The 71,651-nt window shown below is 33.8% G+C and overlaps 7 protein-coding genes across 15 annotated transcripts; 2 read left to right on the top strand and 5 right to left on the bottom strand.

Moving 5' to 3' along the window:
• Positions 1-8,537: 8,537 nt before the first annotated feature.
• On the bottom strand, positions 8,538-16,770 carry LOC134269734 (uncharacterized). Its single transcript, XM_062751938.1, has 7 exons — positions 16,292-16,770; positions 15,484-15,613; positions 14,008-14,280; positions 12,741-12,799; positions 12,589-12,652; positions 12,401-12,465; positions 8,538-9,453 (listed from the first exon to the last, which is right to left on the bottom strand). Exons 1-7 carry the CDS (start codon positions 16,739-16,741, stop codon positions 9,325-9,327), a joined length of 1,170 nt encoding a protein of 389 aa, XP_062607922.1. The 5' UTR covers positions 16,742-16,770; the 3' UTR covers positions 8,538-9,324.
• Positions 16,771-25,410: 8,640 nt separating this feature from the next.
• LOC134269733 (uncharacterized) lies at positions 25,411-27,411 on the top strand. Its single transcript, XM_062751937.1, has 4 exons — positions 25,411-25,528; positions 25,653-25,711; positions 25,821-25,946; positions 26,104-27,411. The coding sequence occupies exons 1-4, from the start codon at positions 25,456-25,458 to the stop codon at positions 27,181-27,183; spliced, it is 1,338 nt and encodes a 445-aa protein (XP_062607921.1). The 5' UTR covers positions 25,411-25,455; the 3' UTR covers positions 27,184-27,411.
• Positions 27,412-27,757: 346 nt separating this feature from the next.
• Positions 27,758-29,050, bottom strand: LOC134269748 (QRFP-like peptide receptor). The gene has a single exon (XM_062751951.1). It carries the CDS (start codon positions 29,048-29,050, stop codon positions 27,758-27,760), a length of 1,293 nt encoding a protein of 430 aa, XP_062607935.1.
• A 1,168-nt stretch (positions 29,051-30,218) lies between these two features.
• LOC134269732 (complement C1q-like protein 4) lies at positions 30,219-31,298 on the top strand. The gene is made up of 2 exons (XM_062751936.1): positions 30,219-30,355; positions 30,851-31,298. The coding sequence occupies exons 1-2, from the start codon at positions 30,223-30,225 to the stop codon at positions 31,282-31,284; spliced, it is 567 nt and encodes a 188-aa protein (XP_062607920.1). The 5' UTR covers positions 30,219-30,222; the 3' UTR covers positions 31,285-31,298.
• A 951-nt stretch (positions 31,299-32,249) lies between these two features.
• LOC134269769 (dynein axonemal assembly factor 5-like) lies at positions 32,250-36,888 on the bottom strand. Its single transcript, XM_062751980.1, has 10 exons — positions 36,216-36,888; positions 35,841-36,083; positions 35,602-35,688; positions 35,247-35,479; positions 34,880-35,089; positions 34,592-34,729; positions 34,155-34,323; positions 33,391-33,689; positions 32,674-33,022; positions 32,250-32,431 (listed from the first exon to the last, which is right to left on the bottom strand). Exons 1-10 carry the CDS (start codon positions 36,844-36,846, stop codon positions 32,304-32,306), a joined length of 2,487 nt encoding a protein of 828 aa, XP_062607964.1. The 5' UTR covers positions 36,847-36,888; the 3' UTR covers positions 32,250-32,303.
• Positions 36,889-41,224: 4,336 nt separating this feature from the next.
• Positions 41,225-51,832, bottom strand: LOC134269746 (von Willebrand factor A domain-containing protein 3A-like). The gene is made up of 30 exons (XM_062751950.1): positions 51,371-51,832; positions 50,438-50,569; positions 50,136-50,238; positions 49,909-50,036; positions 49,684-49,773; positions 48,271-48,325; positions 48,056-48,157; positions 47,816-47,922; positions 47,532-47,657; positions 47,322-47,430; positions 46,887-47,084; positions 46,599-46,737; positions 46,402-46,505; positions 46,087-46,262; positions 45,849-45,968; positions 45,686-45,760; positions 45,506-45,600; positions 44,949-45,194; positions 44,690-44,808; positions 44,481-44,588; positions 44,280-44,373; positions 43,916-44,127; positions 43,673-43,791; positions 43,430-43,572; positions 42,987-43,131; positions 42,669-42,813; positions 42,289-42,440; positions 41,931-42,155; positions 41,602-41,660; positions 41,225-41,274 (listed from the first exon to the last, which is right to left on the bottom strand). Exons 1-30 carry the CDS (start codon positions 51,430-51,432, stop codon positions 41,225-41,227), a joined length of 3,738 nt encoding a protein of 1,245 aa, XP_062607934.1. The 5' UTR covers positions 51,433-51,832.
• A 4,250-nt stretch (positions 51,833-56,082) lies between these two features.
• Positions 56,083-70,371, bottom strand: LOC134269768 (uncharacterized). 9 transcript variants are annotated; one of them, XR_009992636.1, is made up of 8 exons: positions 70,189-70,348; positions 64,760-64,833; positions 63,612-63,762; positions 62,358-62,778; positions 62,116-62,202; positions 58,705-58,772; positions 57,003-57,156; positions 56,095-56,845 (listed from the first exon to the last, which is right to left on the bottom strand). XR_009992636.1 is itself a non-coding variant. In XM_062751976.1 (6 exons), exons 1-5 carry the CDS (start codon positions 70,277-70,279, stop codon positions 62,199-62,201), a joined length of 741 nt encoding a protein of 246 aa, XP_062607960.1. In that variant the 5' UTR covers positions 70,280-70,348; the 3' UTR covers positions 58,756-58,774; positions 62,158-62,198. The 9 variants fall into 9 exon arrangements, 5 of the variants coding, with proteins under 5 accessions (XP_062607959.1, XP_062607962.1, XP_062607963.1 ...); XR_009992635.1 differs by having other exon boundaries at positions 62,116-62,778; XR_009992634.1 differs by lacking the exon at positions 62,116-62,202 and having other exon boundaries at positions 58,687-58,772.
• Positions 70,372-71,651: the final 1,280 nt, after the last annotated feature.

Genomic DNA, 71,651 nt, shown 5'->3' with positions numbered 1-71,651 from the left:
AAACATCGCAAGGGGTTTGTATTCAACTGTGGGTTCCCCTTAAATGATGACAAAACGGTTTATCCCACTCACTGTCTTGTAGGTTTAGAAAATGAAACAATGCAGATGCTGATCAGAATACCTCTTGAAAAATGTATCATACTGTAGGAACATTAATTAATAGTTCTACGGCAGTTATAGTCATTGTTGCGGAAGCTCAATTTCTCTTACAAGTTTGTGAGGAGATTGTACGATTCAACCCGGGGGTATCTAAGCCTCACCATCATACTATGTTAAACAATGAAATGAAGCAAGATATATGCCCAGAACAATTCAATGGTCAAGATTATTTCCAAGAAAGTGATTGGTCGTCAAATTAAATTTTAGATCTGTATACAGATAGTGCCGTTTCTGCACATCTGGGTTGTGGAGCATACTTTCAGGGCAATGGTGCTATTTCCCTTAGCCACGTGAATGGGTGACTACAGTTCTTCAGATATATTGCATGACATGACAACACTAAATCTTATCCTAGTAGTTTTGGATGTCAGTTTATGTGGTAGTCAACTTGCAAATAGGAGAATACGGTTTTATATTGATAATGAGGCATTGGTTACGGTTTTGAACATACAGTCCTCAAAATACGGTTTTATATTGATAATGAGGCATTGGTTACGGTTTTGAACATACAGTCCTCAAATCCAGTAGAGTGATGAGATTAATTCGATCATTTGTGTTAGACTGCTTTTAAACAATATAATTTTTCGTGCTGTTCACTTCCGTACTAATTATAACAGTAGTGCTGATTCCATTTCTCGTTAGCAGTGGCACCGTTTCTTGCAAACTGCACCACATACATCACCACAACCTGTACCAATCGAATTCCAGAACCTCATATCTAGCATAAATTAAACAAGTTGTTAGGGGCAGCATTTTCTAAAAACACTAGCAAGGCTTATTAATTAGGCGTAAGAGCATACTTCAGCTGCTGCTTGCAACAAGGATTAAATACTATTTGACTCCCCCTTGTTATTTGATTGTTAGATTTGTTGCACACTGGTCAATTAAAGGCCTTGTGTTTTCGACATTTCGTCCTAACTTAGCTTCCGTTTTTTATAATTGCAAACTTCAAGGTCACATCATCGTCTCAAGCCACGGTCCGGAGTCCACATATAGAGCTCTCTCCTACCCGTGGCTGCTTGATCACAAAAAGTGTCGTAATCTTGAATATTTACGCCTCTCTATTGTGACGTCATATTCAGTCAGTGAAAAGTTTTGTTTCCATCGCAATCGAAATCAACAACTGACGTCAACAGTATACAAGGAAAACTTTCCAAACTGCGATTGGATATTGAAAGGTCGCGATAAAGTTCATCATCCGACTATGCTTTACTCGCATTGGTCAATATTTTAATGAGCTACGAAGAATTCTCTCCTCGTTCAACCACGGCCAGATGGGAGAGGAGCGTACATTTTGGCCGTGGTTTGCGACGATGAGGTCACATAGACCTAACAGAAGAGTTCATACTTAAAAGTTGTTACAGGCGTTAAAAAAGCACAGCTCACAGCATTGACAGTAGGTTGCCCTTGAAAAGGTCCATATTAAAGCAGATTCTTAAAATTTTACCCTGCGTATGTACAAATTCATATGAGGTATCATTAATTGTTTTCAGCTGCATTTTCTACTGTATACTAAAACTTTCTTTAAAAAAAAAAATTATGCAGTCTCCGACGAATCCTCAGATGGAGTTGTTGCCAATACAGAAACTCAATTTGACGACACATCATTAATTAATTATGGAAGGGTAACAACTTTGCAGATACATGACACAGAGGATTTAACTTGCCCCTGCACTAATCTTCAAAGGTTTTTAGAAATTAGACCTACCCAAGGGGTCAATTATTTTGTCAATTTTTCCGGATCTCCTTTCACTAAGTACCATTTTACTTTGAATTTAGCCAAACCTTAAGTCTTAAACCTCGAGTCTTGGGACTACAAATCCCACTTCTTTCGTACTGGGGCAAGTACGGAATTGGGGATTTCATCTCAAATTATCCATAGAGGGAAAACAACAGTGACAAAATTAAAGAATGTCAGGTTTAAATACTTGAAATTTATTAAGGAGCTTCAATTTCCTCTTGTGCACTTAATATGGTCTCATATTCTGCTCGTATTAATTGGCATTGTTCTTTATATAATGTGGCCATGGAGAATACTAGTAAGGGGTTTAATGCATTTTTCTTTAGCAAAGTTTGTGAAGTTGGGGATTCTGTAATCCACTATCCTGACATTAAAAAACCATGCCAATAATTTATTTGAAAGGGATGGGGACCTTTATCCAAGTTAAGGAAAAAAAAAAAAAAAAAAAAAAATTCAGGGGATATAAAGCCAATTATTAGGCGTGGATGTAAGTTTTATCCATCACAATAATGACTGATATCTGGAGAGGAAGGGTCACGGCTGTTTCAGGCCGCTCAGGACCCCCACTAGTAAAGTGGCGGCGCCCCCATTCGTATATGCTTTGTTCAAGAATATACGACTGGGGTCTTGTGGCGAACTGAGCGGCATACATCACTTGAACTATGATGTAATATGGGTTCATTATTGGACCGCTGCACCACACAGGGTCAAAGTTGAATACCATGTAAATTTTGTGACAGTGTAAACAAAACTATTTTATTTTCTTCCTGGACTTCTGCACCTCCCAGAGTCATGGATGTGTGAATATTATTCTTGCATTGCAAGTTTTTATTATTTGACCTTGACCTCTGCATCTCCAGGGGTCAAGGTCACCTGATATGTTGATGTACTGAAATGTTTGTTGACCTTGGCCTCTGCATCTCCCAGGGTCAAGGTCACCAGATATGTTGATGTTACTGAAATGTTGTTGTTGAGCTGAAATGTTGTTGTTGAACTGAAATGTTGTTGTTGCTGGGCCTACCCGTTGCTTTGGAGGCCCAAAATAATATGTTGTTATTTTATTCAGCCGTGCACAAAAGCGCCAAATAAATAAAAAACACATAAATAAAAGTTGTCTTTGTTTTATTGCGTCTGTCCAAGATAATACAGCATCTATCTCGCCCATATGCGAATAAGATGCTTTTATCTTGGCAGCGCAATATTTTTTGGCGCAGTTATCTCTCCTTGTTTCAGCACGAGTTATCTAACTTTCAATTATATAAAGAAAGGTGCTCATGCTGCAAACTCTCTCTTTGCCGGTTACACGCTAGTTGCAAGGTTGGTGTTAATCAAATTTGAGAAAACAATGGCTAAGCGTAGATTTAAGAAATCCCTCCCTACCCTAATCCAACAATTGTACATTGTTGAATAGATACTGCTGGTTTCTGTTTTTTTTTCTTTTCAGTGAAAAATTTTACAAAGCAAATGGTCATTTGTACGTACATATTCGGCATGGCTGATACTCCTGAAGATGGACTGCGAACTGAGTTTTTTTTTACAAAGCAAGTGGCCATTTATACCTACGTATTCAGCGTGGCTGTTACTCCTGAAGATGGACTGCGAACTGAGTTTTACAAAGCAAGTGGTCATATGTACCTACATTCATATGTACGTACATATTTGGCATGGCTGTCACTTCTGAAGATGGAATGCGAACTGACATTTCTGAGTGTTACACAGTGAGTGGCCATTTATACCTACGTATTCGGCATGGCTGTTAGTCCTGAAGATGGACTGCGAACTGAGTTTTACATAGCAACTGGTCATATGTACAGTGTACCTACATATTCGGCACGGCTGTCATCTCTGAAGATGGACTGCGAACTGAGCGGCATACATCACTTGAACTATGATGTAATATGGGTTCATTATTGGACCGCTGCACCACACAGGGTCAAAGTTGAATACCATGTAAATTTTGTGACAGTGTAAACAAAACTATTTTATTTTCTTCCTGGACTTCTGCACCTCCCAGAGTCATGGATGTGTGAATATTATTCTTGCATTGCAAGTTTTTATCATTTGACCTTGGCCTCTGCATCTCCAGGGGTCAAGGTCACCTGATATGTTGATGTACTGAAATGTTTGTTGACCCTGGCCTCTGCATCTCCCAGGGTCAAGGTCACCAGATATGTTGATGTTACTGAAATGTTGTTGTTGAACTGAAATGTTGTTGTTGAACTGAAATGTTGTTGTTGAACTGAAATGTTGTTGTTGCTGGGCCTACCCGTTGCTTTGGAGGCCCAAAATAATATGTTGTTATTTTATTCAGCCGTGCCCAAAAGCGCCAAATAAATAAAAAACACATAAATAAAAGTTGTCTTTGTTTTATTGCGTCTGTCCAAGATAATAAGATACTTGTTTGGAATTGCAACGTTCAAATATTTGGTTGATAAATCACGTGGGTCTACATGTTCTATAGAACTAGTCTCGTTAACAAAGCTAAGTAAAGGACAAATAGTGTTTAAATGCCAATTTAGGACAACACGTTGAAAATAAAGTTTTTAATTTCATCGATATTTTTCTTCAATCAAACATTACGATATACAAGTACATATATATAATCATGAATTTTCATAAATGTACATTGTACAATAAAGCTGCTACGTGTAATTGCTATGTCCAAATACTGTATTGTTGTTAGTTGTATTTTAAAAGTAATGAATAGATTTACTGTACAGGTAGAACAATTCGTATAATTATCAAATTAGAAACGTCGCTGCTTTGTCATTAAAAAAAAACTTCATTGACAGGTCTTAGTACACGAAAAAGAGAAACACATTACAACCTTCATTGGCTAACATAGAATTCTGATAGATAATTCTAATAGATAACTAGTGCTAATTGTAACGGGGACCGTTACAGATGTTCCCCAAACGCTCCCCAAATCCCTTTTTGTGCTTAATTCCTGTAAGACATTTTTTAAAAATATCAGTATCAAAGGATTTCATCAAAGAATTATAAAAGCTACAATGATATCAAATATATGTAATTTAACGCACTATATATACGTGCACGCACGTGCATGTACATGCAAGATGATCCCGGCATGTTGTCTAAACAATTAATGTATATATCGTTAGAATAGATAAACAAAAAAAATTTAAACAATATACATTTTAATGTTTTTTTTTAAATATTGGCCATTATGCGTATTTCGCGCGCGCACGTGCATGAAAGCATGTTCGTGCATTAAATTTTTATAGTACCACTATGTAGGAATCCATTACACCTATTCATATTTTAAATTTTATCCAGTTTCGTTGAAAACTCAGAAAGTTATAGACATTTAAATTTTCAGCCAATCAGATTACAGCACAAGTGCATGCGCATGCTTTTCATAATAATTCTTATATACCATACTGTAGATCTTTATAATGTATACCCATGTTCAAAATTTCAAAGAATTTTGTCGAAAAACAAGAAAGATATTGAGACTTTAGTTTCAGCCAATCAGAGCAAAGCGCACGTGCATGTGCGTGAGATCTTGCTATCTTGACCATGTCCTCTAGTCTCTGCGTCATATATGTCCTTATATTAAAAGTTTCAAAACAGTTCATCAAAAATTTAAATAGTTACGTCTATATCAATTATATTGGACATTTTTGGTGTTTTACGTGCGCGCTCTTGCAAGCACACGTGCATGCACATGCTTTCATGACAATTCTTTTATATCAGGCTGTAGATCTTCCTAATGTATGACTATATTCAAAATTTCAAAGGATTTTATCAAAAAACAAGAAAGATATTGAGACTTTAGTTTCAGCCAATCAGAGCAATGCGCACGTGCATGCGCGTGAGATCTTGCTATTTTGACCATATCATCTTGTCTATGGTACTAATATATCCTTATCTTATGATTTTTAAAAAAAATCATCAAAAATTTAAAAAGGTACGGCTATATTCATTATATTGGTCATTTCACGTGTTGCACGTGCACGCTCTTACAAGCACGTGCGCGCAAAATGACCTTCGTTCCGCAAATCTACATTACATGCCTAGTGACCCTAAAAAGGTTTCACCTTAATCAAATGTGTAGTTTACAAGATCACTCGCGGAAAAGATTTTCCCAGGAAGAAGAAAAATAATAATAATAATAATAATAATAATAATAATAAGAAACAGAGTAAAAACAATATGTTCCCCAACTTCGTTTGGGGAACATAATTATTTCAGGTAAATCCTCCATGAGAAGTTATTCTGTCATATTTTATAATAACCTGTGACAAGTTCCTGGTTAATGATATTTTCCATACCTTAACGAAGGCCAACAATAAAAAATACAACGAAGGCCAACAATAACAAGAATAGATATGGGTTACCCCATATCCAAAGATATTCGACTTTTAGATTTAATATGTTTAACAGTGTTTATAATGACGTTGATAAAAAAAACTGCACTGTCTAATTATGGAACTGTAGTAAATTTCGTGAGTCCATAGCATTACGGTCACCAAGTCTCCTAACAAACAGTACACATACATGTAGGCCTACACGTACCCGTGTCCGCAAGACCAACATTAGCCTTGGTCTACACACGTGCGATGGAGCTGTCAAACGCATCCAGCGAGCTCGGAGAAACACGTTTTGGTTTGCCGAGAAGTTACGATGGCAGACAAAACTTTTCTTTTCTTAATTAGATCATATGAATACGAATTCTGATTAATAAAAATTATACAATCCCTGTTGAACTATATATAGTTTGTTCTAACATTTGCATCTGCAACAACTTGTGTTTAAAATGGCCGGGTTAGGAAAATCAGGACCGGGTCGGAAAATTCTAAACTGAAAACCTTTTTTGTTTTGAAAATTACTGAAATATACTAATGTATTCGTCACAGAAATTACTTACATTATTCAAGTTCTATATAAAATGGTATGCTGAACTTCAACACGAACCCGAATCTCCAACCCAGTTCTCGTTTTGCCACACATACCCTACAGTTTACAAAGTGTACACACGAGCAGAATCCGGCCAGGGATCGAAAATTCCGTCATTTAATAATACACATACACAGAATGATTAATTTTTTCTTTAAGAAGAAATTGTATGATAATTAATGGACTATAAACATGTACTTAATACAATTGTTGATATAGTGTTATCAATTCATCGGTGAAAAGATATGAATCGAAGAATGACCTAAATATTCTTTGTTATCAAACATGTTAAAAAAAAAAAGGCTGAGGAGGGAGCGAGCGCAGGAATATTGATATTTTTCATTTGCATTTCGGGGGGAAAGTGACTTTCTAATAATATTTTGACGTTATTTTTGATTTCTTTAACGTATGACAAACACAACTTTACTCTTATCATGAACAATAATGTTGTATCTACTTATCATGATGGAATTATTTTGGTCGGACCAATTTGTGTGAGCCGCCGCTGAATACAGTAATATATCTTGCATAAATAGTATGCACTGTGGCAACGCACTTTGAAAAAATTACGCACTTTGAAATAATATTTCAAAGTGCGTTAAAAATGGGACAAAATCAACGCACTTTGAAAAAAATTTTCAAAGTGCGTTAAATTTGGGACCAACTCAACGCACTTTGAAAAAATTTTTCAAAGTGCGTTAAGAGTCTACATCAATATATTTTACCATGGAGACACTTAACGCACTTTGAAAAAAAATCATATTTTAGTCATGGAAAGATTTTATTTCTTATTTATCTTTCAAAAAACTAAGCCTAACCCTAGCCTCAAAAATGAATTGATTTTACTCCCGTCGAAAAGAGGAGAAGACGGGTATTAGATCCCTAAGTCCACATCTTTATCTTTCCAATACATAGGTGTCGGTAACAAACGGGGGAGGGGAGCAATAAACCTCAAAAGGGTACGCTGCATTTTCAATGCTTATACGATGTATATATCTTTCCAAAATAAGTTGGGGGCTAAGCTCCCCATCCCCTCCCCTGGCCCTTCGCCCAGTCTCGATGTCTATGCTATACTCAAAGCATTCATATAATAATGTATTTACCTAACTGGTATGACGTTGAAAACTTTCAATAATAAATGAGTTAATGAAAACAGATGAAAACTAGAAATTTTTAAGTACAGTAACACGTATGAGAGAGAAAGAATTTTCATAGTTTTGAACAATCAAATTGGCCCCTTTTTATTATGATAAATGCTAAGTTGCTTGAAGCCGTCCTCTGTCAGTGCCCCCTATACACCTTTACATCTACTTATCAAAGACTAGAATTAAAAAAAAAAGAAGAAACGAATTAATGAACTTAAACAATCGTCACTCTTTTTTTCAAGACCCTTTAATTTTCCCTTTTATTTTATCAAAACCTTAAATATTTAAAACGTCAATATCTCAGGTCCTACAATGACTTTATCATAAAAAAGTTATCAAACCAGGATCTGTTATTTATCATACCGATTATTTGAAGAAATATTGATCAATCTTTACATTTTTTTTTTCAAAGTGCGTTAATATGGTCGATATTAACGCACTTTGAAAAAAAATATTTTTTTCAAAGTGCGTTAGCTTGGTCCCAAATTTTAACGCACTTTGAAAATTTGTTTCAAAGTGCGTAATTTTTCAAAGTGCGTTGTAACAATGCACTGATCGAATATATTAAAAAGAGTTGGTTGATGTACTCCGACTGAACCATCAAAGAGGTGTCTACTCAATATTTGTTGATGACTTAAATTTGATTTTTTTTTCAAGAAAATTGAGATCGATTCATTCTGTTTGGGTTTACATTTTTTTTTGTATTTTATTTCTCTGCAACACTCTTTTTTTCATTTGAAAGTTTTATAGCAATAAATATCAAACATGACCAGTTACCCAGTGTATAATGAATACGTACATCCATAAATTTCCGAGTCTGTCATTTTTATGACATTTATCAGTTTGTAATAAACTTAAAAAAACTACCAACCTACCTACCAAGATTTTAAAATACCAGTCGGAGTACATCATACAAAATATTGATTATTATACTCTAACCTACTGTAGGATCAACAGAGGGTAAAATTCCTGATTCGTTTTTATAAACAATATAGAGACAATTTTCTGCTGTTTATGATATTAATAATTATGAAAAAACTGCAAAACTCAGACCCACAAGTTATGTTTTGTTTCTCTTTCACCTTTGGTTGTGTCTTCATGATAGGAAGAAAAAAACGAACTGCAGACTTGTTACAGTATTGCAGGAACGTAAATCACGCAAACATCAATCCATGGGTTATCATTGATCTCAAAATCTCGTCCTGAGTTAAGCTTTCTTTTCCCAAGCAGTTTTATCTATTGCGATGAAATTCTTGTATACCTTGAAGATCAACCAAGCAGTAGTACAATGAAACAAGGGACATTGGTATTTTGCTGCAACATAAACAGTGAAGAATGTTTGTACTATTGTATTTCACTTCACAAAGTCAAGTTTTTAAAAAAGTCTGAAGGCAGGGATTTCAACAAGTCTCTGTTTAAATCGATGGAAGGAAAGTCCTCTTTCGAGCATACGTGTTGTAGTGTACGAGATATTCGTTGACTTCTGCGCTGAAATGGTTAAAAAAATTCACAATGACCAGGACTCAAACAAGAAAACTAAAAACTTTTAAGAACTTTATGCTTAAAAAAAAAATAAATACAATAATTATGAGACGTAGGAAATGAAATGTGAAGACTACAAACAATAATCATGCTTAAAATTAAACATCACAAACAAAGAGAGTGAATTATCTTAAAAATAGAATATTATTTGGGACACATAAGCACCAAATGCAGATGTTACGTGTATGGCATTAGATATTCATTTGTGTATTGTTGTGTAACTTTTCCAGCTGTATGAAACATTATCAAATACCGCTATAAGTCTTCAAAGTGAGGGTTTTTGTCTTGGCATCGCCTACCGTGACATAGATCCTAAGTTTTTTAAATTTTTTTTTTATAATGTAACTATTATATGGTCTTATTTTTCAGTTTCTTTATAGAAAATTACGAAAGCCGGATAGGCTCATTTCTGAAAAGATAAAAAAATATTTAACTCGTTATAACGAGTTAATTATCTCGTTATAACGAGTTAATATCTCGTTATAACGAGTTAGTTATCTCGTTATAACGAGTTAGTTATCTCGTTATAACGAGTTAGTTATCTCGTTATAACGACTTAGTTATCTCGTTATAACGAGTTAGTTATCTCGTTATAACAAGTTAGTTATCTCGTTATAACGAGTTAGTTATCTCGTTATAACGAGTTAATTATCTCGTTATAACGAGTTAGTTATCTCGTTATAACGACTTAATTATCTCGTTATAACGACTTAATTATCTCGTTATAACGACTTAGTTATCTCGTTATAACGAGTTAGTTGTCTCGTTATAACGAGTTAGTTATCTCGTTATAACGAGAAAATTAACTCGTTATAACGAGAAAATTTTCTGGTTATAACGAGTTAATTTTCTCGTTATAACGAGTTAAAAACTCTAAAGTTGATATATGTAAGTAATAGGAAGTATTGCATATAAAATTCAATATTTCTTTGAAAAACAGCAAACTAGTTTTGTCTTGTTTTTTTTTTCGAGGGGTTGTGTCTGTGATTGTAGTTCGTTTAATTATAAACGATGCAGTTGATTTGTATTGTTTTACTCAAAAAAAAACCAAAGACAAATACGTGTACATGTATACGGAACCTTATGCCTGCCTCGTGATGTTGTGTTATGAGTGGACAGTAGCCCCCGAATTTTACGCGGGCCCAAGACTTAATTGCTGATGTCTCCATACCCCCTTCTTCAAAACATTTCTGACTCTAAAGATAATATATATCACACTGTAAGTGTATATAAGATATGTTGCGTAACTAACGCCAGCCTTATCTTGCCATTATAATGCATTAATTAAGAAATTAGACATTGATTATGGAAGCTATAAGGTCATCCAAAAGTTAAACATATATATAAAAAACTAGAGGTACTGTGAGCAATGAGCTCACTAAATGATACCCCCCGCCTCCCATATGATTATAATGGCAAAGTCCATGTTTTGCGGTGGCCAGGAAACCCAAAATATTTGTCGGATCAAAACATAAAATAGGAGGTGCACAATGGCAATATGTATTAAAGATTCTGTGAAAGTTTCATTAAATTTCACTCAGTTGTTTAAGAGGAGTTGAGGATAAGAGAAGGGTACCCCAAAGCGTAACAGACGGACGGACGGACGGACGGAATTAACGATTACTATATACCCTCCCGCTTTTCAAGCGGGGGGTATAAATAGTGTGTTTTATCGGAGAAAGTTGTTATACTTAAATTGCAAAAGTTTGAAGCAAGTACATTTGGCCATATATTTTTAATAGTGTGTACTTAGAGACGTTCACGTATAAATGTGTAAATGTCTTCGATTAAAAGATTGCTATTTTTATCAAATTGTGATTACTGACGGCAAGATATTTGTAGTTCGAACAGGATTAATATTATTAAAACCATATTGCAAATTATATTGGCATCTCTTTATCAATTTTAAAGTTAAGTACGACTGATGATTATCAACTAAACTTCAATGGCATTAAAACTACAGCCATTTTTAATTCCTATATTGCTATTAATTTGGAAATAAAAGGGCAACTTATTACTTCGTTATAACGAGATAATTGACTCGTTATAACGAGAAAACTAATTCGTTATAACGAGATAACTAACTCGTTATAACGAGATTACTAAGTCGTTATAACGAGATAATTAATTCGTTATAACGAGATAATTAACTCGTTATAACGAGATAACTAACTTGTTATAACGAGATAACTAACTCGTTATAACGAGATAATTAACTCGTTATAACGAGATAACTAAGTCGTTATAACGAGATAACTAAGTCGTTATAACGAGATAACTAAGTCGTTATAACGAGATCATTAATTCGTTATAACGAGATCATTAATTCGTTATAACGAGATAACTAACTCGTTATAACGAGATCATTAACTCGTTATAACGAGATAATTAATTCGTTATAATGAACAATAACTCGTTATAACGAGATAATTAATTCGTTATAACGAGATACTAAGTCGTTATAACGAGATAAGTAATTCGTAATAACGAGATAAAACGAAGTCGTTATATAACGACATAATTAACTCGTTATAACGAGATAATTAACTCGTTATAACGAGATACCATAGTCGTTATTACGAGATACTAAGTCGTTATATTGAGATAACTAAGTCGTTATAACGAGATAATTAACTCCTTATAACGAGTTAAATATTTTTTTATCTTTTCAGAAATAAGCCTATCCGGCTTTCGTAGAAAATAATTTATTAATAATGCTGACATTATTTTGCTGATATTTCAAAAGTCTGTGTGTCCCTTCTCTGCTCCCTATTTGTTTCAATAGAGCTTGGTCACCGTTTGTTAATTTCTACATTTGAATAGATTAATAATAATAATAATGCACATGTTTGCACATTAAGTTATGACATAAGTATAAGTTCCTTATAACCACCCGATGCCTTTCCATCCGAACTCGCTGTTCCTCCTCGCTGATGTCACGATCTAAGTCTGATTTATCTAAATAAAAAAAGATTTTATTATTTATGATCGTATCTACTTCATTTGCTTACCGACATATCAAACAGTTCTTATACTACTGTACATGATTTACATAAGTTATATTGTTATATAGAACGTTACTTGATAGACTCCTTTTTTTAAATGCCTGTCTAGTTGGTCGACGACGGAAGATAACCCCCCCTTCCTACAAAAGAAAACACATAAAGCTGACAATTCTGAAATACCCAATGCAATTTTACAACCATACATCAGTAAACGTTTTAAATATTGACCTCTCTCGACGTGTTGTCCACTTCTATAGAATCTTGTTCACCTTTGCTGTGATGAGTTTCTGAAATGAAACATATGGAGATAACAAACAGTATTCAGGATAAAAATCCATAAAAAATACAAATAGGATCAGAGCAAACAAAGACATCCAAAACAGTGAGATCGGGTGTCACGGAGGAGTGAGCATCGCCTGCCGACCGGTCACACCCGCCGTGTGCTCTTTGTCATGATCGGGAAGTAACGGAAATATCCGTCGTCAATTCAGTGTAGAAATAATCAAATAACAATTAGTATGAAAAAAGTCAGTCAACATTTGACTCAAGGATAAAATGTATTTGCTGACAAAGTCATTGTATAGACCCTAGAACTTACAAAAAGATGACTTTATACGAGACAGTTGATATTCTTCTTTCATCAACTTGTTTGTCAATAATTTACACCGTTTTAGAACTTGTTTATACGTAGGGCATGCTCTTGCATTTCGAATCAATTAAGTTAAATAAACTCTGTATGTAGGTGATGAAGGTATATTGCTGCATAAGTAAGGGAAGTTGACGATAGAAAAGTTAAAGTCATCACGTTTATCATAGAGCTTGGTTCTTAGATTATCATTAACGTCTTTTTCAAATAATTTATCCTAATATAAGAGAGATGTGTCAGACTCTGTAGTAAATTTCATCTCAAGCTCAACGGGATATTTTGTATCGACATAAGAATAGAAATCACCATTGTTAATTGACAATACGTCGTCGATATATCTAAATGTTGAGTTGAAGGTTACGGTAAGTGTTTTCTTCTTTTCACGTACAAGATTTTTTACAAATTCTGCTTCATATGAATACAAAAATTAGTGCTAGTAACGGGGCGCAGTTGGTGCCAATGGGAATTCCAATAGATTGTTGGAAGACCTGGTCTCCAAAAACAACATAGATATTGTCAATCAGAAACTCAAGCATCTTTTTGATGTCAACTTCAGAGTAAGAAACGCCCTATTCTATTTATACCCCAGAGAGACTTTAACATATCGGTTTATCTCTCTGCTGAATAATCTAAAACTGAGGCATATATTACCAGTAGATATGTTGGTGTTACAGGGATTTCAATAATCTCATTTAACAGCAGCATTTAATTACTTCTAGGTTGTTATTATGACATTGTTAAAATATAAAATTTATCTTTGGGTCGTTTTTTGACTGCAAAACATTTGAGAAAAGGGTTCATGCTCTCAGCAGTAGTAAAATATAACAGTACTGATAATGTTGATATTACCTAAATTGTTAGATAAAATCCATTTTTCTTGCAATGTTTTTAGTAACTTTTTTGTTGCTTTAAGTATCAGAGACTCTGACATTTCGGAATGAAGTTTCTCCTCCCTGCCCTGTGCCATATCTAAGATCTCCTTCAGGTAATGCAGAGGTGACCTCACGTCACTGATTTCATCTAGAATACACTGTGTTCTGTCTTTGATGAACACATGAGATGAACCCAAGCTCTCTTCATTCACATAAACCGTCACCGTTCGCTTACCAAATTCACAAAAGTCTGAAGAGAGAGAAAAAAAAATTAATGTTAATTTTAAAACATCAATATGCCCGAAAAACTTAAAGTGATATCAAGTTTACAAATTGAAAATGTCACAGTTACGGTAAGATATACTAGTATTTCAATACTGCTTTATTCTCACATCTCTTAAATAAAGTAGTCGGTCTTTTTAGGGTGAATATTAAACTGTCCATTGCATTAACCATTCTCTCTCATTGCTTAAAGATTAAAGAGAATTTTATTTAAGTCCAATTAAAAATAAGGTAATAGATCAATATAACACATATTGTACAATTCAGACATACCAACAAGCATTATTATGACTGGATAAAGATCTGACCATCCTACGTATTTTTATAAGTCACAAAAGGATAACATGCCCTTCATGACAAACTTGTATACATGTTACGCTAGTGTGTAGGTAGCTGCAGATCTGTAGCGTTATGGTTTTACAAATTTGTCTTTGACCATAACGCTACAGATCCCGTAATGCAAAAAGGTGCAATTAACGGCGCAATATTTTTGTGCACTTTTGGGGAGAATTTCTCCACTTTCCAGCATCGGTCAATTAACTTCCTTTCAACTCCCTAATTCTAAGCACATTATTTATTAATCTGTATATTTTATCCACCTCCCAACCCTTTATAGTCGTCTCTAGAAGTGATAAACTCGTTTGATTAAATTATTTGTTAGATTGCTGAAAATTCACTTCAAGCGAGTTTATTACCTGTAGAGACAACTTTAAATGGTTGGGAGGTGGATAAAATATACATATTGGCTACAGAATGTGCCTAGAATTAGGGAGTGAAAGGTAGTTGATCTATGCAAGAAAGTGGAGAAATTCTGCCCAAGAGTGGGCAAAAAATATTGCGCCTTAAATTGCACCTTTACGGGATCTGTAGCGTTATGGTCAAAGACAATTTATTACCGTAAATCTGGAAATTTTTACGTCGATTTTATTTTGCGAATCTGGGTCAAAATGCTGTTGATTAAGTTTTACGTTTCAAAATTTTGCGAATGACCACTACTTTGCTTACATTTTCTTACTGTTGAATTTTTTTTAACAAAAATATTTTTGCGAATGCAATGAACTCGCAAATTTGCTAAAAATTTATCTACAGCAAAAATTTCCAGATTTACGGGTATAAAACCATTACGCTACAGATCTGCAGCTAGTGTGTAGTATGTCCGAGATACGCTTACCAGCTAATCTGCATTTATAAGTATGTGGATTAATCCACGTGGCTTTGAATAACCGATCCTCCGATTCCACCATTACTTTTTCCTCGATCGATCTCTCGCAATCGAATGAAATGACTACATCTTGCTCGTGCTAAAATTTAAATATAGCTCTATATACTTATTACTCAGTATAACTTAGCTTCTAAAGTTCAATTCATTTTTGCTTCATAATATTTAGCAATTTTTAAAAAAGTAAATTATGAAATGCAATTTTTCTGTGTGCAAGAATTTTTATTGTCTTATAAATAAGTGGGTTTATACAAAACCAGTTATTATTTCAATATTGGTAATAATTTTGTTACATTTAAGAAAACACTGTCTAGTTTGTTGGGTATGTCAGGGCATGGAAGATAGTTGGAAACGTTGGATAATTTGCATAAAATGATAAAATGCAAAAATTCATCCCACGTTTTCAACTTTCTTTGATGTCCCTGGCATACAGTGTTTCCATTTCATTGTGAAATAAAATTATAGATTTAGATTTTTAAAAAAGGACTAATAGATTTAAATTGCACAAGGCCTCCCAAGTCAATTTCGATAGTTCCCGTTTACTGACGTCAAACACAAATACAGCTGCACGAGACTGAAATGCATACTAAGCATTACCTACTATACCTAGCTCCTGGCCTTTAGTTTGGCAAAATTTATATTCCGGTTGAATTATCAAGATATCAACTTTCAAAGATTTATCATAGAAAAAACAAAAAGAAATGGAAATATTGACAAAAAATGCCTGTTTAATCTTTGTTAGCATTTTCATCAACACTACCTTCCAAGGTGTTTCTGGGTAAAGCGTAAATTCGGGTAAAAGACAGAACTCGGAATCAATCTCCTCATTTTCTGCATCTATGAGTTCCAAAATTTTACCGGTAAGTGTTCGAACTTTTTTTCCAAGAGGAAGAACATTGCAGTTTGAAAATGAAGGTAATGTTTTGTTTAGAATTTCTTGAACGGATACCCCGAAGATATTGACAGTGTCATGATAAAATAGTGCGCACTCTTTGCTTAGAAAATTAAGTTCCCGTGAAGACGATGACTTTAAAACAGATAACATTCCCGGAGTTAAAAACAGTACACTGGCGGAGTGGCGAGGAGGATCTACAGCATGTGATATTTTTGTCGTATGTACTATGACGTCACATTGTTCTAAGCTTTTCCTGACTGTGTTCACAATTTTTGATCCGTCGTTTTCGTAAACAAGTAAAACCGAAGAATCCATATTGAATGTAGTATGCCAAATAAGTAATTTTGCCTGAAAAGTGAAAAGTCAATTTTTTAATGAAAAATAAAGCAAACTTCCAACAAACTTTATTGTTACCTTCTCACTCGATGTATCATTTAAATGTAAGAAGTAGGAGATAACATATGATATAAATCAAAACAGTCGCTGGAGTATTGGAAATAAAAAAATGAAGTTCATTAATTCATTACTCATTTTATTTGAAAATATTCGGACAATCCTTCAACTGGGTCCTATGAATGAAACATGCATAGAATAATATTTTTACACTTAAGAATTTTTTTTTGTTTAAGCATTGCAAAATGTTTGGATTGGTTGTAAAATCAACATGCTTATCTACATAAAAGCAGCAATGATTAGTACGGATTTAAAATGTATTAAGCTCGTTGTTATACAAATTCTCACCAAAACCATATAACTAATGTAACTAATTTCAATGAATATTCTACCAAGCCTTTTTCTTGACTTCTCATAATCACTATGAAAAACAGGAGTGAAGGAGGCATTTTAGGAATATGAGCTTGCGAAATGATGACTTTGAACGAGTCTGCTGAAATTCTTGTTTTATTGACTTCTTTGTCAGCAAATACAATATATCATTGAGTCAAATGCTGACTGACGTTTTTCATTCTAATTGTTAGTCTATTATTTATATACTGAATGTACGACGGAATTTACCATTATTTTCCGATCATGACAGGAGCACGCGGCGGGTGTGACCTGGGAGGTTTTGGGGTCCGTGTTTGCTCTGCTTCTATTTTGTATTGTTTTATGAATTTTGATATTGAATACTGTTCGTTATTTTCATATCTTTCATTGTCAAACGCTTGCCTCGTTTCAGAATTGTTAAATACACGTATAAAATGCTCTTGTGTTTCAAATCAACTATCAGACATTCACCCCATACTCATCAGTATTCATAGGCAAGTTATTGACAAACAAGTTGAGGAAACAAGAATATCAGCAGTCACCATTTTGCAAGCTCTATGGTCGATACAATGACTTTGTAAGCAAATAATAATATATCATTAACACAAATTCTGACTGAACTTTTTCATACTAATTGTAAAGCCATTATTTACACAATGTATTGGGTATGTATTTTCCGTTTTTCTCGATCATAAGGAACACGTGGTCATTAGAGGATGCTCATTCCGCAAACAGAACTTAATTCCACCTCAAACGTTTTAGAGTTTAATTCAGAATCTGTTCATTTGCATTGTTTGAATGGAGTTGGGGATTCTACTTTTGCGTAATTTTCATACGTTATTCTATAAGCAAACAACTTCCCACATGGCCGTAAACACCAGGGGGTGGGGTGGGGTGGGGTGGGGGGGGTAATCCTTCCCCCTTCCATAATTTTCCCGATATATAGAATACTATAGAAAGCTCAGCTAACTACCAGGTTTATACCCCCCCCCCCCAATAATTACTCTCATTTATTTACCTTTTTCTTTGTTTTCATGATTGCCCCGGCCCCTCTTAAATGAAATTGCTTCCTACGGGTACATTATACCATTAACTATTGAATATAGAGAACGTTTGCATGATTCATTTTATGTTGGATATCTCAAACTATAACTGTGATCAAAGTGCAAATATGCAAGCCTCATTCATAACCACTCTAACGAAATCTGATATATATAACCTGGCTTATAATTGCAACCTGTGACACACTACCAATATTTACTCGGAACATCTTCGACATACTGCAGCTTTGACAGTTGATATGCTACATCTAGATAAGTAAGACAATAATATTTGCAAAAACTTACCTTTCACAGGTACAAAATACCAATGGAGGCACCTAAAGCTATTGCTTGGAAGGGTAAGGTCATAGTTATATAAATAGGCAGGCGAAAGGCACGTACAGCACAAGCGAGGTGGTTTAATACGATATGTTTCCAAAAAATAATTATTAAGTCATGCAATCTGCTTGAACCGCTCTGTAAGTACCTCTTGAATAAATTACTACTATATAATTGAAACTCTAAGATGAGATTGCATGAATGTAAAACTATGATATTTCTCTATATGATTGTATGAAGTACTAAAAATTTTTTAACCTGATTCTTAGTGTCTTTTAGGACAAATAGATTTTTAAATATGTGACTGAAAACAGTTGCGCCCCTGACAATGAATGCTAGAGAAATACAATCAACAGAAGTCTGTGTATAAGAGGAGACTCTCTGAGGTACTCATTGATCACTTTCAAATTTAAAAGAAACTACAGTCAAAGATTTCAACCACATGATAAAATTCCATTACACACAGATATAGTTTACATGAAAATTATCAGATTGCATGTAAATAAGATATTGCACTCTGAACTCTTAAGATTCGTGAAAAGTTTTAAAAATCAAATATTCTACAACGGAGGTGTCATCTTTCTACAAGTTTATAATTTTGAAACCGTATTTGCTTTGGCGATAAGCATTTATATCTTAAGTCTATCACCTATGTATAGTTTAATACGTACATACTGGAATCCATCGGATGAGTGACTTTTAAAGCCAGTGCTTCATACACTCGTACATTAAGATGATATCTGATCTAGGCAAAGGAATGACGATTTACAAATATAACTACATTCAGAGAAATAATGAATTTTAAAAAATCAATTCTTATAAAAAATCTGTGTCAATACTAAACCGTGCTCCACGGTCTAGTGAATACATTAATTATACTATTTGTCCAATACTCATGATTGCTACAAAACATATTTTTTTCGAAATTTTCACCGTTGCTTTTTTGCATGTCTCTTAAACAATTAAGATGAATTAATTCGGTTCAATTTCGATGGTTTGCTTTTATATTCGAAGACTAGAGCAAATAGGTATTTAAATTGATAAAGTATTGTATGCTTTATCACATAAATGAATACATAAATATACCACAAATGAATACATTTTGACATTATCGTGAATCAATTCTTCAAAAATTAAGTTTTAAGAATTTACCGTTATTTACTAGTTATTTTGTAATGTTTATAGATTTTTTTTTTAGATCGATCACTTTTCGTTATCATCAACTTTAACATTCATAAAATTTCTCAAAATGTTTTCATGAAATGATATTTAGGGAGATAATGATGTTTCATAGGATATTTTACTTTAAAAAGACGTTAATGGTTATCTAACAACCAAGCTCTATGATTGACGTGATTATTTTAACTTTTCTGTCGTCAGTTCCCTTTCCTATGGTCAATTCCCTTTTCTATCGTCAATTCCCTGATTTATCTTTAACATACCTTCATCACCTGCATACGGAGTTTATATATCTCAGTTGATTCGATTCGATACGCAAGAGAATGATCAGTACGTACTGGTTCCTGCCGACAAAGCAGGTAACAACATTGTCTTCGTTTGTAAGGCTCATTATATAAATTGTCTTTTAGAAGAACTTGGATTTAATTCTACAAGTGGTAATCCTACTTACACTCATACTTCCCTTTCTAAGGAAGAACTTCTTCAAAATAATATGTCAGTTTTAAATCTTTTTAATATTCCATAGAGCCAAAATGAATTTGAACTACCCAATATATATTGGATTCTCAAACTTCATAAAAATCTTACAAACAAAGATACATTGCGGGTTCCAGTAAATGTTCAACCAAGCCTCTTTCATTACTCCTCACTAAGATATTGACAGTAGCGAAGGAAGAACTTCAAGAGTACTTTGCAACAATATATTCAAGAAGTGTGTGAATCAGATGTGGATACTCAAAAATTCCAAGGAACTTTTGGACAATTTGAAATCGCAAGATTTTACCAGAATCACCAGCTTAAAAACTGACGACTTTTCAACTTTATACACAACCATTCCCCACGATATATTAAAGTCCAGGCTTTTTGATATCATTGACAGCTGCTTTTTCAATAAAAAAGGAACTCGTAAATTTACTTACCTGGTCATTGGTCATTTGCAAAATTATTCTGTTAAAACACATTCTGATTGCACACACAAGTACTCTGAAGTTGACATCAAAGAGATGCTTGAGTGTCTGATTGACAATATCTATGTGGGTTTTGGAGACCAGGTATTCCAACAATCTATTGGAATTCCCATGGGTACCAATTGCACTCCGTTATTAGCAGATCTATTTTTATATTCATATGAAGCAGAATTTGTGCAAAATGTTATGCGTGAAAAGAAGAAAACACTTGCTGAGGCCTTCAACTCGACATTTAGATATATCGACTTTGTTTTGTCAATTAACAATGGTAATTTCCATTCCTACGTCAATACGATATATTCTGGTTAGCTTGAGATAAAGATACCACCGAGTCTTATGCATCTTCTTCATACTTGGATATTTTACTTGAAAAAGACGCTAATGGTAATCTAACAACCAAGCTATATGATAAACGTGATGACTTTCACTTTTATATCGTCAACTTCCCTTACTTATGCAGCAATATACCTTCATCACCTGCATACGGAGTATATTTATCTCGGTTGATTAGATACGCAAGAGCATGCTCTAAGTATGAACAATTTCTTAAACGAGGTAAATTATTGACAAGCAAGTTGATGAAACAAGAATATTAGCAGTCTCGTTTAAAGTCATCATTTCGTAAGTTCTATGGTCGATGCAATGACCTTGTCAGCAAATACAATTTATCATTGAGTCAAATGCTGACTGACGTTTTTCATGCTAATTGTTGGTCCATTATTTATACACTGAATTGACGATGGATTTTTCCGTTATTTCCCGATCATGACAGGGAGCACACAGCGGGTTAGCTGCAATAATGTAGCCCTCTCCGATTTTTTTTAATCTGATGTTTTCTGGAGAGGGCTACAATTCCATCGCATCTCCGTAATGGTGCAAATATTTTTTTTTAATAGGAGCGACTGCAGGCAAAATAAATTATTTTTACATTCAACTTACTTCTAATAAGACGAATTTTTTATTCACTGTCAACAGTAGACCCCGTTAAATGCGAAAAACTTGTAAAATAACTCTGCATGTTTCCTGGTAGGCCTAGTTTACTTCAGCAGCCATGACAGTTCACGCGTGACGTAATGAGACTTTCGCTTGAAATTTAGAACAACTGAATAAAGCAATTATCGGTGTTTATAAATGTATGTGCTGAATTTCATCACAAAAACATAGGTATATAAAACCATTTTAAGTGTTATTTTTATGCAAGCAGCAATATTTATGTTTAAAATAAGGGAATTCCAAAAAGATCCGCTCCTATAGAACCTAAATTCTCATTGGCTGTCCCAAAATACAATCTATCAAGGTCAGTAAACATGGCGGATAAATTCGAGTTGTGATGTTGACATACACGAAAAATAAGCAATATAGGGATCGTTCTGTATATTTTTGCATTGGTTTACGTCTTGGATGACTACTTATTTGGAGTCAAGGTAAGAAATGTTAATAAAATAGCCATTTACTGTTAATTTGAGCCGAAATCCGTGCGGGAGCAAATCACTCCCGCACCTGCACCATTATGAAGATCCTAAGGAGTTGTAGCCCTCTCCCAAAAAAAAAAAAAAAAAAAAGGGGGGGAGAGGGCTACATTATTGCAGCTAACAGCGGGTGTGACCGGTCGGCAGGGGATGCTCACTCCTCCATATACCTGATCCCATCTCTGATGTTTCGGAGGTCCGTGTTTGCTCTGCTCCTATTTTTATTGTTTTATGGAATTTGAGATTGAATACTGCTCGTTATCTCCATATCCTTCTCTACGTACGAGCAATATCTAAAACGAGGTAAATTATTGAAAAACAAGTTGATGAAACAAGTAACATATCCAAATATGAAACAGATGTGTCAGATTCTGTGGTATCTTTTATCTGAAGCACACCAGGAAATATCGTAATGATATTGGAATGGAAATTACCATTACCATTGTTAATCGACGACACGTCATCAATAAATCGAAATGTTGTGTTTAAGGCTATATACAGCAAGTGTTTTCTTTTTTTCATAAGATTTTGCACAAATTCTGCTTCATGTGAATACAAAAATAGGTCTGCTTATAACGAGGTGCAATTGGTTCACATGGGAATTCCAAAAGATTGTTGGAAGACCTGGTTTCCAAAACAACATAGATATGATATAAAAAAGCCTGGACTTTAATTTATTGTGGGGAATGGTTGTTTATAGATTTGAGCTTAAGCTGTTGGTTTTGGTAAAATCTTGCGATTTTAAATTGTCCAAAAGTTCCTTATATTTTTTTCTAAAGTTTCCACAACTGATTTACACCACATCTTAAATATATTGTTGCACAGTACTCTCGAAATTCGTGCTCTACTGTTTATGTTTATCTTAGTGAGGAGTAAAGAAAGGGGCTTGGTTAAACATTTGCTGGAACCCACTATGTATCTTTGTAAGGATTTTTATGAATTTTTCGAATCCAATATATGTTTATAGTAGTTCAAATTCATTTTGGTTCTGTGAGATATTAAAAATATTCAAAACTGACATGTGATTTTGAAGAATTTCTTCCTTAGAAAAGGAATGTTTTCCAGCAAAAGGAGAAAAATGCATCTGACTGTCCCCAATATTCTAGTACATTTATTGACATATGCTACTTTTCTAATTTTATTTTATTTTATATGTTGAAATTGTTTCTTTTCCCATAATTTAGCCCCCGTAAGTATTTGCACAAGTAAAACAGACCACGGCGAACAGGTAATGCAGTGATTCTTGTGCATTCAATTTGGTTCACTTTTACAAAGCGATGACGTTAGGAAATATATAAATCATTCCACTCCAATCTTATACAGAGGTGAGAGTGTTCAGTGGTTTCTTGTATTGAATAATTTTGGCGTTTCTTAGTGATCAAAATTACTTGCTATATTGTTTAATGAAATATATGGAGAATAAGAGAAGGAACAATATCCAAGCTCAAAGGTCCAATTAAAGATACATATAAGAGAAGAGCAAACATGGACCCCCAAAACGTGAGAGGAAGGATCAGGTGCCACAGAGGAGTGAGCATCCCCTGTCGACCAGTAAAAACCTGCCGTGTGCTCCTTGTCATGTTCGGAAAATGACGGAAAATCCGTCGGTAATTTATTGTCTTTGTAATGGCCTAACGATTAGTTTTAAAAATGTCTGTCAGCATTTGACTTAATGATAAACTGAATTTGCTGACAAGGTCATTGTATTGACCATTGAACTTTTTGATCCAGCAACTTGTCTATCAATAACTTACCTCGTTTTAGAAATTCTCAACTGAAAAATATAAATGTCATAGGCAGGTGATGAAGGTATATTGCTGCATAAGCAAAGGAAGTTAACGATTGAAAAGTTAAAATCATCTCCTTTACCCATTTATATATATATTTTTAATCATACCATGATTTGCAAGAACACAGATTACGTTCATTGGTCAAAAAACACAGTATACTTCACGTGAGAATTTGAATAGATATCAAGTGATGACATCTATGAGTTAATCAAAAAAAAAAAAATTACCAAACTAGTAATTTTAATGGAATTTCACCCAAAATTCGTTTTAGAGTAGGAGAACAGTATCGATAGAAGTTAAAAACATAAAGGAAAAACAAAAATAAAGCTCCAAAGTACTTAATGTTTTAGAGATGTATATACGTTTTTAAATATTTTCAATATAAAAGAAAAGTGGACGATAACGAACAATAATCGAACTAAAAACAATCTAGACACGAAAATGTGAAGAGGGCTTAAAAGTTAAAACACGTACCCCTGGAAATTCCGGGTGAGATCAGATTCCTGAGGGGGAGAAAGCATCCCCTGTTGACCGGTCACACCCGCCTTTTAAAGAAAGTTTATCAAAGAATTCAAGAACTTTACATCTACACAATACATTTTTGTCTTGTCAATATTACGTTTAACCATGTTAACTGCTTTAGGTAGTATCATTTTGTAAATTTTGAATTTACAAGGGGGGGGGGGGTAAATGCAAAATTTACAATTTTGCATTTACCTCCCCTAGTAAATTCAAAATTTACAACATGATAGTAGGTCGCAGGTAAGATTTTTTTAAAGCAATAAACCGTGATTTACCTAAAGCATTATTCCAAGTTATTGTTATGAAAGTTTTTAAATTTCATTGCACATTATTTAATAGTTCAAAAATTTCATATTGGTTCAGAGCAGTACTGATTGCCATTCGATGCAAATCAATATTCTGGGCGAGTGGTTTGAAATCTGAAACTGTTTCCATATGTGACCACTTCAACAAACAGTTGTCTCTATTAATTCCTATTACATCCTTGTAACAGGTAGTATTTTTATTTTCAGTGAAGATTGGCTTAAAGATTAGTATTTATTGAATCTCATCAACTTACATTTTTATTAATCTATTTTGAATGATTTGTTGCATGGTGCCTGTACAATGAATGATAACATTGGAATATCAAAACTAGAATTTTTAAATTTGCTTCATAGGTATATAGATAAATCATAGTCAGACTCAAGTATTCATTGTAATGGTCACATATGGGAGCTGAGGGTTTTAAATTTCATACTTTTGTATCAATTTACTTGTAAATAGTACGATATGAAATGACGGTCATTAAGTGGCATTTGTGGCAACATTGTTGTCATGAAGATGCGAACGAAGAGGTCATGGCATTTAATCGTGTTGATGACCTTATTAATTGTGATTGGCATTCTTCTTATTCACAAGATTACATTATTTCCAAAGAAGAATGTTGTAGCCGGATACAAGGATACATGGACATTAATGGCGGCAGAGAAACATCCGGTCCGACAATGGAGTGATTTACCCGTCCACGTGGTAGAAGAGCATCACGAAGGTAAGACAAAGAAATATCAGACACACATGTGTTTTTCAGATTTTTAATGCGAGAATTATCTACCATGCATTATTAATTAATAAATGTGAATTCTATATACTAGTAATTATTTTTTTAAATATAGTTCTGCCATACTGGCTTCGAGCAGCTGATCATGGAAGAATTTCAAAAGGGGTTACTCTTGTTAGTATTTCGTTTTTTTTATAGAGAATATATTCTTTAAAATCTATCCATATTTTTTTGCTCATGATATAATTGTATAACTGCTTAAAATGATACATTGATTTGTTAGATCCACATAGACGGACACAGCGACATGGCATCGAATTTCTATTTGGAGGGATATCCATTTTTCAAATGGCCAAAAAATCCTAAAGACATAAATATTATGATGCAACGCAACGACGGGTTTATTACGGTACATTGCTGTTTTTTTTTTTAATGTTTTTATAAGATCAACTTGAAGGAAAATAATTGCAAGATAATGATGTTTCAAAAGAAAAATAAATGCACTTTTGATGAAATGTGTTCGACCACATAAAACCAATGAAGCGTTATATTTTCTCTTTTCACAGGCGGCAGCCATGGCAGGACTGATTAAAAACGTTATCTGGATTTGGCCAAAATGGGACCAAGTGAACCACAATGAGACCAGGACATCTGGAACAATCCACCTCGGCTGGACAATTACAAAGCAGACCAAAAACGGTACCGACAAAGCATTTTGTATGTGCATAGCAGAGGACACGGAGCAGCAAAAATCCTGCGTGTTCACGTCTGCTGATGAAACCGACATGGAGGTGGCGATGGAAGAAGATGCATGCATCATCAAAAGGTCTATCCATTACACAGAAATGAGAGAAGACGTGGCTAAGGAATACCTGCAGACGACCCCTGAAGCTTTTGATAACATGATACTTGACATTGACGAAGACTTTTTCGGTTGTGAGTATGCATCACAGTCTCTCTATGACCTCTCCGTTGATTCGAACACGTTGGATAATTATCTCTTTCAGTTGTTCTGCCCACTTCATCAAAGTGGAGAGGCTGTATTGGACAAATATTTGTCAGAAGTCGTTGAATTTGTAAAGCGTACAAAGTGTATATCCGAAAACAAACCTGAAAATTGTGACAGCAAAATTATAAGTGAGACAAAGCAGATTTTCCAAAAGAAAAGAAGTATTTGGCGTCCTTACATTTGCAAATCCACGAGGAAAGAGAGGAACTCGATTATCGATGGAATAATTAAAGAACTCTTCAAGTTAAATTTAAAGCAATTAAGTGCTATACAGAGAGTTGGATTTTGTCTTTCTACAACACGAAAAACCTACCAACTGATAGGCCCATCCATGTTTACTATATGCAAAGGAGCTAATTCTCCCAAAGAGACTGCTGTCACGGAACACAGAACTAACGCTATGGAAGTGAGCACCAGGGGCCAATTACTTAGCAACATTCTGCAAGTATTTAAGGAAAGTCCCCCAAAACTCGTCACTGTGTGTCGATCTGTCCGTGATGGGTATACCCCAAAGAAACATTTCGCACAGATAGAAAGCATAGTATTAAATTCCATTCGCAAAAATTACCGTAAGACCTTCATCCATTATGACAAGGGCCTGCTTGGTGGAAAGAAAGGATTCAAACAATCCAAGTAAATTCCGATTATCACGTCTTAAATATACATTATATTGTGATGAATGCAAGTACATGTAAATTTCAGAAGAAAGGATTAGGAATACATGAAGCACTCTGCATATTTATGCATGTTCAACCACCAGCGAGGTTCATACAAGTGGTGCTGTTTATTGGTTCATTTTAATGAAATGCTTGATGAAATGAGATGAAATCTTTTTATGTGTATTTTTCTTGGTTGCTGTTGCAAATGCAGGTGTTTGTGAAACAATATTTTTATTAATGCCATTGTCATGATCTTTATCTTTGTTTTCATCATTATTATGTATAAATGATATTAAACATTGAATGAATAAATTGCTAAGGTTAAAGGTCAAGATGTTTAATAAACAATGCAAAATTTTCTTACTTTGTTTATCCTGGATTGACGGGAAAGTATTAGTTTTTCCTTATCAATATAAAAATAAAATACAACAATAAAAAATATTCCCTGATTAATCTATTGAATTACTCCTCAGTGGTAGGAATGTATTCTTAATACAAATTACTTTTAAGAATAGTCATATGCCGAGAAAAGTAAGTTTTAAAAATGACTCATCAACATTTTGTTTCGTTTGTTCCTCTAGTTCCCGGTATGCTGGTCGCATTTTCAGATCCAAACTTGATCCATGTTTTCTGAGGTTTGGTCATTATGGATCGCCTCTTGTCGACATCTCTGACGGAGAGCGGTTCAATTCTCCGCTTTTTACAGGGCAATAAACTGGCAAAGTTTTTTCGGAAGTTTTCATTCATAAACGCATATACAACTGGGTTGTAACAACTGCTACTCAAAGCCAGACACTTCAAAAAAGCCTTCCACTGCAAAGTGGCATCTGGTGTCATGCTGGATACCTTCTCTCCTACAGCATTGAATGTTTGGATAGGCAGCCAGCAAATAATGAAAAGAACCATCACGGTCACTAGCATTTTTATTGCGCGCTTTTTCTGTTTCAGACGATAGGAGTCGTTAGTTTTCACAGTTATCCCAATAGGTCTCCTTCCCCATAACTTGACGATAATAATGGAATAAAGAATTGTCATAACTAGAAGTGGGGCTACAAAGAGGATCAGAAATGGCAGCCACAGCTGGAAAAACTCCATTGTTTTACTGGTAATGAGAGGAAGAGTGCAAATATCATCTACAATTCTGTCGCACACATCCTTCACTTTTATAAGCTCAAAATAGAAAACTTGGGGGATGCCTGATACCAAAGATGTCACCCATACTGTGATCAGTAAGGGAACCAGTCTTGTGGAAGCTTGGAAAAACTTCACTTTCAGAGGGTACACAATGGCGTAAAATCTCTCAAAGGCGATACAGCATAGAGTCAGTGAGCTGCAGGCCACACAAAATGTCGTGATGCAGGGGACAATTTTACAGGCAAAGGCGCCATACTTCCAGTAGGTGGATATGACGTTCCCCATGTTAATGGGCGTGGCAATTAACGACAGGAGAAGGTCGCTGACAGACAGTGACAGAATGAAGACATTGGTGACGGACCGCATGTTTCTGTTACCACACACGGTTATAAGAACCATCATATTTCCTACCAGAGAGACGAAGATGATGATGGAGTATAGTACCATCAGGAGCGTCTTGGAGGTCTCCGAAATCTCCGGCGTGTCTACCTTACTGTGATCAAAGACTTGGAAAAAGAAGGAATCACACATCACTTTACGCAAAAATGAATTTCCTCTCGGAGGGGCACAACACATGGCTTTCAGTCTTTGAAAATTCCATTGGTAGGGAGTGGGTGTAGTTGTAAAATTGGTCAAAGTGTCATTAAGTAACGACTGGTTAGCTAAACTAGTGAGTTCTGTGTAAATAGGGTTCGCAGTTGAATTTGCCATGATATTCCTTGATGAAGCTGGTACACGGGAACTAATGGTCTTTTATAACAACTGTAGATATGACTACATCATTCAAGCACTTTGTTTTTAACGATCAGGAATTGCTCTAAATGATTGCCATTTATTCGCTGTATTATTTCTACGTCATTATAGTATAACGATTCAAAAATTTGCACCATGTGATCAAATGCCTACAAGAAAGCAAACAATAACATGTGTATTGGACCGGGAGGACTTCCGATAAGGCATCGGTGCGGAAGTTTCCTCCAAGACTTTGGTCAACAAAGAAATCGCAGGCAATCAGGAATGGTCCATCTGGCACCTGGTTTCTACGTCATACGATGGCAGTTCTTTTATTTATCGGATTAATTATACCATGCAATCAAACTTAAGAAAACATTTAATTTGAACAGTATATGAATATTTAAGGATATTTAAGTACTGTCGACATCCATTAACTTCAGTTTACCTAAAAACCACTTGTAATAGAAAAAAAGTACGAATACTTCCAATATTTTTTTTATTTATTAAATTAAACAATATTTTATATTGAACAGGATTTGTCGGCAGGTATGGCCTATTTAAGTTATCTCTAACCTTAATTTTTCTTTGAAAATCCCATGCATTCCAAACCAAGTGTGAACCTTAACGAAGGGATTTTTTCTATCTCACACCATAGCAACTGCTAATTTTCATAAATTTGGAATTTACATGTTACTGGTGGCAGTTAGAGAACTATCAGACAAGTCACATATGTACACGTCCAATGTCCACTCAGTAACGTTTTTTACACTTAAAAAATTACGACTTGATCTAAGTCATGAAACAGACTCAGTTAAGTCAAAATATCAATCACGTGTTTAACGTTAATTGATTATTGAGTTCTTCTCTAAATTTCGAGGAAACAACACTTATGTTAGGGTATATAGATAGGGAAATATTTGAATTTTGGTTTCCTTGACTTTTACAACAATTTAGCATAGATTAAAGATTTTGTTTAAGATTTAGTTTTGTGGTAACGTGAAAGATTTTCATATCCTTTAAAAATTTGATTCTTTTAGGTGCTAATGGAACGAAAATTGTAATCTGTACTTATTTCATATCTAGATATTTAACTAGATTCCATGCTTATTCTTATCAGTTATAGTTCTCTCCGGTTGGAGTTAAGTACAATGATTTTGTTTTTATATCTTGGAAGTTTTCTTTCGGTTTCCGGGTTACTTTTAAACAATCTTGGAGACGAATGTGTAACAAGAAATGAATTTATGACAGTGATCGCTAGTCTGAATTCGTCGATCATCAAAGGTATGTTTTAAAAGCACGCATATATTAGTATTCGTATATAAGGTATTGTATTTGGTGTGTAATTTAGATACATACTAGGTACATGTAAGTAAGACGAATATTAACCATGATTAACCGATGAAATCTTAAGATATGTTAACAAATCTCCCTTTGAAAACTGTGTACAAAAAATATTTTCTTAAAAATTTGCAAGGTTATTCAGGGGGTAAATTTCATTCAGTAATATGAATAGTTCTATATTTTTGGGATTTCTTCGTCAGATGCTTGTTTCAAATTCTTAATTTCTGCTTTTATTTATGAAAACTTGTACATTTCACTTGATTTGATTATTTTTAAGGAGATGTTTTTTTGCTAATTATGAAATTATTACCTGTATGTAAATTTACTTTATTCTATTTTTTTTAATAGAAGAGGGGAAGGTTTTTACTGAATAAATAGTGCAATGATGATGAAAAAATGCATATAATAAAGAAAATACGTTGTTCTTTTAATCAGAGAAACAAAGGTCTAATGTAGCCTTCGTAGCCGAGTTATCACACCGAATTACTGATCCTCCGAACGGGTTCCACATCATCTTCGATAAAGTCAAATTGGATATTGGTGGAAACTACAAGGCCACACACGGCATTTTTCTTGCTCCTTATCCAGGAATTTACCACTTTGCTGTTGAAATAACGTCTCCACCGCAATCCTCTCAACATACTTTGCACGTAAGGATAATGAAGAAGAATCAACCGGTCGCCTTGACCTTCTCCGACGGCAATACTGAACAATGGCTGCGACGGACCGGTTCCATCATTCTTCAACTTGACACCGGTGATGATGTTTGGTGTCGGACAGAATCCGTCAGTGGGACAAACACAATAGCAGGTGCTGATATTGGGGACACTTACTCTACGTTTTCTGGATTTATTGTGCACCCTTTGTGAAAGCATTAAAACTACATGCATATAGTAATTTGAACGTTTTTTTTTTAAAATTATTTCTACACAGTGTCACTAACAGTCTAAGAAAAGAAATTCGTATTTCTAAGAAAGCAAGTACAAATGAAATATTGGGGTTAAGACGTGAATTAAAAACATTCTGAAACCATTCTATGGTTTGAGGTACAGTGTATTAGTAGTAACCCCGTTTCCTTGTTTTCTCGATATGAAAATTATTCAAAATATTGTACTTCAAATGCGGTTAAAAAAAATGTTTGAACTTAATTTACACATCAGATTCACAGACTACTCAAGATTCTTAGGTACCACAGTCTGACACATGCTTCATATTTGGACATTTCACTGAAAAAATGACATCAATTGTAAACTAAAAGGAAAAGGTAGTGATAAACGTGATGACCTCTCCTTGAGATCAAAGTCTCCCTGTTGATTTGGTATGCAAAAGCATGCTCTACGCAAGAACAATTCAGTTTTTAAACACTCAGGGAAACTATTGACAAACAAGCTGATGAAACATGTATATCATCAGTTTCTTTAAACTTTTAAAGTTATAATTTCGCTAGTGCTTTGGTTGAAACAATAAACTTGTCAGCATATACAATGCATAAAATCAAATGCTTACTGATGTTTTTAATAATAATTGTTTATAGTTCATTTTAAATAGTTTTATCTGATTTATTTATGGATTTTTTCACCATTTGTGCAATTGTGATAAGGAACATATGGCAGATGTGACTCATAAACAAGAAATTTTGTTTACTCCTCCATGACCTCTGATGATTTTAGAGGTCATCGTTGCAAACCACGGCCAAAATGTATGATCCTCTACTATTCTGGCCGGTAGGAGATAGCTATAAGCGGACTCCGATTAGCTCTCTCTCTCTCTCTCTATCAACTGCCATATCTGCCAACATATAAGTGGACAGACAAAACCATTACTGTTTTTATTTGATAAATTAGACTCAAAAGAACACATTGGCAGTGATGCTTCTGGGCAGTCTCAGTTATAGCAGTCCTTTGAGGTACTCCATTAGTTTATTGCAGTATACAGATGTTCGATGTTTATGTTTCACTTCCTCAACCTCTTGTAGTAACATTGTAGGGCAGATTGACCCCGATTTCTTCAGTACCTCTGAAATTTTTTTAATCATGGCCACTTAATGTCAAGCTTATATAACTGATCATAATACATAAAATGTTAATAATTAGTTCTTAATATTTAGCGGGATTAATTGACCCCTACATTTAAACTGTTGAAGACAATTTTTCAAAAATAAAAATTATTTTTTTAAATAATAATTTAATCAGTTTAACATCTATAAAAATAAGGTACCAAATTAACATAATTATATCAAAGGCAAAAGGTTAACTCACCTAATATTGCTTCTTGTATTTTTTGCTCTGGGTCATCTAGATGCACCAGGAGTCCTTTGTAAATTGCCTCTAAATGAGCTCTATACAATGTGACATCATATCCATTTTCAAAGCAGTCAAAATAGGCCAAAAACGTCTTAGAGACAGTGACTCTGACTTCATCACTGCTGTCATCTAAACGTTTGAGAAGATCTGGATACATATTGTGCAGGCGATCTTGACCTAATTCTGCACCCATCAGATCAAATAATCTGGTCATAACTCGACAACAAATGAGTCTTGTACTTTTGTTGTCATCGTCCAATGTTGTAATCATCTGAGTTAAGAGATCTTCAACAACAGAGGACAGCTGAAATGAAAAAGTATATAATGAGCAATGTTTGCTATAAGTGAGCACATTTTTTTCAAACTAAACCTCTCCCATTTTAAATCCTCTGACAAAAAGAATTTCATAACTACATGTAGTTAATCTAATTTATGAATGTCAGATTATAATCAAGTAATTTAAACTGATAACCAATCACTATACTAGATATCCATATGGGTACTGAGCTTTTAAAAACACAATTTCAGCTGGTACAAAATGGTCTTTTTCGAAATTTTTGCCAGGACAAACTCCATCCACAAGTACCTGCCCAGATATAATGCATTATGTTGACGTCACTTAAGTAAAGAGTGTTTGATACAGAAATATTGTAAAGCTTGATGCACACTGACCATTTCCTTGCTGAGGACACCACTCTGTAGCAGTGCCCACATACAGGATACGGCGGTAGTTCTGATGGCCCCCGCCACGCGTCCTGCCTTCCACAGACAGTTAGGGACGATAATGTCCCTCACGACTGTCACGGCAAACTCCCCAAACTTATGACAGGAGTCCAGCGTAGAACCGGAGTTCATCACCAGTCTGGACAGCAAGGAGAAGAACTTCAGTCGCAGCTCAGGGTCCTTATCTGGGTCAAGGTTGGTCACAAAAATTGGCACCACGTCATCAAGAAGATCGCCAACAACTGGTCCTTGAAAAAGAGTAAGATTCAGATTAAAACCTTATCATAACAACTGGTACTTGAAAGAGAGTAAGATTCAGATTAAAACCTTATCATAACAACTTGTCCTTGAAAGAGAATAAGATTCAGATTAAATCATATCATAACAGCTGGTCCTTGAAAGAGAGTAAGATTCAGATTAAATCTTATCATAATCAAGGTTAAGTCTGATGTTGGTTTAACTACTATAGATCACTTAATTTTCGCGACACCTTATTTTCGCGAGATAGTCATTGACTCTTTATTAGCGAGACAAAATTTTCACAAATTATGGTCATTGCTCTATATAATCTTAAGGAATACTATTAAACGCGAGAATGAAATTTTCGCGAGCATCTCGTCTCGCGTAATTACGCGAAAATAAAGTTCTCGCGAATAAATTGTGATTTACAGTACTTCATTATTTTTCATGGTCGTGTGGAATTTTCAACTTACCGCATTCAATAAGCAGGGTATCAAACACCAGTCTCTCAGTGGAGTGAACTGACCACATAGTTACTGTAGCCTTCAGCTCCTCTATCAGAGGCTTAGTGTGTCTACTGAACAGTTCCTGTCGGGATTCCATGACTTGGACCTTATATAACTTGTCTAGAAGGTCATTTACCTGTAAAATGAGAACAGAAAAAACATTAATGAGCATTGATTCCCTGCAAGTTTGGCTTTAAATGTCTATATTTTATTATGTTTAGGATGCAGGGTTATTTTTGCCCTTTCACACAGTTTGCAAACAATATTCAATTGGTGAACAGGCGAAAAAATGTGGTCAAAAGTTTCCTTCTGGACAGTTTCTATAGGGAAGCAGAAATAACTTCAAAAAATCTTATTAGAATATTTGTAAACTGCTTTTATTCAATATTTGCCATTGTAGCTACCTGATCTCTCGAGTCCTGATTCTGGGACAGAACAGTGATGAGGAGGTTAAAGAGCTGCTGACTGACCAACCCACAGTCCTCCTGACACACCTGGAGAATCGCCGACGTACAGTTTAACAGCTGGGAGTGCATCTGTACCTGGAAATATAAAAACCTTAAGTTACTAAGACATAAAAATTTCTCAAGATTGTAACCTTGTTTTGAAGTAAAATAAAAACGAAATTTCAGCAATTTATTATCTAGTGGTTATTAAATCATATCAATGTGTTTTATGATTGTAATCTTTACCTGTGTTGTGTAACATATGTCTGAGTCGTTCAGTGCCGTGATGATCTTGGGAAGGTAAGGATTTAGTGTGGACCGCTCTGATCCCCTGATGACAGCAGCCAGGATCATCAGAGGATTGAATGATTGCATGGATTTCACATTAGCGAGTATCATCTTACACCAGACTTCTGGAGAAACAAAGTATCCCACTAACTCAGCTGCCTTCTGTACCTAAGTTTTAGATATTATATATACATTAGATATCTATCAAGTGAAAAATTCCTCATTTGCATTTTTTAGCAAAGCTGCTTGAAAAATAAAATAATAATTTAGCAGTATAAACACCAAGTACAATGTAATCTGAGTAAGTGTATAATTGTAATCTTACGTCTTTGACAACTTGGCGCTCTTCATCTGCGCAGGCTCTGTACATCCCAGAGGTTAACACGGCCATGTGTTGTGTGACATAATCCTCTGCATTCAGGAGAAGCCAGTAGAGGAGAGCTGCCGACTTCAGTCTGGTGGCGACGACCCAATCAGTAACGTCCTTCATCAGGGCTGGCAGAATCTTAGACAGGTGTCGCATGATCAAAACTCGGCAGCCCAAGTTTGGTCTCTCCACTTAGAAATAAAAAACATCATAGTGATTTTTTATGAAAAAGATTGTTTATTTAAAATTACTTATGAAAATTTATGTCCTTGTCTTTGAATGTAGATTACTTGCAAACACTTTATAGACTTACCATTAGGTGGATAATGTGCTGGTTTCTCTTTGGAAAAATCTAACTGATCCTTCAGCTCTCCTTCATTTTCTTGTTCATACTTTAGACCTACAAAAAGGAGTGGTGAATTAAATGATGTATTTAAATTTACTGAATTTTAGTTTTTTTTAATTCCCCCTTGGCAATCACAATACCCCCCCCTTAAGACATATCCTCAAATTAAATAGAGACTAATAAGAAATTTAAGTATTGCTAATTACCTGCATCATACCACAATGAATCTGCTAGCTCTACAATCTCTGGCTGAGTGTCTGCTAGCCCGGTTAACAGGAGGGGTATTAACTTATGGTGGAAGGAGTAGCGATCGGGCAAGTCCAACAGCCACCCTCCGACAACTTTAACCACAGCCTTTCTGACTGCCGGGGAATCATCAAATAATCGCTGGGCCAAATGCGACACCACATTGTCCATTGATTTACCATTGCCATACTGAAGAACATCACCTACAGTCAAAAGACAATGTATTTGTAAGTCTGAATGTAGTTCAAAGATGCCAATGTAATAGCTTAATTAATATTGAAAGTTACAATTAATTTATATAGATGACAAGTATTGAATTCATTTGTTTTTCTTACCTATTGTTTCAACTACTAAAGTTCTGACTTTTGCATGCTGGTGTGTGATTGTCATTACCAATGGTTTAATAAGAGATTCTGACTGCATATGGAAATATTCAGGAATAGTTTTTGCAACTTTTGAAGTACATCTACAGCTCTCCTTCTTTACATCTGGGAATGGGTCAATAATTGTCCTTTGTAAAATCCTTATTATGTCATCTAAATATACTGACAATTTCTTTCCAGAAAATTCCACAATCTGGGTAAGAAATTCTGACAACATAAGCCGAATTTCCTCTGAAGGTTCTGTGATTTCTTGTTGACCTAGTCTTTGAACAAGTACTGGCATAACATACGGTAAACTCTCATCGGCCTTTTCTACCTTGTTTGTAAACTCTCGAAAAATACCGATGGATAATTCTCGACATTTTTCAACAGGATCTGAGAAAACTTTTAACAAAGGTTTTGCTACTTCACTGAACACCAATTGAAGTTCTGATGCCTCGAGAGCTGGTTTTCTTAGTAGCGTTTCTTTCTTTATGCCTTCTAATGCTTTCTTTCTTGTATTTCTGTTTTCTTCTCCCAAACAATTAATATGTCGAGCAATTCCTTGGAGAACCGCATTGGAATTTTGGTCCACGCACGCCATATTGTTGATCGCAACGCCTCGTTTTCAATTTATTGTTTATCATTCAAGAATTCCAATCCCGACTTGTTTGAAAAGCAAGCACAGACTTGAATTTTGCACAATACAAAATAGAGTTTTTAAAATTAGTTAAGTTAATCAAATTATTGGGTGAAATATATATAACTGATAAGAAATTTATATACAATGTAACATTTTTTTTAGGAAGCCGAAAGAGTTATGGACATTAAAGGGACCTATGTGCATAAATTAATTAAATTGGACACAGGAAAAATAAAATAAAATTTTATTGTATCATACGGAAACGCATAGGACCGCCGCTATATCTTTAATTAATTTGTTTTAACAAATGATCACTTTTTAAAAACATATTACATATATTTATAACAAATTAATAATTAATTTATTAATTTGTTAAAAAAAAAAAAATTATTACCGGTACTTGGCAAAATCAATTTGTTCAAACAAATTAGTAAATTTTATATAGCTTAGTAATTTGTTATAACAAATTGACAGTCCCTTAACAAATTTGCAATTTGTTTTTTTTTTGGCAAATTATCAAAGTATCAATATGTTATAACAAATTAATAATTTGAAATGACAAATTGAAAATTTGACCTAGATAAAAAAGAATAATTTGTTACAACAAATGACTATTTTTGATCAATTTTGAATCGTATGGATATCTACGAAAGCCAGATCTTAATCTATAGTTTAAGTCAGATTCGCATTTAAACAATTTACAGCTGTCAAAGTTTTTGGCATAAGTAATAAAGGCTTTAATCGGACTTTTTAAAAGAAAAAATAAACACACACAGAATTCTATAAATAACTCAATAATATTGTTTATTTTCGTTTTCAGAGAAAGGTGGTTACCATTTTTTTTACTGATAATTTATCTAGCATGACCAGTCGGTGGGGTGTCACTTCTCAATGGCACCTGATCCCACCTCTGATGTTATAGGCCCGGTTTGCTGCTCCTATTATGTTTAATGGACCTTTTAGGCCGAAAACTGTTCGTTAATCTCCAAATATTTCATATATAAATTCATTTCTGCTCATATAAATGTACAGTATGTACTGTAATTATACCGGTACTTTACATGTAGAATCTAAATGTTACACCTAGGAATAGTTATACATGTAATATGGAGTCAATGAAATATGATGATAACGAATTTTTATCTCATTCAAAGTCTATTAAGACAATACAGATTAATGGGGATCAAAGTTTGAACACAGACCTTTTTAATAGGATGACAGTCCTAGAAGGGTTGGATCTGATGCCATGAAGAAGTTAATTATCCCTTGAATATGCATACTAAATATGTTGTTCTTAATTGTCACGATCGGGTAATGGGAAAATCCTTAGAAATTTCAGTGTGCAAATAATGGTAAAACAACTAGTATGGTAAAAAACATCAGTCTGCATTCGATTGAATGAATATATTGTCATTATATCGATCATGGAAATAATTTCACTTGGAAAATTACCACTTTAAACGGGACTGTTCATATCCTTGTTTCATCAACTTGATGGTCAAATAGCTTACCCTGTTTAAAAAAAATGATTAAAAATTGGTCTTACATAGAGCGGCTTTTGGTGATCATGGTATATTTTGCTACTTAGTTGAGGTTAGAAAAAGAAATATAGTCATCATAAAGTTTTGTTGTCTTTTTCTTGTAAAATATCTAAATATGAAACACATGTGTTTGACTGCATGGGGGTGTCACAGCAAGTGTTTTCTTTTTCACTTGTAGAAATTCTTGAATAAAATCTGCTTCATGTGGATACAAAACATCAGATCTCAAATAGCAAGACACAGTTGGTGCCCATTGGAATTATCACAGATGGTTGAAAGACACATAGTTACATGTAATAGTATAGTTGAAATATAGTATTATTTCACTAAGAATCTTAGTGTATTTGCTATTCAAATAAAGTTCAAGTCAAATTAATACTGCTGTTTTCAATATTTAATTATTAAAAAAAAACCTTAGATGGATCAAAGATCATTAGACTAAATTTCAAAACATAAAAGATATAAAATTAAAAAAAACATATAACTTTTATTTATCCCTGTAGTTTTAACCACAAACTAGTACCAATAATTGAAATGATTTTTAAATATAAACAGTAGATGTTAATAAACAAGGTACAAAAATATCACAGACAAAAATGGGGTAAAATATCTAGAACATTCTTCATATGAATTGTACAATATATTCATTTTAGAAAATATCTGGTATGTTTAGCAATATTAATAGCCATTCTCTGTAACCACTTAAACTTTTGCCATTTTATGGTCACCGATTTTGATGAAACTTCACCCATGCTATATATATATACCAGAAACAAATATCAAACAAAATTTCGTTGCTATGTGTCTCGGTTGCTATGGCAACAGCCGGAAAAGTTTGAAAATTCCACATTTTCAGCCACTTTAAATCTTAACTGTGGCTTAATAAAAACTAGAAAAAGCAAACAAATCATTCTCACAAAAACATGACACCTTGATGTCACTTATACTGTAAAGAAACTGTTTAGAATATATCTCTAAGTAAGTGGTAACCAAGGGTACATTTGGAATACATTTAAAATGCTGAAATATGCTGAAAAACACTCCGTATTCACTAATGGTGGGTGTTACATGCTCAAACTCAATAAACGACTTAAGAAAAACAATGAAAATGTTTTACCTTAAGTATATAAGTATAAGCAATATTATTCTACAAATAACTTTTATGGTTGCCATGGTAACACAGTGTAACCATGCAAAACCAGTAACTAAGATTGGGTTAATGCTACTGTCTTGAGGAAAAACATGAAAATTCAAGACTGGCAAATATGCATCTTTAGGACCTTGTATCACCAAAACCAGAAGAAAAATTTGGTATAATTGCTACTTTGCAGTGTTACCATGGAAACAAAGTACCAGTGCTTAAAAGTGAATTATTTTTCGCTGCATTAAGAATTAAATTGCCATATAATCAAGAAACAAATTAAAGGACTCAGCTTGAATAGTACTTATCTGTTAGAACTGAAGTTGAATATCATATATTGATAAAATTTGATGAAGAAAACAACACTGTTGCTATGGTTACCAAGAAAAAATGTTCGATTTTGTGAACTTTATATCAATATTAAACCCTGTGTGACAACTTCTTGCATCCACTTAGAGATTGGATGATAGTCAAAATTAAAAGTCAGGTTAGCTGTTAATAAATATCAATCATAAAAGTTTTGGGAATCTACATTTAAGGGTACGTATCCAAGAAAAGAATATAATTTTCCGGTTTTTAAGCATATATTTTCTGCGTATTTCCATAGCAACGCTCTATTTAACGAATCTGATCTGAATTTTTTCAAATGGGAAAACTAGGAGCACACCAACATCTTTAAAAATTTATCATTAGTTATGAGGAAATGTGTTTGTTTAAAAGATAGGATCAGATTTAAACATACAGAGTACTTTGAAGACTCTCTGTGGTATAAAAACCTTGGCAACCATTGCCAACCAAAATGAAATATCATAATTTGTTCTTGGTATATGTTTCAAGGTTCTTTTGTCTATTATTTTGTCACATTTCATCCTAAAAATGCTTTTTATTTTTACGTGTATGACTTTATAAAATTCAATGAATATTTTTTTTTACTTTTTGAATACTTTGTTACCATAGTAACGAATGTAATAGTTGATTTACCAAACATGTTTATCGTGCATTTGAGAGATCTGACCTTCAACTTTTGGAAACAGTCATTGCCAAATGTTTGCTTTGCCGCAAATGTTAACTATGGGGCTCTAAACATGCTAAAAAAGTCCATTTTTCAAACTTTAAGACATGTTGCCATGGTAACTATAAAGCATATCAACCAATTTTTGCCTGATTTCAGTTTAAGGTATCAATGACTTTTATCATACAGAGTTTGGAGAAATTCTGAGACTATGCGTGCCACAGCTCCTATATAAAAGTTCAAGTCATTACAGAGAATGGCTCTTATATAAATACCAATGTTTGAAATACAGTGTATAAAATAAATTGTAATTTATCAACTTTAATCTTAATAGACTACAGGAGGAACAATTACAAAAAACACCCTTCTAAAATGTTGAAATTTGTTTAAACTATATTCATAATTCCTCTTTTACATAAAGGTTTCTACAAATAAGCACTTCATTTTTGATTTCAAAAGCAGGATTTCTTGATTCATTTTTTCATTGGCTCTTTAATACTGGACTGTATTCATCTAGTCTAAGAGTGTCTCTAAACATAATGCATGAATAGGAAAGCACTGGTAGACACTGTACATATCTGTGGTCTTGTCTCCATGGTAATTTAACGCTACATGCACTATTATAATTTGCCAGTCTAATGTCTTCTATTGCACAGCTGTCTTTGGTTTACCAACAACAAATGGGGTTACATTTCCTGAAAATAAAAATAACAATACTCAATATATTTCTATCCTTTTTAGATACTACATATACCGTATAAGCAGAATTTTTTTTAAATGTGGTAAAGAAAATATAAAGATTAAAAGTAAAGTTGAATATCCTAAAAATTAATTGCGTTTTTTAATGGCTTCTTAAGTGAGCTTTTTAATATACAAAGATCTACAACAAAACAGAGATAATGTAAACATTTGATTTTATTAATGAACACTTCATAATGTCATGCTTTATGTATATTTTACCTCTTTTTAACACTTTTTAAAATAAAAGTGTAACACAAAATATATTTAAAATTAAAGAGAACTTTTGTGTGCATAGTTTGTGTACAATTGGTTTTTCAGATTGATATTCTGATACAAAGATCTACAACAAAACAAAGAAAATATATACAAATATGTTTTTTATTAAAACTGATTTTATTAATGAACACTTCATAATGTCATGCTGAATGTATATTTTACCTCTGGTACATAAGTACAGATGTATATTCAGAAAACTTTTCTTTGTAACTTGTGTACTTTTATTGAAACTTGGCCAGGTATTTACTGTACCTGATATTAACTTTTGATCATAGCTTTACTGTTGTGACTGGGCCAGGTATTTACTGTACCTGATATCAACTTTTGATCATACCTGTACTGTCGTGACTGGGCCAGGTATTTGCGGGCAGTGTTGATTTCTGACCCAAGTCTGCGTAGATCATCCCCATCAAACTCTGGAAGATGTGGATATTCTGTGTCCTCAAAGCCCTCTGTCAAAAGTTTGTGTGCGAAAAGTTGTGCATCGAAATCTGTCTGACAGCGGTGATATCTACCTCCAGTCTCCTGAGCCAACAGGTGCAAGAAATTGTTTGCGGTGCTGCAAATAAATTTATTGCATCTCTTTGACATGTGATTCTAAATTTCATATATACTTTAAAAACAAATACTTTTTGAGCTTTAAGTAAAAGCACAAAATAAAATGCATTAAGGGAACTTAGATAATGTTATACCTGTCATTACAGTTGAAGGAGATGGTATTAACTGGAGCCTTTCTCTCTGAGTTCATCTCGGAGACTTCCTTCAGAACCAGTGAGGTACTTGTGTCGGGTTTACCGTCCGTTAACATGTACACTGCTATCATGTCAGGGTCATCAAAGGCCATCTAAACAACAGAGGCAATGCTAGGTGAATCTCAAATTGTAAACAAAGCTTCCTTCTAAATGTTCAGAACATTTTAATACATTTATATGAAGATCTTCAACATGACAACAGAAATGTCAATGGTAAAACAAAAATAAAAAAAAATCTGACACAATAAAAAAAATTTTGATGTATATGTATCAAATGTATTCATACAGTACTAAAATATCAAATTGAATGAACTCCCTACCCTGAGTGCCTCCAGTGTACATGTGTTACCCGAGGCTGTAAACCTCGAGGACCATGACACAGCCCGGTGACAGTTCTCCTGCGTGGCTGGCACTAACCTCTCCTTCCACTTCTCACAGTCTCCAGAGAAACGAATCAGGTTAAACCTATAGAATGTACAATCATCATAGCATATGTATAGGCATTTTATATATTTATAATCTGCCATTATATTTTAACAAATATTTATTTTTCACATTGTCTTCTTTTACACACATTAATTCATCTTTAAAACTACTGCTTAATTTAGGTAAACAACAAATACAAATAAAGATTCTACCTAGCACCCAATCTGTAAAGTTGATCCCAAATCAAGGCAGCTAACTCTTTCTTTAACTCGTCCATATACTGCTCCATAGATCCTGATGTGTCCACCAGAATCACCACCTTCTTATGAAGGATGGTCCCAAACACTCTTCTACTGCCTGAAAAAAAATCTCAATATGTACAAAAATGTAATTCTAATTACAATTTACATGTAATGTATGACCTTTGGCAGTTATAGTAGATCAAACACATTGATTTAGTAGTACAGAAAATATGCTGAAAAAAGACTTACTAATTATACCAATCTTAATTGTTAAAATTATCAATTTAAATTCTAAATCCTAAATATATAATTTATTGTGACACACACCACTGAGGAGCCACATTTATTGTGATACGCACCACTGTCTAATGATAATACACACCCATTAGACAATGATTTTTTGTGATACTCACCACTGAGGAGCCACTGAAGTCGTTTGAGGTATCGCTTCAGCACCTTCTCCACCTGTGCCTCGTAATCCTTCAGTTCATGGGGCAGTAGCTGTAGGTGTTTAATGGTTCCCTTCACATTTATACTCGGGAAAATATCACAGTATCTACAAATGTTATTGATAAATCAGATTTATTCAAAATATCTAGTGATCTGTTAAGTTACTGATCAGGTGCTGGCTGTTGATAATGAGGACTAGGACTTACTTGGCAGAGACATGCTTGTGGAGGGACTTGACAGTGCCCTCATTGTGTTTACAGTCAGGGCCGGCCACCAGTTTATCCAGATCTAGCTTCAGTTTGGACAAGCTGTATAATCTCATCCACTGGAAAAAAGGTGACATAATTACTATACTAAACCTCTTAACCAGTAGACAGCTGTACAACAGAAATCTGCCCCTCATTTACATGTTAATATAAATATATAAAACTCTGAATTCTGTGTAGTACCTCTTTGGTAGAAACTATGTCCTCGACATCTGGTATATTGGGCTGCCCCACGGCTTTCCTGACCGACTTCTGCTCGGGGTACTTCTTGATGACACTGCCTGTTCCATCCCCCGTCTTCTGCTTACTATCCAGGAAGAAGCTGGTAGAAGCAAAACGTTTGGAGGACTTGACTCGGGACATAGGGTCCCTGGCTGAGCTTGGTCTGTCCCTGCCTGTTACACAAAGAATTAAAAAAAACAATTAATTCATGAACCATGTCCAGAAAGAGGACTTAATATATCATTCAAACAAAATAATAACAATGGAACAAAAACTTAAACCCCAATAAAAAAAAAGATTTATTTCTTTATAAAGCTGTATTTACCATTTGTCTGTCTCTCTCGTAAGGATGAAGATGAAGCACTTGTTGGTCGTCTTGATAGAATTTTTGCTCTCTCTTCTCTAACTTCTGTCCTTTGCTACAAAATACAAGCAATGAAATTAATACTCATAAGTTTGATATTCCTTGTATCTTTTCATGCAATGTTAGGAATACCACCAGGTAAATTTACTGTTAATACCACACCTGTCTGTAAGAGGCTGGAGGGGTACAGGACATTGCTGGGGGCAGGGCCTTCCTCCTAAATCTGGGGGGTTCAGGGAGGGCTGCCATCTCATCCAGAAATTCCTGATGCTGAAACCAAGAAAACCATTACCTTGCAATAATTTCATTACATAACTATTTACCTATTGATGTAGATCTGCATTTTATAAATGTAAAAAAAGAATGCTTACAAATCTATTTCTGTATTTTTTCTTCACAGATTCCACCAACAACTGAACTTTTTTGGAGAAGTTCATAGCCTTGTCAATTTCTGTTGTTATATGTTGAATATCATCACTCTCAATGATACCTGGATAATAAACAACAATGGATAGTGAACATTGATGGATAGTAAATATGTCTAAATGGTTCATATAGACTAAAAATTTACTTCTATATATACACTGTACTTCTTTGTTTAGCAATGCTAAGTTTTAAAAGAGTGAATACCTGTTTCTCTAAACCAGTGGAATCTGCCTTTGCTGCAGTGTGCCATATTCCTGAGACATTCTGCCGTTCTGGTGATGTTGGCGTAGCGACCAGGAATGGCTCCCTCTGCATCGTAGTCGTCCACGTTAAACAGAATGGAGTGGAGGTGGATACCCCGGCCGGACGTCGACTGCTCGATGTAGGAACAGCAGATATCCTGAGTTTGGTCTGGAACTCCACTTGTGAACAGGTAAATCCCCTCAGAATCTATAGAAAAACATCAAATGTCAGGCTACGGAAATGGATCTCTTCCCTTCTTCATAAAAAAAGTTGCATAAATAATACTGATAAAGAGATTTTTTCCTACTATAGCATAAGTATAAAGAACTAAAGGCTCAAAAACCACTGCACTCATCAGAGTTATCATTCTCTTCTTGGCAATTAAATATTGTTATAAGAACATGAAGATAAAATTTATTTAGTGGCTATCAGATAGCTGTACATGGTTTCAGTAACTTAAATTCTTTTATAATTTGTACATAGAGGTTCAGCAAAGATGTTTAAGTAAAAATATTTACATATTTTGTGCTTAATTTCCTCTTCATTTTCAACAGCCAGCTTGAAAGCAGATAGGAAATTTCTACTTCCCCCACACTGCAGATCCAGGACCCAGCTATAGATAAATAAAAACAAGTCCTGAGACAGGTCTATTTAGAAAGTTGAATTAAAATAAAATCTCCATGATTTAACAAACTTACTTCCAGGCTTCTTGCAAATTAGCTGGAGTGGGTTTAACCATGGTTGGTTTGAATGCAACTGCTTCTCTTCCAAACCTATAATTATTTTGAAATAAATTTTAATGCTGTGTATGTTTACCAATATGTAAGTGAGTAAATTTTACCCTGAACTGATAGTACTTACGCAATGATGTTAAAGTACTCTTTGTTGGCAAGCTGTTGTTCCATCAGGAGTCGGATAGAGTGTTGGATGTGCACCAGGTAGTTAACATTAGAGATGGACATGTCAATCAAGATCACTACACTGGAAAACATACAACATTCAGGGATTACAACTCCTTTTTTCACAACGCTAGTTGTCTTAAAACTCATGGCACTTACGATGAATAAAAAATAATTGATTAAATACTAAAGAAACAAACTTTTTTTCGACAATGGTTCCAAATATCCTGCGGCTTCCACTGGCCAGCCATTCAATTCTCTTCTCATACAGCCTGACAGTGCTGTAGAGCTGTTTCTGGTACTCAAACAACAGAGACATGTCCACGTGGATGTTCTTAACAGACCCATCATGCCACTGAAACTGCACCATGGCTTTCTGTAAAACAATAAACATATCACAAATTAAAGACATGTTGAAGTAAAGTTTTATTTTTTTCAATGGCTACAAATAGATATATCTATACATGTGCTATATATGTGACATAAAGTCAGTTTTGTGAGATTTTTAGACTAACCTCATGGACTTGAGACTGTACAGCTTTCTTGATAACAGGAATAAATTCCTCTTTGTAGGAATAAGCATTTGGAGCAAGAATCTGATACAGGTCCAACCTTCTCGCTGTAAAACAAACAAATAATTACTCATAAAGTTTTAAAGAATTATAAATTTTAAGAAGATTTACAATGATGATGTAAACTCTATATCACAAACCTTTGAGTCCATGTTGCTGGATCCATCCAATAGAAGATCTTGCCTGGAACTTGGGAACTTCTATTTTTAGTGGCAGGTCATGACCTGGAGGTCGAGGCAGAAACCGTGACTGGGGAAGCTTGGCGACTTCTGTAGTTATCTATTATAAAGAAATATCCACAAAATGAAACTCTTGCAGAAAAATTCCATAAAGCTTGTATGAACAAAGATTTTCATAAAGCATGTATGTATAAAGATTATATTGATCCAGGGATAATGAAATATGCAAATTTTTAAGGAATTGCTTACCTCACTCATGATGCTGATCAAGGCACTTCCCATCATGCCATCTCTCATTTCTTTGATTTTGTTGATGACTTCCTGCGCTTTCTGGATTTCCTTCAGTAAGACGCTTATGTCTGTTCCTGTGTAGATCTGATCCTCACAGTTAGCTGTGTAACAGTGATAACTGCCGTGGGACACCTCAGATAGGCTACGCAGTGTGAGCTATAAGTAACATGTCTAAATTATTTGTTTGCATAATTATAGGTATGTTAATAGTGTATTTCATGATGTGATGTTGCTACATGTATCCGTGCTATAGTGCATGTGCAGTGAAAGAAGTCAAAAGATATAGGCATACACTATTTTGTCACACCTTCAGTTTTAACATGCATGCAGTACTTTGAATATTGTTTTAGAGTGGTAAATTATCAAATCTCAAATCGTTAAGCTTGTACTCACATTAGTTAAATGATTGCTGCAGTCATAAGCTACAGTCTGGAGAGGGATTCCTTGACCTATTCCCAGCTGATGTACATAATCACACAAAATCTCAGAAGTCTGATCAGGTCTACAAATATAAATAAAATTGTGGTTTTATCTATCATGATTCCAGTATCATATATTCAAATGTAGCGTAATGCACAGACATTGGTATACAGATAAACTTACACACTGCCCAGAATGATCATCACGGAGTCTATATCCTGTACTCTGAGGACATGTTTGAGGGCTTTGAGGAGATTACAGCCTCCTGACGGCTTCAGTCTCATCACCCACTCCTTAGCCTCCTCAACTCTGTACAAATTAACATCAATATCAGAAATTAGCGAAATCTTTCTGAGACAACTTTTAACAAAATTATACACAATTTCAAAATAATAAATCTGACAAAAACTTTGCATTTATTTTTAAAGTAAAATACATGTGTAAACAAAAATGGTCAAATTGCTTACATCCTGCAGTTGACGTCTCTTGCTACAGGCCACAGAGGGTCGATGTCAGTTCCAAATGACATGAGGTAAATAGACTGACGCTGAGAGAGCTGCTCATCTATAAGGTGCTGAAACACAAAACACAAACTTTTACTTACAATCTCAATATTCACTCAAGCAAGATTAAGTTTTTCTTAGAGCATCATATAGTTACTGTAGTACTAAATAATTAATAGCTCTATCATTGGATGCTAAACTTACAATGAGTGATTCTTGAAATGCAGTTATTCTTCCAAAGCCAGCATTTGCATCTGATGTGTCAACAACAACTGCTATCCGCTTGCCACGAATGTTCCCAAATATCTGTAAACAAACCAAGGAGCCTGAAGTGATGCTTGCAAAAAGGGACTAACGAAAATACCCATTATAGGACAAGTATTTATGCACTTATGTCATTCTTCTTCAAACAACCTTACCCTTTTACTTCCCTGAAGCAGCCATTTTATTCTCTTTGTATACTGCTCAATGGCCCTGAAAAAAGTGTTTTTTTATTTTATTTTTTGACATTTGCTCGTTATACATTAATTACATGGGGTACCTGTAAAGTGCGAAACGAAATAGAAACGAAACGAAACGAAATCTGCCGAAACGAAACGAAATCTACCGAAACGAAACGAAACCTACCGAAACGAAACGAAATCACGACGAAACGAAACGAAACCTGCCGAAATGAAACGAAACAAAACTATGAAAATGTTTGGGGTTTTTTTCAAATCAAGGTACACGTATATAATTATATATGTGTAACTGCATGTGAACTTTTTTTTTTAATCAAATAAAATTTATATACACATGTATATATATATATATATATATATATATAGTTCAAGCACTTGTTAATATAAAATTTTAGATTATTGATAAATCATGCTCCCTTCTCAGTCTAATGATGTATTTTATTGCAAACCACTCATTTCTTTTTCGAAAATTACCTCGATAAAAATAGGACTGTATGTACGTAGAAAGGATACACAAGATTCCGGTTGTAGTTACATGTATAACTGAACAATAAAACCAGACACCTCGGAATGGATTACTAAATACTCTAAGTCGCTGGTTTATCCTATGTTTTAAGACATTCGCAATACAACAGTACAGTGACTTTATTTCGACCCATACATAAACGAGCCTTTACATATAACAACATCAATTTTGATAGATATATTGTATCTAGATAAATAAGGACTGAAAATAAGAATAAGATATAAATATTAAAAAATAAGGCACCTATTGAAATTATACATTCCCAGTACGCTCGTGCATATTTGCAGCTGGTAAACATGTAAACACATCATTAGACTGAGAAGGGAACATAATTTATCAATTATTTAAAATTTTATATTAACAAGTGCTTGGACTATATATATATATATATATATATATATATATATATATATATATATATATATATATATATATATATATATGTATATATATACATGTGTATATAAATTTTATTTGATTAAAAAAAAAAGTTAACATGCAGTTACACATATATAATTATATACGTGTACCTTGATTTGAAAAAAATCCCAAACATTTTCATAGTTTCGTTTCGTTTCGGCAGGTTTCGTTTCGTTTCGTCGTGATTTCGTTTCATTTCGGTAGGTTTCGTTTCGTTTCGGTAGATTTCGTTTCGTTTCGGCAGATTTCGTTTCGTTTCGTTTCTATTTCGTTTCGCACTTTACAGGTACCCTAATTACATGTACATTTCTTTAATAATTAATGCAGCAACAGACATTCTAAACTTAATCATAGCCACCATTTTTTTTTTTACAATCATTATGATACTTGCAAAAGAAAAACAAACATAAAGAATCTTTACTTACATGTTGAGTTTGTATTCAAATTCATTGACATCATAAGCCTCGAACTGTATATGCTGCATAGCCTTCCCTGTTCTGTGGTCCGGTTTCATACTACATAAAAGATAAAATTCAAATTTAAACCATAACCATTCAAATGTCCCATCTAAGGTCCTAATACTTGAATTTTATACTGAATAGACAGTGCAGTTGGCTGTATCTAGCCTTAGGCAAAAGAGTCCGTCTTACTTTCCAATTTTCCCTTTGTCAACTAAGTCTTTCAGAGTCAGTTTCATGTACTCTACACTGTGAAGTGTTAACCACTCCTCAGAATTCTGGAGTTCAGCATTCATCATGGCTTCAGCACTCTGAAGTTTCTACAAAAGAAAAACATACACTCAAAATAAGTAAAATTTTGAACATGACAAATCAGAGGAATGAGAGATTTAGAACATTATGATACTGTGTATACTGACCATTAAGTCCCGTGTTTGACTGACATGGGTTACTGTCAGGGGGTGAGGTGGCTTTGCATTTTTCACAACTGGTTTTTCCCATGGTATTGGATTTTCCCATGTTCTATGAAATTAACCAGAAAAAAGTTTATTTCTATGGCACACTATGTCTAACTCATTGATAATAGGGTGATCATAAATTGATGCTTTATTTACAAATGCTAAATCTATTCCTGTGCCTGTAGATGTAATTTAAAACACAACATAATAATTTCAAATAATCAGAAATTTTTATAAAATAAAGATTTATACTTTATTTTTACCTAGGGTGATCATCAAATGAGCTATCTGAATCACTGCCATCATCATCATCATCGTCATCATCTGCCACCTCTAACTCTTCTTCCTCTGTGTCAGTTTTCAAAGGCTTCTCCATGTCTTCATTTATTTCCTTTCTAATAAAGAGAGATCAAAACATACAATAAGGCTCTGACAGTGGATATTTTTTTTCCAGTAAAATGAAAATTCTAAAATATAGTAACCATATGAAAAAAAAATTTCAGAATACATGTATCAACAAATCAATAGGTGAAATATTGAACTGTGGTCTTATGTTCATAGCAAGCACATGTAAAAATATTTAATTCAAAATATACAGCCCACAGTGACACAACATGTGGGTAAAGTCTGACTTTTGCCCACCAAATCTGTGGGTTTTCAAAGATTCCATGATATGCTTTTTTCTGAAAGTATATGCAATGTGCAAGTGTCATACGCATGACCACAGGCACTTGAGGTATGGACCCCCCCCTTTTCCATTTCTTTTCTTTTTAAATCTGGGGTTGAGTCACCTTTTTCCTATTTTTCTATTCTAATATGCACTATATATTATCAATAATGTAACTCTTTTGTCTCTATAAGCTGTTTTTAAAAATATCGTTTTCGATCGATACATAATAAATTATTTAAAAAGATTTAAAAAGAAAAAAATGGAAAAGGTGGAGGGGGGGGGGGTCATACCCCAAGTGCCTGTGAGCATGACATCATAAAAAGTTCATCATTCAGTTCTATCAGTATACTAGTAATATAGGACTGTAGTATCAATCCAAACCAGCTGTTACAGATATCATCTTACTAACAATGACAATTTAAACCCGCGTGATTACTTGGACCCGTCACCATGTATACATATCTATTGGTAGAATAAGACTTTATTAAAATATTTTATCTATATATTTTGAGCGTATATAGCTTACTCCGATTCCTCTTCCTCAAGAAGACTGGTTTTTCGACTCCCACGACCAAATATTGAGTCCATATCGCTAGAAAATGGTGCTATTTTCTTTCCGCCATTAATGTTGTCGTTGTTGCTATCCTAGAAACGAATTTTGATTGGATATAACGCGCACTTGTCTATAACGGAATTTCGATCCCGATCTGAATAATCGCAACCCACTGAACAGCTGTTGAAGAAAATTGAATAATTAATAAACAAGCAAGCAATTAAAAAATTTATTTAAAAAAGGTAATTTTTTGACGCAAAACAAACGTACATTTAAATATTACCCATGGGGATTTTGACGAATATCTTTTATTGACCCAAAGATTTGGTGGGCAAAAGTCACAGGCACCTGAGGTATGGATATTCACAGGCACCTAAAGTTATGGCCTTGTACGGTATAATAAAAATACACACTTTTTATCACGTTTAAAAATGGCCTTATACGATATAATAAAAATAAATACACCCTTGTGTTTTTTTATTATACCGTATAAGGCCATTTTTTAAACGTGAGAAAAAGTACAATCTCTCGCATAGAATATGGAATGCCATATACGACAGCCAACTGCTTACTGCCAACTGCTGAATGCTTACTCCCAACTGTCAGCTGGCTACTGCTAACTGCCACACATATTTGAATAAATTTTATTTTTATATTGATATTTATGTGAATTTTCAAAAACAAAAAAGAAAAAAAAAACAGGCGCGTATCTAGAACATTTTTTCCAAGAGGGTCACTCATGTTAAAAAATATCCAACCCATATATTTCTTGACAAGGAAAAAAAAAAAAACGTACACTTAAGTCCTTTCCTTAATGTGAAAATTTATTTCGACCGGGGAGAGGGGGTTCTCATGCGTCAAACCTTCATGTCTCTGACATTTTTTTAATACCAACTTAACACGAAACCGAGTTTTCGGGGTGGGGGGGGGTGGGGGTGGTTCAAAACCTTTAAGAGAGATTTATTTTATACATTGAATAACTCTTAGTTGGTTTAGTTTGTGCATTAAATAACTTTACAAATTTCAGATATTATACAGTTAAAAATCTCTCATCAAATTAAAGATGTAAAACATATCTTGTGTGTAAAAATGTTTCACATATAAATGTTTGGGGGTTTTCTGGGTGGAGGGTTTAAAATTTTACAGTCATGGGTTAGTTTATACATTAACCCATGACTGTACAAATTTTAAATGCCCTCCACGTAGAAAACCCCACCCCCAAACATTTATATCTGTTTTTACACACACAGAGATATGTTTTACATGCATAGATTTGAGAGAGATTTTTAACTGTAGAATATAATGGAAAATGTGAAGTTATTTTTAATGCATCAAACTGCAAAACAACAAATTCTTTTTTTTTAAAATAAATTTTTTTAAAGGGACTCTCTTCAAAGGTTTTGTTGTCCCGGGGGTTGGGTTTCGTGTTAAGTTGGTATTAAAAAAATGTCAGAGACATGAAGGTTTGACATTTTATTACCTTTTCCCCGGTCAAATAAATTTTCAAATTAAAAATGACTTTAGTTTACGTTTATTTTCTATTAAAGAAATATCTGGTCATTTAATCATTTTTTAACATGAGTGACCCTCTTGGAAAAAATGTTCTAGATCCGCGCCTGTTTTTTTTTTCTTTTTTTTTTTTTGAAAATTCACATAAATATCAATATAAAAATAAAATTTATTCAAATATGTGTGGCAGTTAGCAGTAGCCAGCTGACAGTTGGGAGTAAGCAGTCAGCAGTTGGCAGTAAGCAGTTGGCTGTCGTATATGGCATTCCATATTATGGATAGAACGACATAAAGATGAATTTGACGGGAAAATTTTTATGTTTTTGAGATATTACACACTCTTACATTTTTTTTTTTTATAAAAAAGGGGGACTCTAAATTAGTTTATTTCACAATCTCCCAATTTCGTTGAATGTACATTTATTATTTTTGTACATGACTGTTTGTAAATTTGTCAATAAAATACTGATTAACTAAAAAGATTTTTAAAGATGCCTTAAATTACAACTTTCCTAAAAATTTTTGTCCCTCGTTTTCACTAAAAATGTGGGATAGTTGTCTAGCTGTCTGTCTAGCTATATTTCTGTCTATGTAAAAAAAAAATTGTTTATGTACAATAAGCCTTAATTGTGTCTCAGCTATAGAGTTTTATATCGCTACTCCCTGTGGCTTAAAAACATCCATGTTGATTTTGAAGTTAGATCTAGATGGTCGAGATAATAAACTATATAAATACACATCACAACTACTTATGGTCTAAGGATCATGACCCCAATTATTTTGATGCCCAAAAGTCAAAGGTCATGGATTTATGAAATGCAAAAGAATTTCCAGATGATGACTTTAGTTTTCTTTGTGCTTTCTCAGTTAAAATTTTCAAAATATCACAACTGCCTATATGACCCAGATTAGAACCCTATCGATTTTGATGATAAAATGTCAGATGCACATAATATTATTATAGTTTCCAGATAATAATCTTTATATTTTCTGTAAACTGCCTCAGTGACACTTTTAGTATTGAATACTTTACCTTAAAAAAATCTCCAAGTTAATTTAAAGGCCAAAACTGAATCTTTTTTCCTTTCTCCACATGCCCAAAAATTCAAAGCTGGTTCTTTCACACATTATTTTTTTTCCGTAAGCAGCGGACACAAATTGCCTGAAGTACAATGTTTTCCTTCATATTTATAAGATTTCTTCACATCAATACTTATAATTTGGAAGAATTTATAAGAACTTCTTCTAGACATTCTAAACTACCCATGCAAACATCCGTTTCCCATATTATGGCCCCACCCCATTCTCAGGACCATGAACAAGTTTGAATCTGAACTACTAGTATCCAATTGACATTGATATAACTTATCACGAATCTGCTGCTCTTTAAAAGATAAAGATATTAAATCGCCGCCCCCCCCCCCCTCCCCGCGCTGCATATTCCACTAATTAAGCTCCTTCAAATGGCACCAAGGTCAATGACCATGTGACCTTAACTGTGACCAAAATGCTATATAATAGCTTTGAACCATAGGAGATTAGAAACTTCATATTTGGTATGCATACACCACTAATTTTAAAGTTCTTTCAAATGACACCAAGGTCAAAGACCTTGTGACCTTGACTGTGACCTATATGCTAAAAATATATATATTTTTTAAACTCTCTTGCCACCGGACGCATAGTGTTTCACAAACACATTTTGTTTCTTCTATTTCTCCATGTGAAATTTTTATCCTCTATTTTGACCCACCCTCCCCCAGGGTCATGTTTTGAATACGCCTTTAAAGTTCTATATGACTAGAAATCTGTAATAACTTTAACTTAATTCTTTGCAGCGATTGTTCATTGATTTTGATGATACTTTACTCATTCTTAGTACTTGACACCAGAACTAAAATCAATTAAAATTCGTTGCTATGTCTTTTGGATGCCATGGTACCTGGTAACAGCTGGAAAAGTTTGGAAAATAAATAATATGAGATTTTCAGGAACTTTAGCTCTTTATTAAGCCTTAATAAAAAAAACAACTAGGAAAAGCAAACAAACCATTCTCATAAAAAAAGACACATTGTATCCACTTAAGCTTTATAGAAATGTTTAGAATATATCTTTTACGCAATGGTACCAGGGTACATTACATATACAAAAAAAAAAAAATGCTGAAATATGCTGAAAAACGCTCAACATCTACTAATGGCAGATGTTACACGATCAAACTCTATCCACAACTGAAGAAAAACAATGAAATTATTTAACATTAATTCAATAGATAAGTTAGCAATATTATTCAATAAATAAAGATTTTATGGTTGCCATGGTAACCCTGTGTAACCAAGCAAAATAATTATTAAGATTTGGTTATTGCTACTTTCTTGAAAAAAAAAAATGAAAATTCAAGACCAGCAAATATGCATCCTTAGAACCTTGCAATATCAACAACACATGTAAAATTGGATTTAAGGGGACCGACTAATAGTTTTATTGTGTGAAAACTAAAATAGCGAAACTGTTCATTTTTATACCATATATAACTTACATTAGCTTCAACATGCAAAGTTTGGGGGAAATCTAAGGTATTTTTGAGGGACCGTCTCAAAATTGGTACATTTACTATAGGATTATATAGGAAAATGCCAATTTTTAGCACTTTAAAGCAAATTATACAAATACTACAATAGACATTTTGTTCAAACTATAATATTTGATGAGTAATACTATATTATACAAAATATGTAAGAAACACAAAATTCTACATTCTAGTTACCAGAGGGGGCGACTCGAAATGCTAAAAATTAGCAAATTTTACTATTTTTATGGAGTATCATAAAAGATGACGTATACAATGGATTCACATGAAAACATGATAAAAATATTGGAGATATTCTCAAATTTCTATGTTTTAAATTTCAAGAGCGTATGTTTATTATTTTTTCTTTAACAATATTTTTATCATCCCTTTCTTTAAGAGCTACAGATTATCATAAAGTCAAAAACACACTGCAACGACGTCAACCTACCTATCAATTGAAAAATCGGTTAAAGAATCGGTTATATCAAATTGTAATTACATTTTTATACCTATAATTCCTTAATTTTGTTTAATTTTAATAATTAAGCAAAAAAATTGCACTAAAACAGTAAATACGCTTCATTTTACTATGATGCGCGAAATATTGCGCAATGGAGACTATAGTCGGCCCCCTTAACTGCTACTTTGAGGTGTTGCCATGGAAACAAAGAATGTATCAGTGAATTTTTAGGACATGGGGATAGACTACACACCTACATAGGAATTTAATAAACTCAAAAAGCAGCCGAATTTCATTTTCAAATAGGAAACCTTGCATGACCAATAGTGATCCTTCGTATTTTTATAAAATATTACCGATATGTTGTACAATAGTTATTTGTAAAATAAACTGTTAATTAGTCATCTAGATGTATACTGCATTGTTAATGATAACAATACACATTATTAAATTGTATATACATATAAAATCGTGTACGGAGTCTACATCAGCAGTCTTTGCTTCCTTTGCTCAGTGGACAGCTCTTGGTGTATTTGGTAAATATGATGAACTGCGTCATTCCTCAGGATTTCTTGTAGGGTTTTTATGGACCACGTATCTATATTTCGCGGGATGTGCTCTCTCCTGCTTTCCTCCCAACTTAACAGACCCCACAAGGCAGTATGACGCTCTGTGATCGTCACCATGAGAGGGTCATAGCTAAACTCCTCCTGACAGACGATGAGAATTCCACTGACGGTACCATCCCTGTTCGTTACTAGTATTGTTTTTGTGAACACCGTTTGTACACTTTCCCTTGAAGTACGCCAATTGTAAAGGAATTGAAATCCTTTAGAGGTTTGTATAGTTCCTTCAGCATACAGCACATGTTTCCATTTCAATCGGGTTGACTTGGGTAAAGTTATACCTATCAAATATTTTAAACTGATTTACACGTATATGTAGTTGCATAAGTACTAGTATTTGAACCTTTATATAGAAACTGCTTTTAAACTGATTGTATCTTTGTAAGTATATTGCATATTTGGACTACTGAACTATATTGGAAGATTAATTTTATATACCAGAAAACCTAATCTCCCTTTCCCAGAATTCAAACAGAGTGTGTATGTAAGTCAGTGGTACGTTTCTTCTGACGAAAAATTGGCATGGTCGGCGTATTGAATGAGGAATGTTAAGTCCCTGTTGACGCAGAGCTCCAATGTCTCCCCCTCCTACCTGTATAAAATAATTCTATATATGTTTCAGAAAATCTTGGCGGCATGGAAATCTTATTCAATAATTAAAATCATTCATAGATATGAAGGAATTGAAAAACATGTGTTTGTGAAACACTATGCGCCCGGCGGCAACAAATTTTGAAAAAAGCTATGTTTAGCATTAAAGTCACAGTCAAGGTCACAAGGTTATTAACCTTGATGTCCTTTGAAAGAACTTGATTAGTGGAATATGCAAACCAAATGTGAAGTCTCTATCTCTTATGGTTCAAAAGTTATTGCAAAGGTACAAAAAGCTATTTTTAGCATACAGGTATGTGTGTAGTATTTGTAAATATTATCACTTGGTTGATATAAAAAAAATAAATGATAAATTTTTTTTAGATTGAATTTAACAGTTAATGGGAATTTATGAATACAATGAATGAAATAATACATGTAATACAAAAAATTACTTTATGCTAAATATAATAAATCTTCATCACCTTTATTCACCTGAGAGCATACTAAGGCGAAATGGGAATGCTAAGTTTTACAGTTAAGGCGAGATAGGAACAAACCGTCACAGTCATTGCCTGGCGCCATTTGCAAGGACTTAATTAGAGGAGTTTGCATAAAAATATGCATTCTTTATCTCCTGTAGTTCAAAAGTTATGGCAAAAGTACGAAAAAGCTATTTTTAGCATATAGTTTACAGTCAAGTTCACAAGGTCATTGACCTTGGTGTTATTTGAAAGAACTTGATTCGTGGAGTATGCATACCGAATATGAAGTCTCTATCTTTCATGGTTCAAAAAATATGGCGAAGGTTATAGTTTGCAGACAAAAAGTTTTTTTTAGCATATAGGTCACAGTCAAGGTCACAAGGTCATTGACCTTGGTGTCATTTGAAAGAGCTTAATTATTGGAGTTCGCAAACCAAATATAAAGTCTCTATTTTTCATGGTTCAAATGTTTTGGCGAAGGTTTTAAGCTTGCAGACAAACAAACAGACAGAACAAAAACAATATACGCCCCAGATCTATCGATCCAGTAGCATAACAAATCTGTATTTTGTTCTGTTCTTAAATGACTGAAAATAAAATCTGTTAATTAAGGGTTAAAGTGATTTTATCCACATATTTACATGTATATCTAAGAAATTTCATATAGGTATATTTTTCCTGTATTCAATTTTAGTGATAATTGTGAAATTATTGCAAGGATCTTACTAAAAAATTGATATTAAAAGCAATATTAGCAATTTGCAATTTGGTTTATCTTGTCAACGCTAGCTAGATGCAAGTATCTGAGCTTGTGCAGGCTACTAGTAAAACGTCTTTTTTACAACGTATTTAAACAGGTTTTAAGCGATACAAAAAAAGTAGCGTGGTTAATCAGTTATTGATGTTCTTCATAGATTTATTATATTGTGAAAGATTCATAAAAGTACAACCTTTATTACCAAATGCTCAATAACGCATGGTTCTCAACATGCTCAATGTATCAAGTTTTCAGAAGTACGGATCATGTCACTTTGAAATTATGTCACCTTAAAAACCCTATTTACCCATTCGAGGCTTATTTCTTTCACACTATCCATGAGAACATCTTCGATGCTTCCTAACGGTACATAATCTGAAAGATAATATAATACAAACGTAATTATTCAGGACCAAAGGAACTGGGACGGGGAAGGAGGGGTACCATCCGCATTTACTTGTATCTTAGTAATTTATACTGTTCAATAGAAATAAACGACTATGACTCTGTGCCTATTTAATAATGATGCCTGGTCATCTTGTTTTGCTCGCCCAGACGTATATTGAAAAAAACATTGAAATGTAGGAATGATAGCATATGTAACGTTGTTGAGTGAATTTCATAGAAAATTTTATTTTTTGCATCAAGTTCAATGACAAAAATCAACAAGAGGCCCATGGGCCACATCGCTGTAATGGGCACTGTGGCTAGAAAAAAGCAAAAATCAATCCAGCTTAGAAAAGCGTACATGTAAATGTATGTGGTCCCAACATACCCCTAAAAGTTATAAGGGGGATGATTTAAATTAACTTGAATCTACAAAGAATGCTTACATATTTCTTTGACTTACTGTGGCTTTTTTCCCTATAAGTTTGAATTTTCATTTTTGCCCCACCCTATCACCGGGGGTCATGATTTAAAAACAGAAAACATGAATCGACACTACCTGAGAACACTTCCTTAGAGAAATGACCATTCATGGCCTTGTTGTTTTTTAGAAGAAGACTTTAAAAGATTTTCCATATGTATTCCTATGTAAAACGTTGGTCGTTTATTGTGGCCCACCGAACCCCGGGGGTTTTGATTTGAACAAACTTGAATTTACACTACCTGGGGATGCTTCCATATATGACCAATCATGGATTTGTTGTTCTTAAGAAGATTTTAAAAGATTTTTCCCATGTATTCCTCTGTTAAACTTTGGTCATCCATTGTGGCCCCACCCAACCCCTGGGTGTCATGATCTGAACAAACAAACTTGAATTTACACTACCTCGGGATGCTTCCATATGAATATGATTAATCAATGGCCTTGTTGTTTTTGAGAAGAAGATTTTTAAAGATGTTGGGGACGCTTCCATATAAATATTTATATATATATATACCAATCCTAGCTTTGCTGTTCAAGAGAAGAAGATTTTTAAAGTTTTCCCTATATATTCCTATTTTGGCCTCACCCTACCTCTGGGGGTCATGATTTGAACAAACTTGAATCTTCACTACCCGAGGAAGCTTCCACATTAGTTTCATCTTTTCCTACCCATTGGTTTTTGAGAAGAAGATTTTTAAAACATGTCACCAAATTTTCACTATTTCTTAATTTTCTCCCCTTGAATCCGCTTCACCCAAGGATGACTTGTGGAGTTTTGTTGAAATTGGCCAAGTGGATCTTGAGAAAAAGTTGAAAATGTGAAAAAGTTTACAGACGGACAGACAGGTAGACGGACTACAGACAAATTGTGATCAGAATAGCTCACTTGAGCTTTCAGTTCAGGTGAGCTAAAAACCGATAAAAACAATCATGAATTATACTAAATCGAATTTAAAAACAGATGAAAATATTTTGATCTTAGTGTAGTCTACTTATGTGCCAAGTTAAATTGGAATCGCGATCGTAACAAGTCTTTATATAGCAGGAGTGACGTTTTGAAAAAAAACAAAAAAAAAAAAAAACGAACAAACTGAGGTGGGCAACTAACTAAATTTAATTTAAACTTCTCTGGTTCCAGGATCACAGACATTAAAAGTTTAAACTTTAGTACATGTATAATGATTTTTGGGGTGGGTGGGGTACCATCTGCATTTATTTATTGCTCACCTGAGCCGAAGGCTCAAGTGAGCTTTTCAAATAAACAAGAGGCCCATGGGCCACATTACTTACCTGAGAACCTTTGACCATGCTGTTCTTTACCAGATTTCTCCCTTGTAACATATATTGTGACCCCACCCTACCTCGCTGATCATAATTTAGACAATTTGAAATCTACACTATCCCAGGAGCTTCCACATAAGTTTCAGCTTTTCTGGCCCACTGATTCTTGAGAAGAAGATTTTCAAAGATATTTCCTATAGATTTCTATGTAAAACTTCGATTCCCCATTGTGACCCCGCCCAACCCCCGGGAGTCATGATTTGAACAATTTAGAATCTACACTACCCCAGCATGCTTCCACATAAGTTTCAGCTTTTCTGGCCAAGTGGTTCTTGAGAAGAAGATTTTTAAAGATTTTATCTATATATATGTATTTCTATGTTAAACGCATTCCCCATTGTGGCCCTGCCCTTTCCCTGGGGGTCAAGACTTGAACAATTAAGAATCTACACTACCCCAGTATGCTTCCACATTAGTTTCAGCTTTTCCGGCCCAGTGGTTCTTGAGAAGAAGATTTTCAAATTGATTCCCAATTGTGTCCTCACCCAACCCCCGGGGGTCACGATTTGAACAATTTAGAATCTACACTACCCCAGGATGCTTCCACATAAGTTTTAATTTTTCTGGCCCAGTGGTTCTTGAAAAGAAGATTTTTCCTATGTATATCTATGTAAAACTTTGATTCCCCACTGTGGCCCTGCCCAACCCCCGGGGGTCATGATTTGAACAATTTAGAATCTACACTACCCCAGGATGCTTCCAGATACGTTTCAGCTTTTCTTGCCCAGTGGTCCTTGAGAGGAAGATTTTTTAATGACCCCACCCTATTTTTGTCTTTTCTTGATTATCTCCCCTAGTGAGGAAACGTGGCTCTTCATTTTAACAATTAAAATTTCCCTTCACCCAAGGATGCTTTGTACCAAGTTTAGTCAAAATTGGCTCTGTGGTTCTTGAGAAGAAGTCGAAAATGTGAAAAGTTTACAGACGGACGGACAGTAGACAGACGGACGGACGACGGACAAAATGTGATCAAAAAAGCTCACTCGAGCCTTCGGCTCAGGTGAGCTTAAAATTGTCCTTTGTCTGTCCTTAACTTTTCACATATTCATCTTCTCACGAACCACTGGGCCAATTTCCAACAAACATGCCACAAAGTGTCCTTGGGTAAAGGTATTCAAGTCTGTTCAATTGAAGGGCCAAACCCTCTTTCTAAGGGAGATATATGAATTAGTGAAAAATTAATGGTATTTTTAAAAATCTTCTTCTTAAGAACCACAGGACCAGGAAAGATGAAACTCAAGAGTACTTCTAGCATTAGAATAATTTGAGCATGTAAAAAAGAAATGGTACACATAATGGACTACTTACAATGTCTCTAAAATTGGATCGAAGACCACTGATATAGTATTTTTTGTTATATTATGAAGAAATATCACATTTGTCCTCCTTTCTGTTTGCACGTTACATGAATTTGTATTTTAATGAAAAAAATGAACACCTATATATATTTTTTTACAAATTGTGGAGATTTTACGTGAAATACACATTATTGTTAACTGAAATCACAATTTTCTCCGCTTGTTCGACCATCGTCTTAAGCGAGTTCCTCCACCCTGATGCTTCTGCTACAGTGTAGTTTGCTTCTTGTCTCATCTTAAACAGAAGTAAAGTATTCAAAGAATGGAATTGTCTGCCATAGCTAATATCTGCGACAATCATGAATTCAGTTTATAAATTGATACATTAAACGGACGTCTATAAAGCTAAATAGTCTCTCTTTCCGAAGTTGTACTCATATACTTCAATACCTCTTTGATTTATATTCCAATCGATCTGTGTACGAAATTCGATCAATAACCCCTTCCTTTTTGAATTCATTCAGTGCTTTGTATCGGAAAAAATTCTGGAATTTAGTAATCTCCTCCCGACTGATGCTTCTGTCGATCTCCTCCTTCTCGACTGTCGACCAAACGTAAAGTCCCCAAAGGATAGAGTTTTCTTTCAATACTAAATTTGGCGCCAGTCGAAAGTCCAGTTTGTAAATTGCTAACATGCAGTCGACGTATTTTCCATCTGCCGATTTCGCGAATCCCACGATCCCAAATCGTGCCCCCTGGACACCGGTTGAATCTGCAGTGTCAGCATTAAATTTCCACTCAACAATTTTGGACGTCCATTCGTCTGCAAAATGTACTCCGTTCCATTTATTTCTATCTGCCTCTGTGACGCCTTTTAAAGAAAAATTATACTAGCATTAGAATACATCGCCAGTTTCCAACGTGGTGCAGATTTTTTTTTTTTTTTTTGAGTTGCAAACTAAATTCTAAACTTGAGGCTCAAATCTAACTGCAGGTATATGGAGGCCAGTTCTTGGGAATTTTCGAAGGAATGTAATTACAAATAAAGCCTAAGTTCTTGAATTGACAGATACAATTAAACAAATAAACCAGAAGTCTCTGTAGAGACTGAAGCTCTACTGGTTTGTACGAGTACTTATAACAAAGGAAGTGAAAAGTAGCAGTTGAAATTTACAATAGCAATAAATAGAATAATGATCCTTGATTGTGCCTCTTTTGTGGAAAAATATTGCAATAATACTACAACTGTAAGCGTAGCTTTTAATAAAATTTTATAGTTTTTTAAAATTTTAGTTACCAATAGCAAATATCAATCTTTTAATGAAAAAAAAAATCATGAAGACAATTATGTATCTCAGTGTAGTCTACTTGTGCTACATTATATAATAATCAAATTAAAACTGTGTATGGAGTAGCATTTTGAAGGTATATTTAAAAAAAATTTATTTTTAGTAACCATGGCAATATCGTTCATCGAAATAAAAAACCGATATACAGTATGATGTATCTTAGTGTAATCTACTTGTGTGCCAGGTTATATTGAAATCAGACCAAAACTGTAGGAGGAGTAGCATTTTTGAAAAAAAAATGTTTACAGACAGCTAAAGCGAAGCTGGTCAAGATAAAAAAATTGATTTGTAAAATAATACATGTACATTGTATACGTATTTCTTTAAAAAATGCCAAGAGCGGAAGTTTTCTTACCACTTTCCTTATAAGTTTCCAGAAGGTGATCTAGGAAATCTGAGAAGTTTTCAATCCGAATTCTTTTTACATGAGTTACCTCCGACGCTTCCTCCCATTTCGTGAATTTATCTAGTTCTTGTTCCACTTTCGAGGCAGCGAACTTGTTTACCTGCATGATAGATACCACTACATTTCACATACTGGGTATTGTCAAATTTGGATTGATTTTCCTTTTACTCAATGAAATATTATGGTAACCGATACGTGGCTTTTCATTATATATAATCACCTGTAACTTAATTAAAACATCAACCACACCTAGTTTAATGGTTAGGATGATCAATGGCATTCAAATTTTCGTTGTTCAATGTTCAATGCACAACTAGAAGTTTTGAATTGTTTTTTTTTTCATCCGTATGAAAAAAGCACGGATCTCGGCCAAAAATTTGTCAATTTGATATACAAAAGGAAATTTAAATACTAGTATTTAAAAAAATATCTTTAGCTGGTATTAGACCACACATTGAAAAAATAAAACCTTACAGAATTCTCAATTTTATTTCTCATCACATAAATTACAATTATGACAGTTATGTATCTCAGAAGTCTCTGCATGTATGCCAAGTTATATTGAAATCAGCTCTACTGGTTTATACTTAAAACAAAGCAGTTGGGACTTGAAACTTTATCATAGCAATAAATAGAATAATGATCCTTGATTTTGACTAATTCTTTTTTGTTTGTTTTCTTACCTTCACATAGAGACCACAAATGTAGGAATAGCTTTAAATAAAACCTTACAGAATTCTCAATTTTAGTTACCATGGAAACATCATTCATCAAAATAAAAAAAAACAATATAAAAGACAATTATGTATCTCAGTATAGTCTACTCGCATGTGTGCCAAGTTGTATTGAAATCAGACCAAAACTGTAATAGGAGTAGCATTTTGAAAATTTGCTTACAGATTTTTACAAAAGCTTACAGAACAATCTTAAACAGTAAACGGATCTACACCTATCAGGAATTCTTTTGAATTTCTTGATTTTGTACACATTAATTTTTTATCGCATAAGCTCTTGGTCTCTGACCAGTAGAGCTAAAAATGAGCATTGCTGCTCTTGACCATTTTGACAATAATTCTGATTTTTGTTTGTTTTCTTACCTTCACATCGTAGAGACCATTCTTTATCTTAGATACAACGGAATCTTCTCCGACGAATTTCTCAGCGATTTGTTCTATTGAATATTATCATTAAATACATTTCCAGATTTGGTTTAATGACTTCATGTCATATCATTTAAAAATTAAAAAATAATCTGTATGAAATCTAATTGATTGCATGTTATTTTATATCTCATTAATATTCGAGAATTGTTCACACATACATATCACTTAATGCCGGTGAAAGGCTTCAAAGTATTACATGTACTTGATATCGCGATTACTTAACTTAGCAAAACTCTTTCGTGATGGAGGTAGGAAGCGTCTGTTGGATGGGGGCAAATGTGCTATTGAATACAATGCAAGATCGATCACTGTAGAAATTATAATGACAGATAAGTAAAAATCCTGGTGGAATTCCTTGCTAAAATTGCCGCTGAACCAGCCTATTGAGTGCACAATTGTATTCAATTTTTGATAGGAGCTAATCCTAAAATGTTACATATTTTGCGATAGTTTTAACTTAGCGGGTTCTTCATTGAAAATCGTCACATTTTAAAGGTGATAAAATATACTTAACTTTCCTTTTTTGACAATCTACTATTTGGAGTTCAATGCTGGGCAATACATTGCACTTTCGGCATAAAATTGTTCGAATCATGTGATTGTCACTACTGCAAACAATGTCATGTGCCCCAGAAATCTTACGAGATTTAGAGATTTCTCGACTCCCCCGCAAGAGAGCGGTAGTAAGTTAGATAACTGCGAGGTACTCGCGTCTCGCTAAATATTACGTTTTTTATGTGGAGCGGAGCGGATCAGAAACTCTTGACTTGGGAAGATGCCCGCAGAGTTGTTTTAATTTCTCTCTCAGACACCTCTGCAATCAAAGGTTGCATCACAATTTTTTGACATTAAATATTCAAAGGATTATTTTAAATGAAACTAATAGTTCTACATTTACTAGTATTTAAGAATATCTAATTTAAAGGACAAAAGTTTAATCATTCAGACATTTAAATGTAAGAAATTTAAATAATTTAATAAAAATAACACTCCTTGTTAGATTATATGTATCTTAAACAAGATTTGTTAGTGAAACACTGATACCCCGTATGGGAGCTTAATTAAGGCGAGGGTTAAAGTTTCTCAAATGCATGTCACACTCTAAAGGTAAAGGTCAAAAGGTCCAACTTGATGGAATCAAAGGAAGGTCATGTCACAAGGAACTCACCTGTGAAATACTGTAAGTCGTTTTAATTCCATGGTGTTAAAATCGAAATTTCGTATAAGCATTTAAACGCTTTTAAAACCTAAATAACTGCATTCATGATGGGTTTAATTTCGCGGAAAAATAAAAATCGTGAATTTAAAACCGTCGTAATTATTTACCAATCTACAGTATGAAAGCCTTGTTTCTAAATCTTCGAAAGTTATGGCCAAGGTTAAACTTTTTAACATGTGCGGCAAACTCTAAGGTCACTGTCATAAAAGCCAAAAAGAGTTATACCCACTCGGAGTTCCTCGGATGGTTCGTATCTCCCAGGGATGTCAAAAGTGTCAGCAATTGATATTCGAATATTCGTGATCTTTTTACAATTTCTTTCACATATCACATACATTTGAAATACATTTTGCATTATAACATATATTTTTGCTGTCAAAGCTCTCCATTATACAAGCAGTATAGGTTTTATGCCATTTTTTCAGAATAAAAATCTCATGTAGAGCTTGATAAATGCACCTCAATTATTTTTTTTTTCTAATTATCAAATTGTTTATTATACCGAAACGAATATAAATAAACAAAATGAAAGGTTTTTTTTTTTTAAAATTCTAAACCTCTTTTATTTTATGACTAAACCAGGTTATTTGATCGTCTTACTAAAGTATTCACTGATAACTTCTACAATTTATCAAAAGAACAATTATCTAACAGGTGAAATATTAAAAACAATTAATTTTGGCCAATTAATTTCAAGATAATGATTTTTAATGATATTTATATAAACAAGGGATCCATGTGATTAAAAGGTTGTAGTCAACACCTAGGTTTTCGAAGAAATGTGAAGAGCGAATATGAAATACAAGCTGATTGTAATGTATCGATTTGGTGACCTACACTTTATAATGCAACTAATTAAGTGAAAAAATGAATAAATTACAAATGTGAAATATGAAAACCCAAGCACCATATAACACCTTATGGCCAAGATAATCACAGAGTTCAGTGTCTTTTAATTTTGTACAAACTTGATTTAAATATACTAAAATTGAACTTGCCCCCGTTTTCTCTCTTTGTGGGTAATGCTTTTACACTTTGTGTCAAAATGAACGCCCTATTCAAATGTCATAAAAAATTTATATTCGAATTGATTTTTTTTTTAAAATAAGGTCAATCAAAAAGGTGAATATTCGAAATCATAGCACCCTCGGAAATATCTTGTCACAAGTAATACACATGTCAAATATGAAAGCCCTATCTATTCTCAGTATAAGGAACAAGAAGTGTTTGTGAAAAACTGATGACCTGTATGGCAATAAAGCGAAGATTAAACTTTTTAAAAAAAAAATCTAAATTAAATATGTAATATAACCCAAAGTAGGGTCTTCTCACAAGAAATACCATTGTGAAATATGTAAGCCCTAAAACCACCTGTTCAAAAGTTATGGCCGGGGATAAGTTCCTGAAATGTACGTCAAACTCTACCAACATATAGTTTTTGCTTTATGAAAGCCTACTAACATTTGTAAAGTTGTAGTCAACAACCCTTCAAAAGTTTTCCAAGAAATTTTTAAACAGTAGGTTAAGCCCTAGTTCTAACCCTTCAAAAGTTATGGTCAAGGTTTGTTTTTAAAAGTAGGTCAAAATCCAAGATCAAAGGGTCAAAGTTCATGGTAGCCAATGAAAGGTCTTTTCACAAGAATTACATATGTGAAGTGTGAAAGCTCTAACCCTTAGCGTTCAAAGATTACGGCCAAGGTTAAAGTTTTTTCATAAGTACGGAAATCTCCAAGGTCAAAGTCAAAAGGTCAAACTTGTTGATATTCAATGAAAGGCCTTGCCACAAAGAATATATTATGAAATATGAAAGCTCTAGTCCTTACCGTTCAAAAGTTATGGCTTATATAACCACATGCTCAAAGTTATGGCCAAAAGGTATTTGCAATAACTTACAAGAAATACACATGTGAAATATGTCTTCTCAATTAAAAGTTATGGGCAAGGTTAAAGTTTTTGTGACGGACAACACGCAGACGTCAATTTAGTCCCCTTGCTATCGCGAAAGCGGGAAAGATATGCCCATACGTTTATGCGGTTAAATATTTGCAGACAAACAAATTCAAAAACTGTGTACCCCGAATCTCTCAGTCTCTTTGTGGGTATGAGTAAAATTATAAAACTGTCTTTTTTTCCATGACATTATAGTGTCTTTCATGTAATTGTTCTATCAAATGTTTTCCTTAAAATTTATCAAAGTGTAAAGTGAATTTTTTTTAAAATAAGGTTCAATCAAAAAGGTCAACGGGTCTCTGAAATCATAGCACCACAACGGAAGAGTTATATGTTTGTATTGTTTCTTTTTATTATTATTATTATTATTATTCACAAATTTTGTGAGCGCGATTACGAAGAGATGGTTATCTATTCTCAATTTAAGGAACATATATGACGTGTTATAAAATTCCGTGAAAAACTGATGACCTGTATGGCAATAAATATGACATTTTGATTAAACTTTTTTTTAAAAATGTAAATTACAGAAGTTTTATAATATAACATTGTCCAAAGTAGTTTTCGTGTGTTCTGTCCGCACAAGAAATATCAATTTTCATTTTTTGAAATTTTTTCAAGATATTTCTATGAAAGCCCCAAATATATAACCACCTGTTTTCAAAAGTTATGGCCAGGGATAAGATTATGTTTAATGTTTCTCTTCACACAAAATCAATACATACAGTCTCATATATATTAGTTGACGTTTAAAATTGCAATAAAAATCAAAGTAAAAGTAGGTCTTCTCACAAGTATTTCACATTTGTGATAAACTGGCATGTTTTTCTACACATATCAATGCATTCAATAAGTAACCTATAAGCTATTTTCGTTCCAATAAAAATTATGTACCAAGTTTACAGGATATTTTTTGTAGTAAAAATCAAAGTACTGTAAGTTCTGAGTTTTCTAATCCTTCAAAATTTAAAATAGTCAAATTTGTTTTTAAAAGTAAAAAAAATCCAAGATTATATATGATGACAACAGTTTCATTTTAACAGTAAAAATCAAAGGATACAATACCAAAAGGTAAAACCTTTTTTTACAAGGATTACATTATGTGAAGTAATGTACACATTTCTCTACACAAAAATCAATGCATACAATATCATACAAAGATTACCATGGCAAAGGTTAAAGTTTTTTCTTCTTCTTCCTGGGTATTTTTTGTCCAAGGTCAAAGTCAAATAGGTAAAACCTTTTTAGTTGATATTCAATTTGCCTAAAGGCCTTTTGCGCGCACAAAGACATATATTATGAAATATAATTGATATAGACCTTACTTTCAAAAGTTATGGCTTAAACTAAAAGTAATGATATATTTAGTGCATAAAGATGATGGTCAAAATTGCAAAGTCATGCACGTGCGCTTTGCTCTGATTGGCTGAAAGGTCAAATCTTTCTTGTTTTTTGAAGAAATCCTTTGAAATTATGAACATAGGTATTACTTGTCAATATATAGAAATACACATGCACGTGAAATATGAAAGCCATAAGTCCTCTCAATTAAAAGTTATGGGAACATAGATATATATAATGTTTTTGTGACCATGCACATGCATGCACGTGCTTGTACATGCGCTGCAATCTGATTGGCTGAAACTTTAAACAGCTTTAACTCCCTTGGTTTTCAACCAAACAGGAATTTGGAGCGGATATATAATGGACTTCTACAAGAAGGCATGATCACCATGCACATGCATGCATGTATATGTTAGCAATCTGATTGGCTGAAACTTTAAACAGTTAACTTTGGTTTTGAACCAAACGGGGTGAGATTTAGGACAAAAGATGTAATGGACTTATACAAGAAGGTTGGTCACCATGCTCATGTATGCACTTGCTTTGAAAATTAAAAATACACTTGAATGGCATAATTTTTTATACTCTTGATTAAATATTTAATATTTAGTATTAAAATATATAAAACTGTGTAGACAATATGATATGGTCATTACGCACATGCATTCACATGCTTGTGCAATGATAAAATTTGAATGAACATATCACTGTGTTAAACGTTGTACAACATAGAGTTTGTCTTATTTAATTACGTGTAATATGTTTAATAAATTTTATATAGTAAGCCCCGTTACAATTAGCACTAGTTAAAAATGCTTTGAATTCAAAATAAATATATTTTTAAAGTTACCTTTCATCATGTTCATGGTCAAGTAAACGCCGAGGGATAAGAATGCAATCAATATACTGGCACATAACTGTTTATAAATATTACCACACATTCTATGTTCAATGTCGGCGGAAATACGGGAAAAGCAACGTTGCAGTTACCTAGAAATTCCTACTGAGAATTTATATAGTTTCACTTTCGATTTTGATCAAAATCGAAAATGAAACCATATCCATCTCTCCAAGTCCAGTCTCGTTCAACCACAATAGCATCATCTCGGGTCTTTCTGTAATAGTGTGTGAGTTGATTTATTTTAAACATATAAAATAAATGCAAAATTAATTTAAAACATTAGTCTATAATTAAAGTTATAGCTTTCTATAAATTCATTTTATTCTATTTTAATATTATATCAGAAAGGGGTTTCCATACTATTTCGGGTCAGTTTTTCATGGATCATTGAATTCTTGTTTTGGTTGGTTGAAAGTATAAGTCACGTGATTAATATTGTTCAAGTAGAGTCTAGAATGGTCATTTTGATCTAGACACAGAATGTTGTGCTTTATTAATCTTGGACTTTATTTATCCATAGAAAGTCAGTTTCTTTTAATATAACACAGTCATTTATTTTATGAATAGTAAAAGTTGTGTGAATTATTTTAGATGAATTTAATAGCAAACAGTATATGATATGTTTATTATTATATAGATCCACTTGACAGATGTATAGGTACTGGATGTAGCTTACTAGTGTTTGATACCATATATTGGGTATGATACGCAATGTACTTATTATGCGCCCGGATCCATAGATCCGAGGCGTATATTGTTTTTGTCCTGTTTGTTTGTCTGTTTAGCTGTTTGAAGTGTTTGTATGTTTATCTGTTTGTCTGTCTGTCTGTTGTCAACTTTAACCTTTGTCATTACTTTTGAACCATGAGAGATAGAGACTTCAAATTTGGTTTGCTTACTCCACCAATAAAGTTCTTTTAAATGACACCAAGGTCAATGACCTTGTGCCCTTGACTGTGACCTATTTGCTAAAAATAGCTTTTTCGAACTTTCGCCATAACTTTTGAACCATGAAAGATAAAGACTTCATATTTGATAAACATACTCCTACAAAGACACTCTTTCAAATGACATCAAGGTCAATGACCTTGTGACTTTGACTATGACGTATATGCTAAAAATAGCTTTTTCGAACTTTCACCATAACTTTTGAACCATGAGAGATAGAGACTTCATTTTGGTATGCATATTTTACTAATGAAGTTCTTTAAAATGACACCAAAGTCAATGACCTTGTGACCTTGACTATGACGTATATGCTAAAAATAGCTTTTTCGAACTTTTACCATAACTTTTGAACCATAAGAGATAGAGACTTTATGTTTGGTGTGCATACTCTACTAATAAAGTTCTTTAAAATGACACCAAAGTCAATGACGTGAACTTGACTGTGACCTATATGCTAATAATAG

Source organism: Saccostrea cucullata, unplaced genomic scaffold (genome assembly GCF_032062105.1).
Source record: "Saccostrea cucullata isolate Sc308-1 unplaced genomic scaffold, CSIRO_AGI_Scuc_v1 ctg382, whole genome shotgun sequence".
In the NCBI taxonomy this organism is placed as follows: Eukaryota; Metazoa; Mollusca; class Bivalvia; order Ostreida; family Ostreidae; genus Saccostrea; species Saccostrea cuccullata.
Note: the sequence above shows the minus strand (reverse complement) of the source record. Positions and strands in the feature narration are given on the sequence as shown.

Coding starts and splice junctions, on each gene's coding strand:
- LOC134269769 (XM_062751980.1), bottom strand. CDS start 36,846: ATGGCGTGCGTGGACCAAAATTCCAATGCGGTTCTCCAAGGAATTGCT. Junction 34,324..34,591: donor ATCAGGACTCGAGAGATCAG/GTAGCTACAATG, acceptor CTCATTTTACAG/GTAAATGACCTTCTAGACAA. Junction 33,690..34,154: donor TACCCTGCTTATTGAATGCG/GTAAGTTGAAAA, acceptor CTCTTTTTCAAG/GACCAGTTGTTGGCGATCTT.
- LOC134269733 (XM_062751937.1), top strand. CDS start 25,456: ATGGCGGCAGAGAAACATCCGGTCCGACAATGGAGTGATTTACCCGTC. Junction 25,712..25,820: donor TTTCAAAAGGGGTTACTCTT/GTTAGTATTTCG, acceptor TTGATTTGTTAG/ATCCACATAGACGGACACAG. Junction 25,947..26,103: donor GCAACGACGGGTTTATTACG/GTACATTGCTGT, acceptor CTCTTTTCACAG/GCGGCAGCCATGGCAGGACT.
- LOC134269748 (XM_062751951.1), bottom strand. CDS start 29,050: ATGGCAAATTCAACTGCGAACCCTATTTACACAGAACTCACTAGTTTA.
- LOC134269746 (XM_062751950.1), bottom strand. CDS start 51,432: ATGGACTCAATATTTGGTCGTGGGAGTCGAAAAACCAGTCTTCTTGAG. Junction 47,431..47,531: donor ATGATCATTCTGGGCAGTGT/GTAAGTTTATCT, acceptor TTATATTTGTAG/ACCTGATCAGACTTCTGAGA. Junction 42,441..42,668: donor GTACACTGGAGGCACTCAGG/GTAGGGAGTTCA, acceptor TCTGTTGTTTAG/ATGGCCTTTGATGACCCTGA.
- LOC134269732 (XM_062751936.1), top strand. CDS start 30,223: ATGATTTTGTTTTTATATCTTGGAAGTTTTCTTTCGGTTTCCGGGTTA. Junction 30,356..30,850: donor GAATTCGTCGATCATCAAAG/GTATGTTTTAAA, acceptor TCTTTTAATCAG/AGAAACAAAGGTCTAATGTA.
- LOC134269734 (XM_062751938.1), bottom strand. CDS start 16,741: ATGGATTCTTCGGTTTTACTTGTTTACGAAAACGACGGATCAAAAATT. Junction 15,614..16,291: donor ACCCAGAAACACCTTGGAAG/GTAGTGTTGATG, acceptor TTTAAATTTTAG/CACGAGCAAGATGTAGTCAT. Junction 12,653..12,740: donor TGGACAACACGTCGAGAGAG/GTCAATATTTAA, acceptor TTTCTTTTGTAG/GAAGGGGGGGTTATCTTCCG.
- LOC134269768 (XM_062751975.1), bottom strand. CDS start 70,279: ATGTGTGGTAATATTTATAAACAGTTATGTGCCAGTATATTGATTGCA. Junction 58,773..70,188: donor GACCATGAACATGATGAAAG/GTAACTTTAAAA, acceptor ATTATCTTTCAG/ATTATGTACCGTTAGGAAGC. Junction 57,157..58,686: donor GGGTAAATAGGGTTTTTAAG/GTGACATAATTT, acceptor TATTTTATACAG/GTAGGAGGGGGAGACATTGG.